The 55,395-nt window shown below is 42.4% G+C and overlaps 1 protein-coding gene across 2 annotated transcripts; it reads left to right on the top strand.

The window, feature by feature from the left end:
- The first annotated feature begins 17,556 nt into the window (after positions 1-17,556).
- Positions 17,557-27,569, top strand: LOC118779345 (vitamin D3 receptor A-like). 2 transcript variants are annotated; one of them, XM_036531405.1, is made up of 8 exons: positions 17,557-17,708; positions 19,360-19,490; positions 20,202-20,386; positions 21,247-21,346; positions 21,813-21,996; positions 22,692-22,843; positions 26,506-26,622; positions 27,316-27,569. In XM_036531405.1, the coding sequence occupies exons 1-8, from the start codon at positions 17,563-17,565 to the stop codon at positions 27,567-27,569; spliced, it is 1,269 nt and encodes a 422-aa protein (XP_036387298.1). In that variant the 5' UTR covers positions 17,557-17,562. The 2 variants fall into 2 exon arrangements, with proteins under 2 accessions (XP_036387298.1, XP_036387297.1); XM_036531404.1 differs by having other exon boundaries at positions 17,563-17,708; positions 21,822-21,996.
- The last annotated feature ends 27,826 nt before the right edge of the window (positions 27,570-55,395 follow it).

The raw sequence follows: 55,395 nt of genomic DNA, 5'->3' as shown, positions 1-55,395 counted from the left end.
ATTAAACTGAGCAAAATGCATGTTTATTGCCTGAATGAATTTTTAGATTTAAGTTAGATTTACATTTGTCATCTTTGAGGAGAAGGAATGGGGAAGTTCTGAGGACAGATGGACAGTCATCTTATTTGCCAGTTTCAGTAAATTTTCTCAGGCTCATTTTTTAGATATTAGTCACAATATGAACTTAATCATGTTATTATTTCTTTAAACTCAAATTTCACCACCAGCTAGTCCTGCTGTTTTTAATGTACAGAGAGCCTAAAGTTTACACAGTGATTGTACTCTAGAAGGTTTGGTTGCTCTTCAGGTTTTTTGATGTTGTGTACTCATTTACTTACTTTACATTTACTTACTTACTTACAAAATATTTTTTGAAATCCATGTAATGAAGCAAAACTATTTCTTTTCAACCAGAATACAGTATGTGTATGTCACATAAGCTAGCAATTGACAAATGGTACATTTAAATGTAATACATTTGAAATATTTGTTCATCTGGAAAGAATAGCTGTGAGAAGAGCAGGATCTGAGGGCGGCTTGTTTCTGGACAGGGCTCATCTGTACTACTGCTATGCTAGGCTGCTGACAAAAATTGTTCATGTTCACATGTGCTAGTTTTTGCGAAGCCTGGTAGTGCTAGATGCCTATCACTGTGCTTCAGATTAGCCGGAGTTGTACTATTATTTTGCTTCAAATAACATTCTATGAATTACTCCCTCATCATACCTCAGAACTGGTTTACAGCTACTGCAAGCTACCTAACATTCACTAACTTGCTCCCTCATCATACCTCAGCTCTAGCTTATGGCTGCTGCAAGGTACCTAACATTCGATAACTTACTCCCTTACCATACCTCATGGCTCATGCCTGCTGCAAGCTAGCTCGTATCTGATACTTATTACCTCATTATACCATAGCTCTGTCTTATGGTTATTGCAAGCTAGATAGTTAAATTGTTTATATAATGTAACTTGTCAGATGTTGTTTACTGGATTGACAGGTCTTCAGTTATTGAAGTATCTGCTGGGCGTGGCTTTGTATTAGCTGTAGCTCTGCCCATTTACTGGTTCTTGCAGAAATGACCCAGGTTAGAGTTACCTGATCCACCTGTTCAGTTTTTCGCTCATCACACTCAGTCATTCATCAAAGTGCTCTGTTGTGTACATCATTCAAAGTGGCATATACAGTCGATATAAAAAGTCTACACACCCTTATGAAGTTGCAGGTTTTTGAAATGTAAAGACAGAAATAGCAACAATGTAAATTTCAGACTTTCCATCTGTAATGTGATCTTCGAACAAACAAAAATCCAGAGAAAAAACAAATAGTTAATTATTAGGAACATTTTAAATAAAAAAAACCTACAACACCCTGATTGCATAAGTCTGCACACCTTTTCATAATTGGGGCTCTAGCTGTGTTCAAAGTTAACTAATCACATTCAAAATCATGCCTGTAGGTAAATAGCATACATCTGTTATCAATGAAAGTGATTCTGATTAAACCCAGATTAAAGTCAGCTGTTGCTATAGGATTTGCTTGAATGTTTGGGGTTGCATCCTACTGGGAGAGCCATGGTCCACAAAGAGTTGCCGAAGAAACTGCAAGAGCTAATTGTTGAAAAGTACAAATCAGGAGAGGGATATAAAAGAATAAGGTACTGGATGTACTATAGAGCACTGTCAAAATCATAATCAATAAGTGGAGAAAATGTGGCACCACAGAGACATTGCAAAAATCAGGATGACCCTCCAAAGTTGATGAGAGAACAAGGAGAAAACTTATCAGGGAGGCTACCAAGAGGCCAACAGCAACACTAAAGGAGCTACAGGAATTTCTGGCAGGTACCGGTCACTCCTTGCATGTGACCACCATCTCTCGTATTCTGCACATGTCTGGGCTATCGGGTAGGGTGGCAAGATGGAAGCCCTTTCTTACAAAAAGGAACATCCAAGCCTCTCTAAATTTTGCCAAAAGATTCATTCAGTCACCCCAAACCATGTGGGAAAATGTGCTATGGTCTGACAAGAAAAAGGTTGAACTTTTCAGCCTAAATTGTAAAAGATATGTTTGGCGCAAAGCTAGTGAAGCTCATCATCCAAGGAACACCATACCGACTTTGAAGCATTTTGGTGCATCATTCTTTGGGGCTGCTTTCCTTCAGCTGGGTCAAGGACTCTTGTTAAGATAGATGTGATAATGAATAGGTGAAGGGTGGATATGCACATGTGTGTATGTGATTGTGTGTGCGCACATGTGCTTGCAGGGGCTCTGTGGAGAGGCCCACTTCCAGGGGCTGGAGAGCTCTGGTCATGATGAGAGAGACCTTTGTGGGAGTGTTGTGATTGGTTGGAAGATGCGGGGGCCCTCCAGCGTACTCCTCCTGTTTGTGTTGCTTACATGGTAAAGGGAGTGGAGACTGGAGTGGCAGTAGGAAGAGCATCTCATTCTGCTCCCTCTGCTCCTGTGTGCTATCAGTCTTCAGCTATATCTCCCTCGCTCCCTCCATCCACAGCATTCAATTTGCTCTTTGTTCTCTTTGAGCCAGGGTAGTTTGGGATTCCGAGTCAAACACAGTGCTGTACTATGCATGGGGAGGTCAGCCCAGGACAAGCTTGAAGCAGATTTGTTTTATGTCTGTGCTTGTAGTGCCTTTGCCAAAGGTATGCAGTGAAAGCCAGCGTCTGCAGTTTCCACTCTTTTCCCTGGAAATGTGGGCGGTAGGGGGGGTGTGAGCATGATGTAATGTGTGAGATGGAGGTTACGGGAAAGTAAAATCTTTCTGCTCCCTTCCTGCCTTCTGCTGGTTTTATTGGTCCAGATGTGGTTCCATAGTTCATGCTTGTATGAACACAGTTTGAAATTCCTTCCTGACATTCCTGAAAGGTGAAACCACTTCTGCTGGCCTGTGTGTAGTTAAACTAATGGTGACCCCTGTTGAGATCATTTCAGCGTCGTCCTCTACCATCTCTCTTGATGGCCCCCTCCCTGCACTGTTCGCATAGTTTGCCTTTTCCCCCTGGACTTCTGCAAACCAGGGCTGGCCGGCTGGTCCATACCTCTTCCTCTCTCCTTTCATCCGCTGCAGTGAAGACTGGGAATGCACACAGCCTGACAAAGCCACTGTTAGCCATTGACCAGCCACCTGTAAAGCTAAGCACTGGGAGGCAATCAACAGCTTTCTGATCTTTGATATGGTGATTTTATTCAGGTCAGATGTCCTTTGCACTGCAGTTATTTAAACAAAGAAGGTCTATATATTTTCACTACTTATTGTTTTGATTCGAAAACTGTTTTTTTATTTAACCATTTGTGAACTTTATGGAGTCCCTTAAAACTGGTAGATGTCTGCCTTTTATGACACATCCACTTGTGGGAAAGGAGAGTGGTCTGTGGTCGACTCAAACTCCATGTTGAGTAGATTAATGAAATGCGCCAATAGTCACCTTTGATAACATCACATTACAGCCATATGTGACCACACGCATGATTTAGGGGCACATTCGCAAAATTGCCATTTTTGTTTTATCACAAGATAATAAAGTACAGATTCAGAGCTACAAAATGAAGCATCACTTGCCAAGATTGACTAAATATTTTGGCCGTAATGCTCAATAGAACATCATGACTTTGCAAACCACACTTCTGAGAAATCAGCCCTTTTCTCTTCTGCTGTCATTCTCACCTACCCAGCTGTGACAGACAAGCTATCCCAGTATGCAATTGACTATGAAAGGCTGGAGGACTAATCGCTGCTGATGGTTGGAAAATCCTTGCCATTGTTCATTGTGGGTGTTCATTTGCATTTGAATAGTTGGAGGACTACCTGGGAGGACTACATGGAGTTTAGCAATTGTTTCAGCCACAGTGTTTCTCTAGGCACATGAAAGAAGAGCTATGATACTCTGAATTTGTGAATAAGAAACTTATTGAAATGCTAAAACAATTTCACAACATACATGGCATAAAATACAAAGTACAGTACATCCAGAAACACTAAAGTACAGATTTATATTCGCAATGCTGTTTTTGCTTTGCCTGGTGATGGTTGTGGTGGAGGACATGTTGTATCCTTGGCTGAGTCATCACAGAAGTCTATGATCTTCTCAAACAGGTACCTCTGTCTGGCAGTACCTAGTCCAGGTGTTGGTTATACAGGTAGTCCTTCCCTTGGAGGAAAGAAATGGGTATTACGGAGCAGCTGGAATCTAATCTCCTCACCTCTAAAATACTCCTTGGTCACAACCACACCTGAGTGTTCTGCATCAAAGCTGTGAGAGGAGAATAAGTAAAATGTTAATACCAAGAAGGTGATCAGAATTACAACAAAACAACAGGAAATAATGGGAAAGCGGTAGCACACTGGCAAAACATACCTGAAGTGCTGGTACTTCTTGATGTGTGGCAGTGGTCTGAAATAATGGTGTCAGATGCTCCTGCCACTTGTAACTCGGAACAAGCACTGTTCCATCCTCCTTCCCAACCAGCTGAGGGATGTTTACTCCAGAGATTGTGCTGTTCTTCACAACCTCTGCAATATCCGCCAGTGTGCTCACACGGGTCTTCCTGAAGCGCTGCTTTATGAGTCCAAAACACCAGTCACAACTGAACTTTGTATGTCCGACTGTTAGAAAATGAAGGTCCAAATTGCGATGGAGTTTGTGCAGTGTGCGCCAAGCACAGTACAGATCACTTTCAGTTTCAAAAAGAAGGGGGATGATAGATAAGCACTTTGGGAATTTGAATCCACCACTATCTCATTTTTCAAGAAAAATGGTTTTTTGACAGTTTTTGTGGTCTCCTGTAAAGTTGACGCGGCCGCGATGTGGAGGGTTTACTTGCGTCGGGTCACATATATCCAGCTTATCTTTCCCCCTAAAATTGGCTTCTTTTAGGGATGACAGGAAGCGATTTGGAACATGCACAGCATTTTTTAATTGCTGTTGGTAATGGCTCTGGGTCATTCAGACAGAGATTTTCATGTTTCTGCCCTCTGTTGGTGTGAATGAATGACAGTTGCAGCTACCATTGGCTGTCATAGACACATTGCCTGAAATGCATGGTAAATACAACAGTTTTCTAAATCGCTGAATGGCATTAAAATTATAACAGAGGTTCCTGTGTAGGTATAAGTACAGGTTCAGTTTTGTTCAGTTTAGGTCTAAGTACAGATGCAGTGCAATTCAGTTTAGGTCTAAGTGAAGACTTAGTGAAGAGTAGGTCTAAGTACATGTTCAATTTAGTTCAGTTTAGGTCTAACCGCAGGATCAGTTTAGGTCTAAGTATAGGTTCATCTTAGTTGAAGTAAGCTCTGCATACAGGTTCAGTTTAGGTCTAAGTGCAGATTCAGTTTTTGGAAGTTTATTGAGGGTGCTGATTAGGTGCACATTAATACTGATCAGTAGACCATTCATAATTTTTTTTTTTTAGTTTTTTGAATGGTGAATATAATGATACGTGGATGCATCGTGCAGTCTAGTCTTCAGATGATTTGTATGTAAGTGTTTTTGCCCAGGGGTCATTCCAGTTGCACTCTGGATGGGCTTCTAGATAATAAGATGTGGCAAAAGGGAAAAGATTAGCACTACAAAATGGATGTGTTTTCTAAGTTAAATGTATATGTATAGAGAGGTAGAAATTCATAGATTACTGCATTTGTTTTGTTTCAGTCAAAAATGAGCTCTTAAATTCTCACAAATTATGCAGCTATTTTGGTCACTAAGTTCAAGGACTGTAATCCTGCTAAAGGAAAATCTTCCCCAATAAAGAAATCTTTTGCATGCTGTTTTATCTATTAGTTGACATTCCCAAAGTGCGTTCAGTTTAATGTGCTATCAGACGCAGCTCCTCCTAGTGGCAGACAGTATTTTCAAGCTCAGACTCAAAGCCAAAAGTTCAGTCAAGAAGCTGAGCAGGTTGAAATCATATACATAGGGGTGTAACGAATAATGGACGTAGTCGACTAAAATCGATGACCAAATTAGTTGCCAACGAATTCAATTGTCGATTAGTTGGTAACGTCATTGCGTGTGTTTTTCGTGCTGACTTGGAATGCTCAGACATGTAGCCTAAGCTACGTTGCTTTACTGGAGTGAACAATAGAGATAGCAACAGCGTGACAGGGTTTCCGCTAGGATTTTTTTCATGCTGGTCCAGTGTCTGGAAAGAATTTATTTTACCAGACAAATTTGATACTTACTGGTTACGTTTCAATAACAGTCTATGTTACAAACACAAATATAATGTACACCTAGGATGACAAAAGAATGACAATGACCTCTAATCAGTTTGACTATTTAATGAACAGTAATGATTGAGCAAAACCTCGACATTAGCTGCTAAAATGTGGGCTACGTTTTGTATGAGCATTATTACCAAACATTTTGACCGGCAAGTTTTTAATTTATCGGTTTTTTATAAATTTTACCAGGCAAAAACTGGTAATTACCGGGTAACGGAAACCCTGCTTCACGACCAAAGACCTCAAAAGTGTGGCAGCATTACACTCTTAACTCTGCCAAGAAGGTTGTGAACTGCAACATTTGCAAACCTGACCTTGCCTGGCATGGGAGCACATCAGTTATGCTCGAGCATCTGAAGAGGTGGCACGTTGGCTGTCTGGATGATGAAGACCCATCTCGTTAAGTTAGTTATCTAGCTATCATAGCTAATGTTGCGAAAATGCGAAAATATTTCTACAACTCGTGTCTATGCGTGTGTGCCCAATGTGGGTTGCATTCAAATTAATTTGAATGAGTTATGGGTTTGTTGGATCTCGTAATGCTACCATGGATGGCTTTCTTCAAAGGAAGAAGACTTGTACTCCCCAGCAAACTACCCTTACCCTTACTCCTAGTAACCATTCATAAAAAGATATATTTTTGCATGAAGTTCTCATCTTTAATGTCTTTATTGTTAGTTAGCATTAGGGTTTGGTATCTACCGGACTGAATCGCAAAACACAGATTTTGATCCCTCATTTCGGTGCCACTAACCCTTTCACACTTACGGTCACACCAGTGTCATTTGCCCTTTAGCGCGTATGCTAACACTGGTGCGATTACAACCCGAGATTCGAAAAAATTCTAGCTAATTTTAGCTTTGAGGAAACAGCAGTTTAACATTAAAAGATACAGCAAATGCAGCAGTGAAAACTATGAGAAGCTTAATAACGCTAATGAAAACATAACTAACCATAAAACGTAACCGTATAGCGATCCCAGGCATGTGGCGTTAGGTTTCTTCCAGTATTTTTCCCCTTTAGTCATATCTGATGCGGGAGTACACCTCCAGTTTTCCGAGGCCATGTGAAATGCTTCTGAGGGGCAAAAACGCCACTCGTATCTATGTTGATATCACAGCAACAGCACTATGCTGCTTCCATGTGGTAGATAGAAACACATGGCTACAAAGATGAAGAGTGAAATCATATGCTATGTGTTTTCAAAGCTAATAGGTAAGTTATATAAAATATAGATACAAGTGATGTTAGCAATATAAAAAAGCCATTCTTTAATGTCGTCGACCTTCATTTTGTGCTTTTTTTAAGTATTGGTTCAGACACCGTTTAGGCACCGGCACTTAAATAAAAGTAAAAGTATCGCTTTAGCACCAGTATTGTAAAAAACCCAAACGATACCCAACCATAGTTAGCATATACCTAAAACAACCTCAAGCTAAATTTGAAAGCCGTTAGATAAATAAGAGCCATTGAGTAATTGTGCGATTCATTATCTGAATAGTCGATTATTCGACTATCAAGATAGTCGTTAGTTGCAGCCCTACATGCACTGTATGAACAGCTAATGTTTGAGCATTGTTGGAAGAGTTCTCTGGGATACAGAATGGCCCTGGTAGGCTTCATTATAAAGCAGGGAGTTGCACAGCACAGAAGCTGTTTGTGCGTCTTTGTAGCAGCTGTGGTTCCTCATGATGGTTGAATGTGTTCAGTCCAGTAATTTGCCATCAGACGACTCCCCATGTGGCAGACAGCATTTTCAGGTTCACCCTCAAAGCCAAAGGTTCCACAATGAACAGCCATTCAGCTGACAATCCTGCAATATTAATCAGGACTTTTGTGAGATGTGCTTGTGCATGACATTTTGCATAACATCAGGGCTATCAGTCAGTCTCATGACTCAGATACGCAGGGTCCTGGCATCTCCACTGATAGATTACAGATTCCTAATATTGTGTGTGTTGGGATGCCAGCGGTTGGTGTAATAAAAGCATCAGAGGGACGAGGAAGTTCCAAACCAAGTGGTTTATTTACAGGTGCCCCAATTACTAATGTGAGATATTTACAGTGCAACATCTACATGAACTAACAAACAACAAAAACTTGGCAAAGCAAAAACAAGAAAAGAAAGAAAAAAGTTACACTAGAATTTACTTGTGCTAGTAGGCTATGCCACAACTGGGCCCTATAGCACACCCCAGGAGAGTTAGCGTACTCTCCCAGTGCTTCACTTTCTGGAAAAAGACACCCGAGGGTGCTCTATCCAGGCCTTATAAACCTGAAGACTGAACACTCAGACACATACTTTGCATTCCATGATTTACCATTTCCTGTTACTTCACAAAAAGAAAGACACCTGCTAATTGAGAGTAACATTATTTCCCAGCATACAGAAAGGGGTACTGTAATACACTTAAAACAACCATAGAAGCCGTATATTCACATATATTCCCCCCGCTGTTTACTGTTTGGTTCCCCCCGTGCAAAACTAAATGAAATGCTTTTGCTGTGGGTGTACAAAATCTGACTCTGCTGTTTGCATAATGCATGGGGAGATATTGAGCCACTTCTAGTTACCATAAAATTTCTTTTACTGGCCTGGGTATATTTGCCCATATGTCCTTGTGCCTGCCTGCAACTGGCTGTTATTGGAAGCATGCTTTCTGATCAGCCTCTGAGTGTGTCCTGTGTCCTGACTCTTTGTGGCTATCAAAGATCAAAGTAGGGCAGGCGTCTCCAACACGTCGCTCCCAAGCTACCGGTAGTTCGCTGCCTGTTTTTGAGTAGCTCACCAAAAGGTTCAAAGATTATGTACAAAAAAATCCGACAACAGATAAATGCACCCTGGAAACCTCTTCCCATTTCAATCCAATCAAATACACAGATGTCCCATCCCTTCCAACACAAAATGATATCAGCTGCCAATCAAATAAGTTAGGCTACTGTCAAGTTTGCCAACACGTCGTCACGTCAGTTACCCTGTAGGCTAGTAGCTACTGAGCTAAAGCAAGGAGTTCGGTGGTGTTAGCAAGCCAGTTTAGCTTAAAAAATTGCCAGATTTATGATGAACAAAGAAAGTGGCCAGGCCAAAAACATGCTATTTCCATGAGGAATGGGAACACAAGTTTTTTTTTTCCACAAAGTGTGTGTGCCTCATCTGCGGTACCAGTGTTTCAGTCAGTAAAAGATGCAACGTTCAGCGCCACTTCAGGGACATTCTAAAGCTCTTAACGTGAAACGGCTTAACTTGACTTAATGTTCCAAAACAGCGATCAATGATCAACAAATTTCTCTCAGACATGTCTTGTCATAACCACTTTCACCTGTCAAAAAATCAAAACCAAACTCCTATGAGTATGGACATTATCGTACATTAAGCGTTTTCCTCTCCATTGATGCCCATTATAAGGAAACGGCTTAACGTCCAATGATCACCATATTTGTCTGACATCTCGTGTCATAAACACATAGTAATGTTTTCTATGACTTTGATGTGAATTTAAGATGCTTTGATATATTATGTGAGTGTGACAGAGTGCAGTCACTACAGTTGAGTATGTGCTCTGACTGCCACACCAATGAGCCTGGTTCTTTGGCGTCGCAGTCAAGGCTGCAGTTTGGTAGCTCGCTACCTGCTCGCTGCTCGCTACTTGCTCGTCACCTGTTTCCTGCTTCGCACTACCTGAATGCCTGACGTCGATCGGCTAGGACCCAGCCAGGACTCAAACCCGGAGTATTTGCGGATTCCAACATCTTCACACGTAAGTAGCCAGCTAAATTATCTACGATGGCTTCTCGCAGCTCCGTTTCTCCTATTCTTAGTTCTCCTCCCTCTCGCTGACTCTTCTGCTCAGTGTACAGCATGTTTAATTACTCTTTCTCCGCCAGTACTGCTAACTTTATTTGTGATAAATGCAAGCTGAACACTAGGTTGACAGAGAAAGTAGCAGAGCTAGAACCACACATCTGCACCTTATACGAGATTAAAGCTAGTGAAAGGTTTATTGAATCCTTCTCGGTACCGGATGCGTCAGTTAGCCGTTCCCTTAGCCCAATCCCAGCAGAGCCTTCACAGCAAGGCGAGTGGGTTACGGTTTGGGAAAATAAGATGCAAGTGTAAGCCCCCGGTGCACCACCAACCCTCGGTTCACATTTCAAACAGGTTCTCCCCCCTCAGTAACACACCTGCTAAGAAGCCTCTTAAAAGAGCCCTGATTATTGGTGATTCCATTCTTAGAAACGTGAAAGCAGAGACGGCAACGACCATAGTCAGTTGCATCCCTGGAGCCAGAGCAACCGACATAGAAGCCAATTTGAAAGTGCTGGCTAAAGCTAAAAGTAAATACTCTAAAATTGTTATTCACGTCGGCACTAACGATGTCTGCTTGAGACAATCGGAAATAACAAAGCTAACTATTAAATCGGTGTGCAGGATTGCAAAAAAATGTTGGATTCAGTCATTTTCTCTGGCCCCATCCCCATGCGTCGTGGTGACAAGATCTATAGCAGATTAACGTCACTTAATCGTTGGTTGTCTGAGTGGTGCCCCTCTAACAATGTGGGCTTTATAGATAATTGGCACAAGTTTTGGGGGAGGCCTGGAGGGAGGGTGCAGCAATCATCTCTAGAAACCTGGATCATAATCTGAACTCCTCTAAACCTTGACTGATCAGGGCCAAGGCCAGGCAGCAGACTTTCTGTCCTACACAGATGTCTGCTTTTTCCCTTGAACCACCACTTAAACTCAATCCCATAGAGACAGTGTCTGCTCCCCAACTCCCGGTCTCAAACTTCTTAAAAACATCTAGTAAAAGCATTTGTGCTGATAATTTGATAAAAATTAAACTTGACAAACCTGAAAGTAGTACTTGTAGACTTGTCCTTAAGATTGAGTTAATAAATATTAGATTGTTACAACCTAAAGCTACGTTAATAAGCGAATTGATTACTGATCACCAATTTGATATCTTATGCCTGACTGAAACGTGGCTTAAACCTGATAACTTTATCGCGCTTAACGAATCAACTCCTCCCAACTCGACCTACTGGCACAAGTTGTCACACAGCAGCTTTACATTGTTACCAGGCCTGAAACGTCACGTCATGTCAGCACCAGGCAATGTCCCTCAGCTAAAGGATTTAATGTATATATATGTTTTTAGCCTAAACTTAAAGGTGGAGAGAGGTCTGCTCCCCGAACCTCGGTAGGTAAGCTGTACCACAGGAGAGGGGCTCGATAGGAAAAGGCTCTATCGCCTATAGTAGTTTTGCCCACTCTTGGAATGATGAGAAGCCCAGCATTTTGGGAACCAAGGGCTCTTTGTGGAAGATATGGATGAAGAAGGTCCGTAGGATAGGGAGGGGCAAGCCCATTTAAAGCCTTACATGTGAGTAAGAGTATTTTAGTTCTAGTTAAGATTCTGTCTGCGAGTAGATTTATTTCAGTTAAGATAGGGTTTGAACATAGACTAGAGGAGATTTCATTGTGTAGGCTGTATGATCTAGGGAGCTCATCGATAAAGGCTTTAGCTGTAAAAGAAGAAAACGTGCACCTAGAAGAAGATTTGGGCTCTGAGTATGTGAAGCACGTTAGCGGTAAATTGAAAGAGATGAGATAGTGGTCTGATAACACGGGATTGTGTTGCAGAATTTCTACCTGGTTAATATCAGCTCCATATGTGAGGACCAGATCTAGAGTATGGTTATAGTAATGTGTGGGTTTATTCACAGCTTGCTAGAGTCCAATAGGTTCAATGATAGACAAAAATGCTGTTCTGAACAGGTCATCTTCATTATCCATATGCAAATTAAAGTCGCCTACTATCACAGCCTTTTCTGTATTGACAAGCAGGTTGGATAAAAAGTTGGCAAATTCCGATAAGAAGACACTATAAGGGCCCGGTGGCCTGTAAGCTATTACAAGGGTAAATAGCTGAAATGCAGTCTTGTCAGGATGTGCAGAGCTAAGTACTAACAGTTCAAACGAATGAAAGTTATAGCCAGGTTTAAGTGGTGCGGAGTTACAAGACCTGTTTGTCGTTCGGCGTCGTTCTCAATGTTCACATTCGGGCCTGACGCTGGAAATTTGTCAGCTACGACAAAATTGTGTCAAAATCGGGTTGAATTTGTGTAGTCTGAACCCGGTATTAAATGCTTGAAGAAGAATAATGCAGGAGCTGCTGCCCATGCCTGTCTATATATCTGTAGGGCAGAAGTTTGGTACTGTTGCTTTTTTTCTTTTTGAGGTCATTTGTTTGTTCTGAAAGGAAGTAGAACTGATGCATTTAGAAGAATATGGCATGTTCTGTCATGTCTCGTGTTCATCACCCCCCAGTGCAGAGCAGTTACATAACATTACATGCATTTAGCAGATGCTCTTATCCAGATAAAGCGTCGCAATAGAACATAAGGGTATCCATTCAATTTAAACAAGCAACCAGATGCCAGATGAGACTTACACTCACTGGTCTGGGAGTGTTGTGAGCATAACACTATTCAAGCCGTACCACAAGTTAACTTGTGCACTCTAACAAAAACCAAGTATACAATGATACAATAGGTCTTAGAACACAAATTCATAATACATCATAATACTTGTGACGGAGTGCCGTCACTACGGTTGAGTATGTGCTCTGACTGCCATACCAACGAGCCTGGCTCTTTGGTGTTGCGGACAAAGTCGCATGTTTGGTACCCCGTAGACCCGGGTTCAAGGCTGGGCGGGGCGACTGCTCTCGCCCTTCGCTACAAATGGTATCAGAAGTGGGATGGCTGGCTGCGAGGCCATCGGAAGCGTGCCTGGTGTGTGAGCCGTATGAGGGACCCTCAGGTTAGGTTGACCCCGGTGTGAAGGACCCCAGAGATGGGTGAAGCATGGTGTGAGGGACCCCAGAGATGGGTGAAGCACTGGTGAGTGGGGCACCCTGGGATGGCTGGGCGGGGCGACTGCTCTCGCCCTTCGCTACAATACTACACAGTAAATTAACATTAAATGCAAGAAGTGGCAGGTATTAGGGGGTTGGGTATAGTAGGGGAACCAAGATGCAGTCTGAAGAGGTGGGTCTTCAGTCTGCGTCGGAAGATGATTCGGAATGATTCTGCTGTCCTGACCCCCATGGGGAATTCATTCCACCACTGAGGGACCAGTACAGATAGTTGCTCTGTGGATGCAGAGCGCAGTGATCTTGAGGGAACATAGGGTTTGAAGAGAGGCTGTAGGTATGAGAGGGCAGTCCCATTCACTGTCCTGTATGTGGGGCTGTGCGATATAACCGTTGCGTTATATTGCACAGCTATTTTTAGCGCAATAACAGCTATCCCTGGTATGTGGCGTTAGGTTTCTACCTGTATTTTTTTCCCTTTAGTCATACCTGATGTGGGAGCACACCTCCAAAGTTCAGTGAAATGCTTCCGGGGCAGAAAAATATCACATGTATCTATATGTTGGTTAACTTACTTATTAGCTTTGAAAAACACACAGCATATGTTTTCACTCTTTATCTTTGTAGCCATGTGTTTCTATCTACCACATGGAAGCAGCATAGTGCTGTTGCCATGATATCAACATTGAATAGATACGAGTGGCGTTTTTTTTCCCCCAGAAGCATTTCACATGGCCTCGGAAAACTGGAGGTGTGCGCCTGCATCAGGTATGATTAAAGGGAAAACAATAGGGGAATAAACCTAACACCACATGCCGGGGATAGCTGTAATTTGCAGGCCTCCCAGGCTGCACTATTCAGCTGCTGCAGCTCAACAACATCAAATCAACAACCTTCCAAAGTTCTCCCATGTCACCCCTTTACTGAGATCCCTCCGCTGGCTCCTGGTCGCAGCCAGGATCCGCTTCAAACCCTTGACCCTCACCGTTTCTGGCATTCTCCTTGAAATTGAATGCTGAGTGGTGTTCAAACCTGGGAATTGAGTTTTTGGGCTCTGACAGTGTTGCAAATGGTGTTTCTGGCAGTCTACTGGAAAGTGAATGCTGAGTGGTGTTCAAACATGGGAATGGCGTTTTTTGGGCTCTGAGAGTCTCCAAATAGAGTTTCTGGCATTCTCCTTGAAAGTGAATGCTGAGTGGTGTTCAAACCTGGGAATCGCGTTTTTGGGCTCTGAGAGTGTCCAAATAGGGTAGGATGAGGTCCTGGAGGTAGGTCGGGGCAGTCTTTTTTGCAGCAGAAAAGGTGAGAGTCAAGGTTTTGAAGCGGATCCTGGCTACGACCGGGAGCCAGCGGAGGGATCTCTGTAAGGGGGTGACGCGGGAGAACTTTGGGAGATTGTAGATCAGCCTAGAAGCTGCGTTTTGGATGAGCTGCAGCGGCTGAATGGTGCAGGCTGTAAGGACTGCAAGGAGGGCGTTGCAGTAGTCCATGCGGGAGAGTACGGTGGCCTGGACAAGCAGCTGGGTGGAGTAGGTGGTCAAGAATGGGCGAATCCTCCTGATGTTGAAGAGGAGGAATCGACAGGAGCGTGTTGTCTGCGAGATGTAGTCTCCAGTCTGTTGTTGAGGGTGACACCCAGGCTCTTCACAGATGTGGAGGAAGTTACTGTGAGGCCATCGACAGTAACTGGGAGCAGATAGATAGTGACTAGATAGTTGCAACTGACATTAACCTGCTAGCTAGATAATACTGCTACCTATCTAGCTATCACTAGCTAACTTAATGAAAGAACTAGCATCCAGGTTCATCTGTTCAAATTAACTGAAACTAAAGCCCCTTTCACACATGCATGATTAATAACGTTGGTTAGTAGTTGTTATAATATGTAATGTTGTTATAAGAAATGTATAATTAATAATAGATTATGTGTACCGGTAGCACCATTTGGATGTCTAACACCTCCATAAAGCCAGGACAGCAGGACTGGTGTGGCAAGTTTAAAAATGGGTCAGTTTTGCTTGGTGATCTTAACAGCGAGTTTAAACCAGGGGCAGTTTAGCCTGGTGTGAATTAGCAGTGAGTTACTGCTGTTTTACCATTGGCTGAGACTGCTCTGCAATGATCTGAATGTGTACCACCGTGGACAATGTGGTGACATCTACAGATTTTCACTTATTGAAAAGTGAGTCAGGCATTCAGTTAAGTAGAGTGATCAGAACAATGGCAGGAGTACAGGGCAAAGGTCAAACAGCTGATGCGTCTCTATCCCGCTTCACAGGAACATTGGTGTAGCTTTGCTCTGCTGTGGTGGTGAACACCGTGGCCACCGGTAGCTCTCGAATGAAATCTTTCCCAGAGATGTGGTGAGTTCTGTTAAGGGAATATATTTGCTTTGCTCCATTTTGTGCCCCCATGCCAGCAGCTGAATTGAACTGCTTTGCTCACCTCACCTGTCTGGCAGTGCTGAACTGATGAGTGAATGTATGATGATGGTTTGCTATAGATTTTTTCTTCTGTGGCAGAGCTGCAGTAGATTGCTTGGCTCCAGGATGCTCTCCTGCTCCTGGAGAGCCATGGTTCTGCCTTCAGCCTGGCAGCTTATTGCAGGCGGATCCATCCCATTTGAGCAGAGAGGATTTCTCCACTGACAGTTTCCATAGCTTTAACATGCACAAGGTCTGTAATGTAGAACAAAGAACAATAAAATCGACCAGCAAGGACAAACGAATACATAAGGACCACCACACGCATGAGGTCCATCGCCACTCAGGTCTCCCTCAGCTATTAAGCTGCTAGATGCCTTCCGCCACGATGTAACTCAACATATTATTACACTGTCCACCCACTAGAAATTTCCCGCACCCCACCGATCCTCAACATATTCCTGGTGGAGTTCTTTGTTCTGTTCACATGTCTTCTCCAGCGGTTTTCTACTTGTGTAGCCTTTCACACTGAATATAGCTGCCATCCATTTCATTAGTCCTGTTTTTGGTGTCTACCATTCCTGTGGGGAGGTCAGTAATGGCTTCAGCCTTTGGGGAGAGTGGCCAGGTTGATCATAATTGGGCCTATTTTATTTGTTTTCACATTTGACTGCAGTAGAGGAGAGCCCTCAGTGCTGGATGGGTAGAGGGAGTGGGCCACCAAGTCTTTATAGTCTTTTCTATATTTGGCCTCTAGAGCTTTTTTTTTTGGCTCATCTGTTTCTACCCAGTAGTAATCGTAATTTCGTAAATGCGGTGTTAGTTTTGGTGATTTGGTTGGGGGGAAAAAACTGGATTTTTTGCAGAAATGGGTGGACTCCCACTCATCAAGAATGTGGTGATATACAGGGAATGTTTTTGCTATTGTTTCTCAAGTTACACCACTCTTTGTCTTGCTCCACTGGCTCCTTCTAGCTGCACGCATCAGGTACAAGAGGTACGAGGTGCTTGCATTCAGAACAACCAACGAAGCTGCACCTACCTACCTGAACGCTCTACTACAAGCATATGTTCCCTCCCAACCACTACTCTCTGCTACTGAATGGTGTGTGGTGGTCCCATCACATCGCAGCACAAAATCACCATCAGCACTTTCTCTGCTGTTGTCCCCTGATGGTGGAATGCCCTTCCACACTTCATTCTGCCAGATCCCTCATTGTTTTTAAGAAACATCTGAAGACAGCTATTCCGCCCTTACCTGATCCCCTGAATTGCTACCACCTAAAGCGATTTCTTATGTCCTAAACTCTCCATAAAAATTAATGGTTTAATGCACTTGTGTCTCTACCAGCTAGCTTGTATCTTGTCTAGCCAACTGTTGAAACTTGGTTATGCAGCACTTCTAATATTGTGACTCCATGTATGGCTTTCGCTTGTGTTGGGCTCTGCCTCACTTTTAAGTCGCTTTGGATAAAAGCATTTGCCAAATGAATAAATGTAAATATAAAATAAATGTTTCTGGATGCGAGATTTGAATGACGGTAAAAAAATTCCAAAAAACAGTCAGATAGCCTCATCTGGTGGAGAGGTGTAAAATATCACTCTTTTGTGTTGTCCTCAGTTGGTACACACATTCTCAACAACAGCACGATCAAGCAGGCGGTGAATGATTCTTCACCAAATTCACTATAAAGCAGTGATCATGGAACTGAACTGTCGGGATCAAGAGACTGCATGAGAGCGGCCCATCTCCCAGCCGCTCTGCCCGTCACTCTGGCCGTCTCCCAGCCACTCTGCCCGTAATTCTGCCCGTAACTGCCTGTCACTCTGCCTGTCTCCCAGCCACTCTCCGAGCCACTCTGCCTGTCACTCTGTCCATCTTTCCCAAGTGAACTGAGAGAGCATTAAGTGCCAGAAGTGTACATTTTTATACATCACCAAGATGTAGTGGGCATGGAATGTAATGCTACGAAATGTAGTGTGGGCATAATGTAGTGTAAGCGCGCTCTCTCTGCAGTGATGGAAGCCACAGCAGTGAGCACGTCTGCTCCGGGGCCAGAGGAATTTGACCGCAATGTCCCACGCATCTGCAGCGTCTGCGGGGACAAGGCTACAGGTTTTCACTTCAACGCCATGACCTGCGAGGGCTGCAAGGGTTTCTTCAGGTGCGCACACAGGGACAGGCCGCCGGGTGCGGGGCAGAGCTGGGTAGAGCTGGCCATGAGTGACAGGGTGGAGCCTGTTGTGCAACACTATGTTGGGCTGTCCAGGGAGTGCTATGAAACATGAACTGAAGCCCTCTCCTTTTCATGGGACAGGTGACATGTGGATTGAGAGGGCATGCAAGGTGTGCCTGTCAGTGTGAGAGTGCATGTGTGTGTGTGCCTGTGTGTGTTGTGCGTGTATGTGTATTTATGTGTGTCTATACACTCTTTGTCTGTCGAGCTGCTGGCTTCTTGTAAAAATGTGCTCACTCTGCTGGTGTGCAGCCCACTGTGAGCTTTGGAGCTATAACGCCATGCCAAGTTCACAGTCCGGTATGTGCCTCAGATTTTAGGTCATGGTTCAGGACGTACCTTGGCACACCAATTATTTGAAAAAGAAGGGAAAAGGACACAAGAATGGAATTTCTTTAGTCTGAAGACCATTTAAAGCAAAAGTCATAGCTTTCCTGGCTCCAAGTGTCAGTGCTCCGCCTCCTTAGCTGTTGTGTTTTTGTTTTCCTTGCCCATGTGCTTTTGTTTTCCCTTGTATCTTAGTCCTGCCCTGCTCCCCGCCCGGTCTCCGCCCGCCTGATTGCCTGCACACCCTGCTTCCCATCCCCTCGTCAGCCCTGCCCTATATCTTCCCTGCTTTTCCCTGTCCTGTTGCTAGTTCGTCGCAGTGTGTTTCTCCTGTTTCGTCCCCGCAGTTTGCTTTTTGCTTCTGTCTGTGTGTTCTTTGTTTTTTGACCCTGCTCGTACCCTGACCTCGTTTTTGCCTGCCGCCTTGTCACGTTCGCCTGATTGCCTGCCTGTCCGGTTCCCGACCCTGCCTGCTCCGGTTTCCGATCCTCGTTCTGCCCACGGACTGCCTTCCGGTTTTCGACCCTGCCCGTGTCTGTTTAGCGATCTGCCTGACGATTTCATTTAAGACGCTTGGAACCCGAAACTCCCGTGGTCCGCGCCTGAGTCCTTGCCTGAGCCTTGACACCAAGATGTAGCTGTTAATCTTCTTGAAAAAAACTAAACTTCTAAACTTACCTAAAATGAAAGAAACTAAAGCAAACTTGAGCAATGCGTTCAGGCATAACAGTGACATGGTACGCTATAGCCTTTCACTGCCATCTACAGGTCTGTGTTGAAATAAAACAAAACAGCACAAAGGTGTCAAATCAAAAGGAATACACAGTTGCAAAAAGGCCTTGTGCAGGAGACAGAAGTACTGTAGGGCAGTGTTTCTCAATCCTACTCCTGGAGCCCCCTTGTCCTGCATATCTTCTATCTATCCTTGCTCCACACCTGAGTGAAATTAGTGGTCTTGCTCTTGATTAAATCAAGTGTGCTCAGCTAATCAAAAGTGCCACTGATGAGTTCAGTCAGGTAAGAAGAGCAGGGAAAGATGGAAAACATGCGGAGCAGGGGGCCCTCAGGAGCAGGACTGAGAATCAGTGCTGTACGGTATCTAGTTAACTAGTTAAATTAACATAACACTCTTAGCAACTTTTAAATGATGCCTGTTTCTCTCTGTCTCTCACTTTGTGCTCTCTTGGTCTGTCTGTCTGTCTGCCCCCCCCCCACACACACACACTGTGTGCTCTCTCTGTCTGTCTCCTAGGCGCAGTATGAAGCGCAAGGCTAGCTTCACCTGCCCGTTCAGCAGTAGCTGCACCATTACCAAGGACAACCGGCGGCACTGCCAGGCCTGTCGGCTGAAGCGCTGTTTGGACATTGGCATGATGAAAGAGTGTAAGTCCTCTGAGCCTACTGCTCATCCAGGATCACCTCATACATCTCTACTCCTGACGCTGACTGTTACACATAAGCAGTCAGATTTAAGCTGCTGCACACAGAAACTCCAGCCCTGTGCCAGCCTCGCTGGGGGAAATCTGCTCGAACTTCGTGGTCCACTGAGGACCTCCAGACACTGCCAGCCACTGGTCAAGTGTTACTGTTTATAATGGCAAGCAAATATTTAGCAGCCTGTAAACTTGCAATTCAGACTTCTGCTTTTAGAAGCTAAACGTTTATTATGATATCAATGTATTTAGCACATAAATACAATAAATAACAATACACATAAATACAATATTAATTGCTAATTCAGTTGAGGCTATTGAAGAACTTATTTACTTGCTGTGTTGTACTTGGAAAAGAAATTGAATTTAGTTGCGGTAGGCCTTACATGATACTGGCCCTCTTCCCCTCAGTCATGCTGATGAGGTTGAGAGAGGTAGGAATTGGTTGGAGCTGAGTTAAGGTGGTAGGAGCTCGAGCTGAGGGAGGTATGAGCCGAGTTGAGGAAGGTAGGAGCCAAGCTGGGGAGGTAGAAGCTGAGTTGAATGGGTTGGAGCTGAAGTAAGGAGGTAGGAGCCGAGCTGAGGGAGGAATGAGCCGAGTTCAGGAGGCAGGAGCTGAGTCATGATAAGCATTATATGTGAGAGGACCTGCTCCTCACAGTCATCCTGACAGATGAGGAGGTGCAGCGGAAGAAGGACCTGATCCAGAAGCGCAAAGAGGAGGAGGCGGCACGGGAGGCACTTAGGCCGCATCTGAGCGAGGAGCAGAGCCATGTCATTGCCATATTGGTGGAGGCGCACCACAAGACCTACGACGAGTCCTACTCCGACTTCACTCGCTTTCGGGTCAGCGACTCTCAACACATTCCTCAGTCGCTGTACATAAAGATGACAGCAGCACTACGCCTCTGCCAGTCATACACAAGAACATAGGCAGTATGTTGACAAGAACATACATCCATGTATTGATCTCATTTTTTTCATTGATGATGATCACTATTTTCAACATTACATTGTTAATGATGATGATCAAGTCTGCTCACACATTGTAACTGAGTGGAGAACCTCAAATTGCTTTGCGTTTATTCATGTCAATACCAATACCCGCACATTGGTATTCTCTCAGATGTAAGGTATATTCTCTCACATAGGCAGGTCAACAGTGTGAATACACCTTTACAATATGTTTACACTTATATAAAACTACATACAGTATTATAGTCATGGTTTTACTTTGACAAAACGTGCTGGAGCACACATCACACTTTAGTTTGGTTTAAGCATCGAGATTTGGTTTGGTTTAAGATGGTGACTATGTGGGAGTGCAGATGCGCTTAACCACCGGTGTGTTTTCCCTTTCCTCTGACTACTCACAGTTACTGTGTTTTAGCACATCTTCGGATTATGTTTGGTTCAGGCATTCCTACAGAAATGACTTCTCAAAACTGCCAACGTTTATTCCCATTCAGCACATTCTGGGACCTCCAGAGATGCCTTCAGTCCCCAGCATAAACTGTTATTAATGAGCGTTTTACAGACCATGTGCTCTCCCAGTGTAAACCTCCTGGCTTCAAGTAATGACAAGACGTTGATTTGGTACAGTGTTTCTGCAGCCCATTGTAGTAGAGCTCAGTCATGCCGGTGTTGTGTGCACTGCTGGCACTGAGTGTTTCTGCTCTTGTGTGATTTGTGTGTGCACGCTACAGCCACCAGTGCGTGAGGGTCCTGTCACGCGCAGCGCGAGTCGGGCTGCGTCCCTGCACTCGCTCTCTGATGCCTCCTCCAGCTCCCTCGGACACTCCCCCGGTAAGAACACAGCCCCAGTTAATGGCATCACCATGAGCGCTTAGCTCTTTCTTTGATTACATTATTATTGCATTACATTATTGGCATTTAGCAAGACACTCTCATCCAGAGCAACTTACATCAATTACAGGTTTTTACATTGCTATCTATTTATACAGCTGGATATTTACGGAGGCAATTATGGGTTAAGTACCTTGCCCAAGGGTACAGCAGCACTGGCCCCATGGGGAATCGAACCGGCAACGTTTTGGTTACAAGTCCTGCTCCTTAACCACTAGGCTACACTGCTGCCCCGTGTGTGAAAAGAATTCCTGCCGCAGCGAGTCAAAATGCTTTGAAGAGAGGATTCTTGTGTAATTTTTTTTCTTTCAGTAAATGTGATGATAAAAAAGCACCATTTTAGAATTACTCACACACAGACGCACACTTCTTTGAAGTGTGCCCTGATTGGATCGTCTTCCTGCAGAGTCTACAGACATGAAGGTGATGAACTTCAACAACCTGCTGATGATGTACCAGGATGACAGTGGCAGCCCTGAGGCCAGCGAGGAGGAGAGCCCTCACCTGTCCATGCTACCACACCTGGCCGACCTGGTCAGCTACAGCATCCAGAAGGTCATCGGCTTTGCTAAGATGATCCCAGGGTTCAGGTGTGTGTGTGGTGTGTGTTTGTGTGTACACGGGTGCATTTAACTGTCAGAATGCTGGCTTCCTACACTGTACTCACAGGGAGGTCAGAGAGTTGACGTGTTGAATGCGTGTGCGTTTGTGTGCTGTTATGTTCAGTCTACATAGGTCATTGGTAAGTGTCCAGGTGAAGACTGGTTCTTCTGTATATGATGCTAAAAAGTTTAATTTCAGAATGAAACCTGGGGGCTGTTTTTGCAAACATTGACAGAGCTGTGATATCAAACCAGATGGATATTATCTAGGCTAATTTTGATGTCATAGTCATCTGGGTACAAGCCAATTACAAGCCATTTTGGAAAAAAAATGAATAAAGCTTTTAGTATGATAGAAGGTGGAACTTCTAGTTTCCAGGTAGAGGAAGAATGCCCTCAACATTCTGTGCATAGTGTTCCTTCCCTGTACCTCCCTTGGCTAAACAGGAAAAGAAACCCCTGCTGTGACAAACAGCCTGACCATCATTACCAGTTCACCAGCCAGTCGAGAGTTTTCGTGCCCGTCCTGGGCTGGATATCTGAATGCAAGAAGGATTATGTGTGCTTCAGCTGAACACTGTCAGAGGAGCTGTGTGAGATACTTCATATTCTCTGTGCTGGCTCACATGCTAAAGCCACACCTCAACCTTTGACCTTTGAGACTGTGGCCCTGCCTTGTGTAGAGAACTGACGGCCGAGGACCAAATTGCCCTGCTCAAGTCCAGCGCCATTGAGGTCATCATGCTGCGCTCAAACCAGTCTTTCAACTTGGAGGACATGTCCTGGAGCTGTGGCGGGCCTGACTTCAAGTACTGCATCAACGATGTCACTAAAGGTGAGAATGTCTTTAGCACGGCATCAACACATCATGAAAGTGGACATGAAACAGCTTAATTTTGATGAGTTTTGTACAGAATTAAGTGTGTGGGAATTTATTTTGAGAAAATTTTAGATATAAAACAATTACACTTTAAATTATAATAGATTTATGTTTGGTACTAACTCATGCTTTTGCTCTGGCTCGCCACCATATTACCGTTGCATCACTGACTGTCAATGTCATGAGGTTGGTTATTTGGAAAGTCGACCAAGGAAGACAGCAGTTGCAGCGGTGGTACATAGAATTTCAAGAGAAACTTGCTTGTTGTTCGAGAGAAAAGTAATAAAAAGAATCAATAAAATCATTTTAAATCAATATTTTGTGTCAAATTATTGATTTCTTTAGTAAGTAGCCGTGTAATAAGCGGATAATGTACAGCTTCGCGTCGAGGTCTTGCATCACCCCGTCAGGGTTTATTTCGCAATAATGACCGGCTCGCTGTATATTATCCCTTACATATTATCTACATTATCCGTTACATATTATCTAATCATTATCTTGTAAACTAGATGGCTCTGCTTTGATGAGAAAAGACGTAACATAACCCTGGTTGTACCTTTCTCTGCTCTGCCAGATGGTCATGCCGTTGGGCCCTTTCCTTATGGCGCCCAGCTACTTCTTTGCTATTAGACTGGGTCGGATGGTCTGTACACCCAATCTTATAAAAGGAAAAGTCAAACACAGAGGGAGTGGCCTCGGACTTCAGCTTGTTGGTCTGGCGAACCACCAGTACGTCTGACTCTCATCCAGATCATCCTTGTTCACAAAGTGCTCGCCACAAACCCTAGCATCACGGCTAACAGGGGGATTCTTTCATCTCAGTGCAGCTAGCCAACGATAAAGAACCACTTGCCGCTTAAGAGGCAAAGTATGAAAATGGACAATCTTTCTTTGGTTTTTGACTCTATAAAATTCATTGCTGCATCCAGGAGCAATACAAAAGGGACCCCCCTTGCATCGCGTTTTAGTTTGGCTTTTCTTATTTTCCATTGAGTCAGTGATTGTCAGTGCTGTCACTAGTTAGCTAATGTAAACTAATGTAGAATGTCCAAGACAACCAACCTCATGACGTCGCATTCTACGCTAAAACAAGATGGTGGTACACTTGTTTCAAAAATGTAACTTAGATTACTTATTATTTTAAATCCAGTTTCACTGACAGTGTTAAACCTAGAAGGATTTTTAGAGTGGGAATCCATCTTGTAAATTATGCTAACTACATCTAGTGTTTCATGTCCACTTTAAAGGTGAGTGTGTTTTTACTCCTGCATCAACGACATCACTAAAGGTGAGTTTGTTGTTAGCACTGCATTAACGATGTCAGTTAAAGTCAGAGCATGTTTGGTGCTGTATCAATGATGTTACTAAAGGTGAGCTTGTGCTTAGTACTGTATCAGTGACATCACTAAAGGTGAGTGTGTGTAGTACTGCATCAATGACATCACTAAAGGTGTGTTTTATACTGCATCAATAACGTCAGTTAAGGTGAGAACGTGTTTGGTACTGTATCAATGACATCACTAAAGGTGACCATATGCTTATGTAACGGGTGGTCTCTTGCGTTGTGTTTTTAATGTGATGTTACGTGGGTCGGCGAGCGAGCGAGTTTCGAACCGAGGTTCTTACTGCTCGCTGCCAACCCCTTAAAGCCAGCGTCGTTGCCAGTTGAGCTAAAGGCAAATTGCCGTTAGCCTGTCGGCGACAACGCTACTTAACCAGGTCTCAGGGGGAGTGACGTAGCCGCTGCAACCACTCGGCTACCTGCTACCCGCTACCTAAGGCTTTACGCAGGACTCACACGAGCTAATCACTTCAGCTCCGCTACACTCACCCCCCTTTGACCTCCTCTGACTCCTCAGCGACCACTGGCGGCCAAGCTGTGCTTTAGCCAGTGATCCGGGTCACGGCACCAATGTAACGGGTGGTCTCTTGCGTTGTGTTTTAATATGATGTTACGTGGGTCGGCGAGCGAGTTTCGAACCGAGGTTGTTACTGCTCGCTGCCAACCCCTTACAGCCAGCGTCGTTGCCAGTTGAGCTAAAGGCAAATTGCCGTTAGCCTGTCGGCGACAACGCTACTTAACCAGGTCTCAGGGGGAGTGACGTAGCCGCTGCAACCACTCGGCTACCTGCTACCCGCTACCTAAGGCTTTACGCAGGACTCACACGAGCTAATCACTTCAGCTCCGCTACACTTAGTACTGCATCAATGACAACACTTAAGGTGAGTGTGAGTGTAGTACTGCATCATTGTCACTAAAGCTGAGTGTGTATGTTCCGTACCGCATCAGTGATGTCGCTAAAGGTGAAAGTATGCTTAGTATTGCGTCAGTGTTGTTGACGGTGAGTGCACACTAGAGGTGCGAATCTTTACTGGTCTCACGATTCGATTCGATTACGATTCAAAGGGTAGCGATTTGATTACAAAAAGATTCTCGATGCATCACGATGCATCCTGTCCTTCATCTTTTTGTTTAACAGCTGTTTTCAAAAACAGCGGTTGTAAATTAGTGATTATGGTTATTTGTTTTTCAGTTGAATTATATTTAAAGTTCAAGAAAATCTACTAAAAGACAAGTTTTCACACCGGTGTGGTTTGCCGTTTAACGCGTATGCTAAAACCGGTGAAATTAGAACACTAGATTGGAAAAATTCTAGCTAATTTTAGCTTTGAGGAAACAGGGATTTAACATTAAAAAATATAGCAAATGCTAACTGAAAACTATGAGACGCTTAATAATGCTAAAAATCAGCAAGAGTTTCCTCTCGTCATTACAATATTAATAATTCATTGATTATATTTTTCCTAAACATGAAATATAGTTAAATGTGCAGGGCGAGACATGGTGAAAAAGGTTTATAAAAATATAACGATTAGGAATTATTAGTTTAAGACAGATATAGTAGAGAACGGGAGAGTTCGCTCTGTAGGTAAGTTTTGATCCTCGGTTTTGCGATAGAAAAAAAGACTTGCCCCCTGATTTACTGAGGTATTTGCAAACCAGGTAGATTTAAAAATATTTTTTATGTGTGCGCCTAAATTAAAACATGCTTTCACTGGGCGGTATAGTGTGTTTAAATAAGCTGTTTTTCCTTTAAATCAGGCGCAAAGAGCTAATATAATAATTAGAATAAACCCATCCTTCATTTTTGCGCTCTCTGGCTGACACTCCTTGAAATAGGTCTACACATTCATCAGTTCTACGGCTCAAATTGATCCCCGGGGAGGTAATAAATATATATTTTTTACGTTATAGTAGAGACACTGGAATTATAGTGTGTGTGTGGCAGGATGCGCCCAGCTGTCTGTGTCGGGGGGCGGTTGGCGGTTTAAATCACGATGCCGGCTCAACACCGTGATGTCTGTCAGCCATCGTCCAACCCTAGTTCGGTTTTTAGCATACGTGCAAAACGGCTAATCACACCGGTGTGACTGTACGCGCGAAAGGGTTAATTACAGTTTTTAAGAATCAATTATTTTCTGTTTCTGCACGGATGCAGAATCTTTCACTTTTGCATCGCGATGCATCGTAAAAACAATTATTTTTCCCAGCTCTAGTGCACACTTAGTGCCACTTAAATGTCATTGCTGGAGGTGAATGCTATCTCTCTGCCCAGCGGGACACACCTTGGACCTGCTAGAGCCTCTGGTGAAGTTCCAGGTGGGGTTGAAGAAGCTCAATCTCCATGAAGAGGAGCATGTGCTACTCATGGCCATCTGCCTGCTGTCTCCAGGTATGTCCCTGTGTGGATCAGAGCTCCAGGTATGTACCTATGTGGAATTAGAGCTCTGGGCCTCCAGGTACGTACCTGTGTGGAATCGGAGCTCCAGGGCCCCATTTTCTCTCACTGACCTCTGTGAACTAATATGATAGATAGGGTTCCCATGGCTTGAGGAAATCCTTGAAAATATTTTTCATCATGGAAAAGTCCTGGAAAGTGTTAAATATGTCACTGTAATGAAAAGTCATGAAAAATTACCCAGACCAAAAATTTAAAGTTCATTGAAATTGAATTGAATTTTCTGCTTCTATAGCAAGCTCAAAAAAAGCTCAGACTTTCTTGCTACCACTCTGGCTTGATACTATTTTCTATAAGGTTCAGTTTCAATATCACATCGATCACTGTCTAGCTTGTTGGCAACCTAACATTATTAGCAAGGGCCAATAGTATCTGTTACCGTGTGTCTATGCAGACAAAATATTTCAGAGATGAAATCCTTCCTTTAGAGCAGCCCAGTTTCACAGGAATTTGGCATTGCAGCAGTAAGAATGTTCCCTGGATACATGAAGTAGAAAGGTATCGAAAGTGAGTTGGACCCTGGGTGCAAAAGAGTGCTCAGTGTGTGTGTGTGAAGCTTGTGTCTGTACCCCTGTCTACCAATGCTACCAATACCAATACACTACCAATGCCTGTGTGATCCCCCAGACCGACCCGGGGTACAGGACCACACCCGCATTGAGCTGCTGCAGGACCGGCTGTCGGAGGCGCTGCAGGCTTACATCCGTGTGCACCACCCAGGCGGCCGCCTCCTCTACGCCAAGATGATTCAGAAGCTGGCAGACCTGCGGAGCCTGAATGAGGAGCACTCCAAGCAGTACCGCTCGCTGTCCTTTCAACCTGAGCACAGCATGCAGCTCACGCCGCTTGTCCTCGAGGTCTTCGGCAGCCAGGTGTCCTAGTGCCCTGGGGCTGTGAGTGAGTGGGGGGACAGAGTGGTATAATCCCAACCCCTAGTGAGTGGGTGTGCGGACAGAGTGGTATAATTTCAGCCCTGAGTGATTGAGTGAGTGTGGGGAGAGAGTGGTATAATCCCAGCCTTGAGTGAGTGAGTGAGTGAGTGAGGGAGGGGACAGAGTGGTATCATCTGAGCCTTGAGTGAGTATGGGGAAAGAGTGTTATAATCCCAGCCTTGAGTGAGTGAGTGAGTGTGGGGACAGAGTGGTATCATCTCAGCCCTGAGTGAGTGAGTGTTGGGGTGGAGTGGTATCATCTGAGCCCTGAGTGAGTGGGTGTGGGGACAGAGTGGCATCATCTGAGCCCTGAGTGAGTGGGTGTGGGGACAGAGTGGCATCATCTGAGCCCTGAGTGAGTGGGTGTGGGGACAGAGTGGTTTGATCTCAGCCCTGAGTGAGTGTGGGGGCAGATTGGTATCATCTTAGCCCTGAATGTGTGAGTGTGTAGTCAGAATGGTATAATACCAGCCCTGAGTGAGTGAGTGTGGGGACAGGATTTTATCTATTCCCTTCCACAATATGTACTCTTCTGTGTTTGGCATAAAGATTTGAAAGACATGGCACAGGCTCATTCTGCTCCAGGAGAACGGCACCATGATAGGCGGCAGTGTAGCATAGTGGTTAAGGAGCAGGACTCGTAACCGAAAGGTTGCCGGTTCGATCCCCGCTGGGACACTGCTGCTGTACCCTTGGGCAAGGTACTTAACCCACAGTTGCCTCAGTAAATAATATCCAGCTGTATAAATGGATAACATTGTAAAGAACTGTAACCTATGTAAGTCGCTTTGGATAAAAGCGTCTGCCAAATGAATAAATGTAAATGTAAAATGTAAATGATGATGGACCTTTGGGGGAGTAGTTTTCATCTGCAGGTCAGAGGTTGTGGTAACGTGGAAAAAGGTTGTGGTAACGTGGAAAAAAGAAGGAATTGATTTGAGGTAATTTATATAAATATACTGAATTTTAATACAAATATATATATATGTCTGTATTTAAGATGAATTGATCCTATTGAAACAAAGGACATAGTCTTGTATATTACAGCATACTGTGTGTTGTATGTATGCCTGCCACTAAGGGGTGTGAGTGTAGCATGCGTGTGTGACATACACACACATACAGTGAGAGCGCCTTCTTTCTCTGTGTGTTTGTATAGCAGGGCATTATATTACCATGCAACAGCTAGTGCTTCAGAGTCTGATCTACGGTTGGGTTGTGGATCTTATGGCTGTGTGTCTTTGTGCCCATCAGTCTCTTCTCCACTGCTTCTTAATGCTAATCTGTTCACACTGTTGTGTTTGACCCAGTTTTAAATTCTCTTAACAGTTAACCAGTCAGCCAAGCCCTGCTATGGTTTGATGGGAAGTCCTCGGCAGACATTGTGTGTTAATTCACAGCAAGCCCTCCGTTGGTGCCTTTGATACAGCGTGTATGATAGGCATAATGAGTTTACCATCCAGAGACATGAGGCACATTTCGGTTTCACTAGTACTTCAGCCACAGAGCTACAGCCATTCCTAGTGCAGTGTGGAGTTCCCACTCATGTGGTCCTCGGCGACTCAGTTGAGCTGAGCTGCTCGATGTTGGCTTACCGTCCACTGTGAGCAAACAAATGGTTGTAGGCTAACATGCCTCCTGGGCCCCAAGATAGCGGGGTTGTTTTTATACTGCAATAAAGTGGTGTCATAACAAAATGAGTGCATTTCAGAGTACACATGCCTGATATAGGAAGAGCACTGCTCTCTTTCGGTAAATGGCTGAATTATTTTCAGTACAGCAGGAGGCTGAAGGTCTGATACTCTTTCACAACTTCACTCTCCCAAGACTCTGAAGTGGAGCTGTATGAAGGCTAAGGGATATGATGAATCCTATGTGTTGGCATAAGCTTTGCTACCCTGTACTGGTTACACTGTGTAAATATTACCCGACACATACTTTGCTGTACATATTGGTGCTCAATAGGGAATGCTCAGATAAAGGACATTGTCACATTTATGCAGGTATTTTACTGATCTTATTTTGTTTTCCTCTTATAAAAACTACTTTGACATAATAAATCCTGTGTTCTATGGTGGGAATGAATTATTTCAAATGATTTGCTCTGAGTTCAGACTCTGCCATTGACATGAGAATTGGGTGTGGGGAAAAAACTCTTTGTTAGTTTAAAAGGTGAAATATGTTGCCGCTGCATGAAGTGTCTGTCATGCCATGAATCTGTGATGGATGGAATGCTGCGCTCTAAGGGTGAAATCCCAAAGGACTGTCTAGGCTGTCTAGTCTAGGACCGAGGCTACTGGGGTAATGTGCTCAAAGTTCTTTGTTTTAGTTAGAATACGAGCAGCTGCATTTTGATCCAACTGAAGGGGCTTTAGGGAGGTATATGCACATCCTGACAACAGGGCATTACAGTAGTCCAATCTGGATGTAACAAAAGCGTGGATTAGCTTTTCAGTGTCATGTATTGATAGAAATTTCCTGATTTTCGCAATATTCCTCAAATGAAAGAAAGCAGTCCTAGAGGTGTTTTTTATGTGTTTCAAAAGAGAGCTCAGGATCAATTGTGACACTAAGGTCTTTGATGGTTGCATTTGAGGCCAGTGAGACACCATCAAGATTTAATGTAATATTGGTGAGTTTGCTCCTGATAGACTTTGGGCCAATAATCCAATATTTCTGTTTTGTCCGAATTTAGAAGGAGGAAATTATGTGCCATCCATGACTTTATATCTTTGAGACAGGCTTCAATGTTTGATATTTCCAAGGAGAGATCAGGCTTGGCCTATATGTATACCTGGGTATCATCTTCATAACAGTGGAAATTAATGCCATGTTTACGAATGATATTTCCAAGAGGCACCATGTATAAAGAAAAGAGCAAAGGTCCAAGCACGGATCCTTGTGGTATTCCATGTCTTACTCTGGAGCGTTTGGAAGACTTATTGTTAATGAAGAAAGTGATGTCGCTCTGACAGATAAGACCTGAACCAGGATAGAGACTTTCCGCTTATGCCACTACAGCAGAAGACCCCTCCAGGTACCACTCCTCTCAGCTAAGGACAGGAAACTGAGGCTACAGTGGGCACAGGCTCACCAAAACTGGACGGTAGATGATTGGAAAAACATCGCCTGGTCTGACGAATCTCGATTTCTGCTGCGACATGCAGATGGTAGGTTCAGAATTTGGCATAAACAACATGAATCCATGGATCCATCCTGCCTGTGTCAACGGTTCAGGCTGGAAGTGGTGGTGTAGTGACGTGGGGAACATTTTCTTGACACACATTAGGCACCTTAATACCAATTGAGCATTGTTTAACTGCCACAGCCTACCTGCGGACCATGTGCATCCCCTTATGACCATGGTCTACCCATCTTCTAATGGCTACTTCCAGCAGGATAACGTGCCATGCCACAAAGCACATGTCATCTCAAACTGGTTCTAGGAAAATTACAATGAGTTCAGTGTACTCCAATGGCCTCCACAGTCACCAGATCTTCATCCAATAGAGCACCTTTGGGATTGCCCTGACCTCCAAATTCTCCAGATCTCAATCCGATTGAGCGTCTGTGGGATGTGCTGGACTGACAAGTCCAATCCATGGCGGCTCCACCTCACAATTTACAGGACTTGAAGGATCTGCTGCTAATGTTTTGGTGCCAGATACCACAGGACACCTTCAGGGGTCTTGTAGAGTGCATGCCTCGGCGGTCAGTGCTGTTTTGGCAGCACACATAGGACCAACAGCATATTAGGCAGGTGGTCATAACGTTTTGGCTCATCAGTGTGTATATGTAAAATTGTGTGTGTGTGTGTTTGTGTGTGTGTGCTCTACCTGTGCTGTACACTATCTAATCATTATAAGACCATACAATTTTACCTTGTATTTTGTATTGTATTGTATTAGGTAATCCGTGGTGAAGGGGGGGAATGAAAGGAAGGGAGGTCAGCAGAGCGTGAGCTGTCCCTGCATGAATTGCTCATATTTAATAAAGTCATTGTACCTGTACTTCTGCGTCCTGGTCATCTGTGGCGGGCGGATCTATTGGGGGGAACCTGTGCTGGGTAATGGGGGCCAACGTTGGCGTTCGTGGCTCCTGACAAGTTCACAGCATATCATGTAAGCATGACAAAGCACCTGCTCCCTGATCACTCCACTTTGATGTTGGATATGGTACCGTTATCTTAGCATGCTTTTGCATCAGCCAGCAAAGCCTTTTTTGGCGCACCTTCTCTGCACTGCCGGCCGCGGGTTTTCTTTCTATCCATGTTTCGGCAACGAGGACTAGATACTTTCAGTTGTGATGGCAACTGCTACCTGCTATTACGGATTGCACCATCCGCGTCGCTGCTGCTAAACTGACCTATTGAATATCTGTATATAAGCTATAATGACGGTGTCACATACAATTCTGGGAAGAATTGTACGTGACACCGGCCCTCAAAAAACCAGCCCACCAGGAAATTCTTGATGACCAGTCTGCCCCAGGCAGGTATTCAAGAGGTCATCTTAGCTGCAGCGACGCGGATGGTGCAATCCGTAATAGCAGGTAGCAGTTGCCATCACAACTGAAACTAGGCCTATCTAGCACTTGTTGCCTAAACGAGGATAGTAGGGATGTGCATCTCCATCACTGAAGCCGACGCGATACACATCGATGCATTGCCAACGATCCGATACATTAGAGAAGCAAGCTACATATGAAGCAACTACTAATGCAATAAGATATGATTCACCCCTATTGCGATGCAGTGCGATTCGACACGATTTGATTCAACGCAATACGATGCGATGCAAAAGAATATGTTATGCAATTCAATATGGTACAGACAGTTTGATTTTCTTTGGTTCTTATGCAGACAGCAAAAAAATTAACTGAAAAAGTGCCATTTAATTGAGCTAGTTGTGCTGCCTGTGTACTTTATAGTGGCACGGCATGTTTTGCAAATTGCATGAGTCTTATCAGATTGTCTGTCTCTCTTGGAAAAATCCTCAAGAAGAATGCCAGAAACTCTATTTGGAGACTCTCAGAGCACAAAAATGCAGTTCCCAGGTTTGAACACCACTCAGCATTCATTTTCCAGTAGACTGCCAGAAACACTATTTACAACATGGTCAGAGCCCAAAACGCGATTCCCAGGTTTGAACACGACTCAGCATTCAGTTTTAAGGAGAATGCCAGAAATGCTATTTGGACCACTCTCAGAGCCCAAAAATGTGATTCCCAGCTTTAAACACCACTCAGCATTCAATTTCAAAGAGATAGCCAGAAACGCCATTGGGAGACTCTCAGAGCCCAAGAACGCGGTTCCCAGGTTTGAAAACCACTCAGCAATGACTGTCCAGTAGACTGCCAGAAATGCTATTTGGAACACTCAGAGCCCAAAAACGTGATTCCCAGCTTTAAACACCACTCAGCATTCAATTTCAAGGAGAATGCCAGAAATTCTATTTGGAGACTCCTAGAGCCCAAAAACGCAATTCCCAGGTTTTCCACACCACTCAGCATTCAATTTCAAAGAGATAGCCAGAAACGCTATTGGGAGACTCTCAGAGCCCAAGAACGCGGTTCCCAGGTTTGAAAACCACTCAGCAATGACTGTCCAGTAGACTGCCAGAAATTCTATTTGGAACACTCTCAGAGCCCAAAAACGCGGTTCCCAGGTTTGAACACCACTCAGCATTTAATTGCAAGGAGAAGGCCAGAAACTGTATCTGGAGACTCTCAGAGCCCAAAAACGTGGTTCCCAGCTTTGAACACCACTCAGCATTCATTTTCCAGTAGACTGCCAGAAACATTACTTGCAACACTGTCACTGACCAAAAACGTGATTGCCAGGTTTGAACACTAATCAGCATTCAGTTTCCAGTAGACTGCCAGAAACACCATTTGCAACACTCTCAGTGCCAAAAAAGGTAATTCCCAGGTTTTCCACACCACTCAGCATTCACTTTCAAGGAAAATGCCAGAAACGCTGTTTGGAGACTCTCAGAGCCCAAAAACGCTGTCCCCAGGTATGAAAACCACTCAACATTCGCTGTCCAGTAGTCTGCCAGAAACACTGTTTGCAACACTTTCAGGGCCCAAAAACGCGATTCCCAGGTTTGAACACCACTCAGCATTCACTTTCAAGTAGAATGCCAGAAACGTTGTTTGCAACACTCTCAGTGCCCAAAAACGCAATTCCTAGGTTTGAACACCACTCAGCATTCAGTTTCAAGGAGAATGCCAAAAATGTATCTGGAGACTCCCAGAGCCCAACAACGCGATTCCCAGCTTTGAACACCACTCAGCATTCATTTTCCAGTAGACTCACTGAAAAAAATGTTTTGTTGAATGTACTTACTTTTATTTAGGTAGGTGGTTGCACGAAATGAATTTATCTAAATCTAGATATAATTATTAAGTTGACTGTACTTATTATTTTTCAGTAAATTCAAATAATATTATATTTGTAATTTTAGCTCATCTACTTTGAGTAAATTTTAGTCTAATTTCCTTAGTAATTCCAACTAAACTCATGTTAAATGTTACATTGTTTGCTATTGCTTGATTTAACCATTTTTTATTGTAAATTGAATTGTGAAAATTCAGATCAATTCAAATCAATTAAATAGTTTAATTACTACATATTAAAATTAAGTTGATTCTAATTAAACATTTTTAGTTATCATTAGTAGTTTAACTTTCAATAAATTCAATATTCAGAAAAACACAAAATGTATTTAAACTCTGACTTTAATGTCACGTTTAACAATGTCAGAGTACAGTCTCATGAATCACAAACCAACATTTATACAGCCACTTCTATAAGACAAGTATCTGTAAAATACAATTTGCATCTGTAATTCCCATTACATTAACTTTAGGCCTTAGCTGTTAAAAGCCTCTATAATCAGATAAAACATGAATAAGCTTTTAAATGGAAAAAAAAACAAACCTGTTGCTCAGAATCTGTTAACACAGCCATTAACATAAACACAATAAAATATACAATAAAAAATACTGACACATTTATAACTGCAGTCTCCTGATTAGAGACTAGACAGAACACAATTTTTTGTTCTGCCACACAAGTCCCTGAAGCTGCATTTGACATCACATTAAATGCCCCCCATCAACAGAAACAACAATGCAGCTTATCTGTGTTTACAAGTGTGGCTGAAGAATTCCTACAGTCCAATCCTGATTTTGTTCTGTAGCCCAAGGACTTTGGGGGAAAGCCTTTCCCCATCCATTCGCATGAGCACTTTTTGAATGAATTCATAATAGTGTCTCAGCTCCTTGGGATAGGCCAGGTTCAGTGCGTAGATTACTCCAAACATCACCGCACAAGCTCGGGCTGCAGATCCAATGTTGTCCAGGATGATCACTGCTTCAACAAAAATTCCAATGTCCTCATAATGTCCATTTTCTCCACCCTCCTTGTTGATGACATAAATGCCCATGGTGGTCTTCTGCATGTCATCTCCTTCGATGTCCTGTGTATATATAAAGAAAATAAGAGAAAAAGGAAAACATTTGAATGCCATAATTTTACTTGATGATAAATAATCATCTTGGTCACATACCCAACAATCTCTAAAGCTAATTCTGGTGATATTCTGTATTTCTTTTCTTGATAAAATGTATACATGAAGGATTAATAAAATCTTTGTTGACAGTATTTGCTTTGCCATAATCACCTAGCTCACACCAGATACATGTCAGCCTAACATCTGCCATCTGCCTAACACAACAGAACTCCTTAGATTTTAGTCCACACCAGCTACATAATAGTTGTGTAAGTGTTTTATGGCCATTGTGTGACCCAAGGTGTGTTTTAGAGCTTCAACTCTATGCTGGCGAGGCATCCATCATATAAGTGGCAGTAACAAAACTGGATGCCATATGTGTCATATGTCTGGTGACATGAAGCTTTGGGACTGAATGTGGTAAAATAGATTGTCTGGAGTGTTGACCTTTACTGACACTCCAAAGAAGCAGTAATTTTACCATATTTACTTCATGGATTAGCACAATCTATCTACTAGCCGTTGACTTACACTGTACTTTGAATACAGAAAATTAACCCCCAGCTCTGTAAAGTCATGAAAAATAAGTACATCCCATGGAAACTGTTGGGCTTTTTCCACATATTTGGACAATCAAACATTTGATCCTCTTTGAAACAGTTCCTACAGATGAAGGTGGCATACTTGAAGACCACCACAAGGAAAATAAATTGCCTTGCCAGATCCACAGGCATCCATAACTGATGGCTGAACAGGAAGAGAGCTCTTTAGATCCTGGCATGATGATACCACACATTCAAATAGTAAAGAGAACACCAGACCCTAGATGTCAGAGGTTTAAATACGACAGATTCCACCTGCACTCCCTAAGGAGGTTCTAATCATGGGCACCTGATCTGGAACCTCTGATTCTAATTTTATGGATCTGAGGGTGTGTTAAATTTAGGGGTGTACTTATTTTTTTGTGAGTAATCTGGTGTTTTATTTATTTAAATTATGAAAATGACTACACAATGTCAAATGTGTCATTTATTTGGAGTATATCACCTTTATTAATAGGCACTGGTTCAAAGAGGATCAAGTGTTTGCTTGTTCAAATAGGTTGAAAAAGCCAACAATTTTTGTACCTATTCTTTCACATGACTGGATATTAAAAACTAAGTAGTCCTGTTTCACTTGCACAGGTAGAGCAGCATTAGAAACATTAGAACTTGTTAAATGTTTTATTATATTGTGCAGTCACAGCACAGTGTATTAAGTATGTTTTACACATATAATTTTACCCACGATATACACCTATGTCAGACAAAGAAGAGACCCAATGGTTTTTGATAACTAAGGGGCAAGTGACTTTTGAATCTTACTGTAAACATTATCTGTAATATAAGTTACAGTACATCTGACTGAAAAAAGTAATTACACTGACTTACCACATACTCCCGAATTAGATGTCCATCATCCTCACCAAGGTAGAGGCAAAGTGCCTTGAGGACTGCTGCCCTTTTGAGATGAAAATCACTTGTAGCCTGTCTAAAGGGATTCCACTGATTAAAACATTCTTAAACACATACAGTGCTTGTAAAAGTTTTTGCCCCCTTACTGATTTTTTTACCTTTTTGCACCTTTGTCCCACTTAACCTTCTCAGATCAAACAAATTCAAACATTACACAAAGATAACCCAAGTATTAAAAAGATGCAGTTGTCCTGTTGTGATTTTATTTGTTAAGTGAAAAATCCTATCCAAACCTACATGATCCTCTGTGAAAAAGTAATTGCCCCCTTGTTAAAAGGTGAGGTAATTGTGATAAATCCTATTATTGGGGAGTGCTGAGTTCAATTTCATGGCCACACCCAGGCCTGATTGCTGCCAGACATTTCCAATCAGGAGACCACTAACATAAAACCTGTCTGACAAGGTGAGGTAGGCCATACTGAACACACATCATCATGCCGCGTTCCAGTGAGCTTCAAGAGCAAACAAGAAAGAAGATTAGAGATGTCTCGGTCTGGGAAAGGATACAAAGCCATTGGTAAATGTTTGGGACTCCAGCGGAGCACTGTCAGAGCCATTATCCATAAATGGAGAAGGCATGGCACAGTGGTGACCCTTCCCAGGAGTGGCCGACCTAGCAAAATTACTCCAGCACGGCGCAGACTAGCTGCAGAAGTCCAAAAGGATCCAAGAACCACGTCTAAACAACTGCAAGACTCACTTGCCACAGTTAATGTCAGTGTTCATGACTCCACCATCAGAAAGACACTAGGCAAAAATGGCATCCATGGAAGAGTTCCGAGGCGAAAAGAATTCTTGACCAAAAAGAATATCAAGGCCCGACTCACTTTTGCCAAGAAGCATCTTGATCATCTTGATCAGCGATGTGAAAGACTCATCACCTCTTATCGCAAACGCTTGACTGCAGTTATTGCTGCAAAAGGCGGTTCAACCAGCTATTAGGTTTAGGGGGGCAATTACTTATTCACATGGGCCTATGTAGGTTCAGATTTTTTTTTTCCCTTAATAAATGACATTGGCACTGAAAACTGCATTTTGTGTTTACTTGTGTTTTATCTTTGTATAATATTCAGGTTTGCTTGATCTGAAATGGATGAGCGTGACAAACGTGCAAGAAATGTCAGAAATTGGTCAGGGGGCAAATACTTTTGCACAGCACTGTAAATAACTACAAAAAATATTTTAAATGTTTGAAACCTGTGGTAACCTAAAAACTTGCAATCAATTTTGTCAAGTAAAATTTTATTGATATAGCTCAATATCAACTCAAAAATGCTGTAAATGGCCTTCCTTCTCTAGCCCATGTGCCAGTATTGCCATTATATTTCCTTCGAAATGTTTCTTGCACCTTGCAGATAATGCAGGATGTTACTGAGGCAAAATGGGGCTTCATATGGTACTAGACAGGTACAGTTAGGCAGTGTATATGAAAGTGTGTGAAAAATTTATACAACATTGTATACAGATTTACCTCTTGTAAGACCTGCAGATGTTTGGCTAGTTTCTGGCCAGAAACACCTCCCTTCTTCTGGAAAACGGAGGTCAGCTGGGGTAAAAGATTGTCCAACTGGGCCATGAAGGTTGTCTCAAGTGGAAGTGTTGTAATACGCTGGAATTCCGCATTAATCTGTTATACAGAGAAGACAAAGAGCACTTGTTCAGTTATTGGTGTATGGATATTTTGTAGCTATTGTATCCCATTAAAAGGATATATTCTAATTTCAGGGTTCCCACCCATTTTCACTGACAAGATTTCAAAACTTTTCCATGACTTTTCAATAACCTTTAATGAAATTTCCATGACCTTTCACTACCTACAAGTACACAAGATTGCGTACTTTACTCCAAGGTTGGGCCAAATTATTAAATGACAATTAAACAACCTTTTCCATTCACATAATGTCTGTAAGGGCTCAGGCAGGGACTCAGTCGCAGACCAAGAGAGCTTCAGGTTGCAGGTGGGATTATAAATGACGGCAGGAAAGTTGCAAAACAAAAGCAGGCAGGGTCGAAAAACCAGAAGGCAGTCCGTGGACAAAAACAGGGTCGAATAACAGAAGCAGGCAGGATCAGGAACCAGGCAGGCAAACGATCAGGCAAAGGGACAAAACGGCAGGCAGAAAACGAAGACGAAGGGCAGGCAGAGTCAGGCACGGAGAATACGGAAATCCAAAAAATTGCGGGAACGAAACAGGTACGAAAACGCTGAGACGAACTGGCAAACAAGACAGGAACAAGCAGGGTAGAAATAGGGCTGGGCTGATGAAGAGATGAGATGCAGGTGGGCAGGTAGGCAGGTGAAGGTAATGGGGCAATCAGGTGGGCGGGGACCAGGCGGGGAGCGGGGCAGGGCTGGAACACAAGGAAAAACAAAAAGCACATGGACAGGGAAAAACAAAAACACCACAGCTAGGGGGGCGGAGCCCTGACAATGTCAGCTATTTTCATAATCACTCATATTGCTAACATCAAAGCTCTTCTGATAAAGCTTGCATCTCGTACGTGAAACAACTTTTTCAGCTTCGAGCCAAAGTCTACACCACTCTGAGCCATAAAATATTAAAGGAACACTTGCCCGGCATTTCTCAAAAGGAGCGCAGAAGGCAAGCACACTTTGCAAAAGCAAGCATGTCTTTACCTCATCAATATGGAAAAGTGCAGGCCACCTGGCTTTAAACTCTCCGGCAGCTAGATTTCCCTACACCACTTCTCTTCTTCGGTATGAGAATGTTTTGGACATCTCTCTTACATTTGATGCACTGTTTCTTTGTCTGACATCATTCAAAAGTTCGACTCTCACATTTTCCAGACTTTCATCTGTTTCACCAACACGGTGTGAAGGACAATAGTTGACCTCAGCCTTTTTAGGTTTCTTTACATTTTTGGCTGGGAGGCATTCATCACTGGATTCGTTTTTCAAAGCATTTACAGTCACTTCAGGACAGCCAATGTTTCGCATCATGTTTCGTTACACTAGCTTGATTGTACTTCTGTCTTTAATGTCTTGTACCAATGTAATGTTCATGAACTCATTATTGAAGTCAGGATCCATGAACTGAATACGAAAGTCTCTTTCAATTCCAAATGCTTGGCAAACTGTATTGTGTAAGTCTGTCAATTTTTTTGGCATTCCTGAATGAAGATCAAGTCTTCTAAAGTCATCGTCTTCCGCAATGACTCTCAGCTTCAGATGCTCTGCCATTCTTCACTCTAATTGTTAAGAGAAAAAATAAAAATGTTGTCAAATTGATACTTGGTACTGCTGTCACTGAAGAATAACTTTTTATTAGGGAGTGAGGTAGAGTAGGGACATACTGCAACACAGCTTTATTGTGTAGTTAAACCACAATGTATTTTACCATTACTTTCTTTGTGTATTTCAACCAAACACCCTGAAATTGTGTTTTGTTTATTTTTTTGTGCTTTGTGTTGAAGTTCATCCTTTTATTACAATATATTTTAACTGACAGATTTAAATGTTAGTTTGCATTATGTTAGTCACAAATGTAATCCTTAACACGAACATTTCTGGGATAAATGACAACAAGAGGGGTAATTTAGGAGAAATATGTCAGAGAACTCGATACGTTCCATCAGAAAATTCTCACAAGGATTATTTTTTTCTATCTTTACTAAAAACAAAATTAGTCCTCATGTATAAAATTTTAGGTAGCCCTCTTGTTACCATGTGTATTAGTGTATGAACTCATGCAACACATGAACACAACATGAATTACCATGATCTAACCTTGTATATTTATGAATCTTTTATGTGTCACCATTCACCGGATTCCAATCCTGGAATCTGCCAAGGGGTATTGGTCTACCAAGGCAACAAGTTAAATGAGGAAGACTTGTAATGTAGGACATAACTCAAATGCCCTAAAATCGTTAATAAAAATCTGCTGCAAAACCTTTAATACTGGAACAAATTGCAGCGTTATTTTACCTTTTTCATCCAATATATATTCTATGGGCTCCACAACTTTAAAGTTGTCTTTGTAGTATTTCTTGTGCTTAAAGGATGTTGCCAGGATTAGATGTACACAGAGCAGATGCAAGCTCTTTAATGACTGACTAGTCAACTTGCAGGCTATAACTATTCAGTGTGTCTTGTATCACATTTGTAGTGCTACACAAAGACGCTGTGCTCAACAAATACTGAAGTTCTTCCAGCAATTCATCAATTGCAACACTTGACACATGAAAAATATTTTCTAATTTTAATAACACTGCTGCGAGTTTTTGTTCTATTAAATCTGGCTGATCCTTTGATGCATCTAAATCAACAACATCAGACTGACTTTCATCACAGAATTCCTCACTGTTTGAAACACCACACTCTGCAGTTTCAGTTACAACAGTTCCTCAGACTACATCATCCTTAAAATCTACCAATGAATGTAAGCCGTGCTTCCGAGTTTTGTGTGATTTGAAGGTGCTGTATACATTGGATTTGTATTCACAGGCTTTAAACATACAAGTAACTGTCTCATTGTTTTTCAGATGATGGCTTATGTGCACAAAATAATCATGCTCGGTTCCAAGTTCACTACAATCACATAAATGACAGGAAAATGAAGTAAATGTGTCAGAGTGCTTTAAGGTATTGCTATGATTCCTTGACAAGTGTGTCAAAAATGGATTCCAAGTCTTAAAAATGCATGGACAATCAGGATATATGCACTTAATATGATGGCCATACCCCAAATGACTATGTTTTAGTCTGTAATGTTTAAGAAGTTCTGATCGTCTAGACACTTCAGCACCACAGTCTTTACACTGCCACATAAACTAGACAAACAACAGAGAGAGAAAAGTGAAGAAAAAAAAATCAAACATTACTGATGGTGTTCTACAGTCACCTCAGGGGCATCAGCTTTGATGTAAAAGCCATCCACTGTAATGCAAAGAAAAAATACCTATGTGTTTAATATAACTTATACTTTGGGCCAGGGAATCTCGTACTAAAATCCCAATAGTTTGCTCAAAGGATGAAGAGTAAGGCTGTCAACACATGCCAATTTAATTCTTGCCATTAGCCATTGCCGTTCTATAGAGAAAGCAAAGACACAGAATCACACCTAGCAAAAAGCCAAAATATTAAGAAGGTGTCTATGCATGCTGGCTTTTTTGGCACCAATATAACAGCTATTCTCTATGAATTATATAACAACATAATGGTGCTAAGCTAAGTTATTGGTACTATTGTGTCCTATCAAGCAAAGCAATCAAATGCAGCTCAGACCACTCATCGTGTGCAGGCATCCTTATTCTAATTAATACCCGAATGTAAACCTTCCTATGGCTACTGATGATGATGATGATGATGATATATTGTATATTTTTATAAGCACACCATGAAAGCTTAGCTTTTTTGGTCTCATCATTTGTTAATAACCGTGGGAAGCCCTCAATTAAGAAAAATAAAAATAATATCACACAATTACAGAATATTTATCCTTGGCAGATTTATGAAGCTATCTTTTTAAAGTTTTAGTATAGCTATGAGGAATATGTTTGTTAAATGCACTTACCCAAACAATATAAGGTCCCCAAGCAGTTCAAGATCAGATATGAGAAAACCCTGCCAAGTAAGAACACAAATGCAAATAAATAAAAATGAGCAGGGATTTAGAAAGACAATTGTCCAATAATTACTAATTTTATGTCTGCACAGAAAATGTTAAGCCAAGTTAGTGACAAAGTTCACATCTTAACTGTGTCTCAATATTACTACTGAAAAATATGCAATAAACAACAGATTAAAGAGAGGAACAGGAATAGCTATTTTATTTATTAATATTTATTTATTCACTGCTAGTATGTTTTCTAGATACTATTCTATTTTACTGATGAATGATTTTATCTCACTTTACAGCATTCAGAAATTACCTGAAAATAAATGCTTTCAAGGTTTTACTAAATGCTACAAGCAGATAAACACAAAACGTTCAGTTTTACATTATTAACATTTTTCATAATAATAAATGTAAGAGAAATATATTGATAGTAATAATCATATTTTCATTTAATTGTCATGTATATACAGTCTATGCCATGAACCAGAAGGCCCCCTTAACTTTTTCCAATGGAGTTTCACATATTTAGTTTTGTGCTAAATTCACAATATTAGAAATGAATCCTTACAGCCAGTCAAGAATGGCCAGTGTGCAAGTCGAGACAGCAGGAAATGTGAAGCTACGAGGCATTAAATATTGAATTAAAACTGGTATACCTTTGTCTGGTGTACACAAACTAAGCAATTAAAGTCTAACAAGACAAACTGAAATGCTTCTAACGCTAGCAACATAAAGTTATTTCGCTTGTAATGTTAACGGAGCTATAGCTAACGTTACATCTACACTTGGCTAACTAAAATTAAACTGTCAGAATACACAGCGCATAGCTGTAACTACTCCTTTCTCTATTAAAACATGTTTTGAAGCGTAAACAGACCCCAGTTAAGGTAAAAATACAACACATCCATGATTTTGAACCGTTTACTTACCGAAATCAGACAGCCTTGGTACAGCATTTAAGATGCACATAGCAAGTTCCAGACTGGAAAAAAAAATCTGCGCCTCTAGAACATAAAATGGCGCCAAGTGTATGAACATGCGCAAATAATGCAAAAGGGACAGTACGTGCACATTTAGATGCACATATGTTTTTCGAGCTACACTTACCTGAGTAAAATTTATTTGTTTTAAACTCGGGTACATTTCGGAATTAATTAAATCATATAAGTTGAATTAAATACCACGTCAAAATCAATGAAATAAGCTTTATTAAAATATGTAACATTTAAAAGGGATCGGAATCAGTTTTTTCAGTGTACCAAAAACGCTGTTTTAAACACTGTCAGAGCTCAAAAACGCAATTCCCAGGTTTTAACATCATTCACTATAGGCAGTTTCAACGATATTGCCAGGAACGCTTATTTGAAACACTCTCAGAGCCCAGAAACGCGATTCCCACGTTTTCAACATCACTCAGCATTCAGTTTAAAGGAGAATGCCTGAAAAGGTTTTTGGAGTCACTCAGAGCCCAAAAACTCTGTTCCCAGCTTTGAACAACACTCAGCATTCAGTTTTCAGTTGACTGCCAGAAACACAATTTTCAACACTCTCAGAACCCAAAAACTCTGTTCCCAGCTTTGAACAACACTCAGCATTCACATTCCAGAAGCATACCTGAAACGCTGTTTTCAACACGTTCAGACTGCAAAAATGCGATTCCCAGGTTTTAACATCATTCAGCATGCAGTTTCAACGATATTGCCAGGAACGCTATTTAAAACAATCTCAGAGCGCAAAAACGCGATTCCTGGGTTTTAACATCATTCAACGCGCAGTTTCAACTACATTGCCAGAAACACGGTTTTCAACACTTTCAGACCCCAAAAACACGATTCCCACGTTTTCAACATCGCTCAGCATTCAATTTAAAGGAGAATGCCTGGAAAGGTTTTTGGAGTCACCCAGAGCCCAAAAACTCTGTTCTCAGCTTTGAACAATACTCAGCATTCAGATTTCAGTAGACTATCAGAAACACAATTTTCACACTCTCCAAGCCCAAAAACTCTGTTCCCAGCTTTGAACAACACACAGCATTCATTTTCCCAGAAGTGCATCAGAAATGCTGTTTTCAACACTTTCACAACGCAAAAACGCGATTCCCAGGTTTTAACATCATTCAGCGTGCAGTTTCAACGATATTGCCAGAAACGCTGTTTTCGACACTTTCAGAGCGCAAAAACGCGATTCCCGGGTTTTAACATCATTCAACGTGCAGTTTCAACTATATTGCCAGAAACACGGTTTTCAACACTTTCAGAGCGCAAAAACACGATTCCCACGTTTTCAACATCGCTCAGCATTCAATTTAAAAGAGAATGCCTGAAAAGGTTTTTGGAGTCACTCAGAGCCCAAAAACTCTGTTCCTAGCTTTGAACAACACACAGCATTCATTTTCCAGAAGTGCATCAGAAACGCTGTTTTTGACACTTTCACAACGCAAAAACGCGATTCCCGGGATTTAACATCATTCAGCGTGCCGTTTCAACGATATTGCCAGAAACGCTGTTTTCGACACTTTCAGAGCGCAAAAACGCGATTCCTGGGTTTTAACATCATTCAACGTGCAGTTTCAACTATATTGCCAGAAACATGGTTTTCAACACTTTCAGAGCGCAAAAACACGATTCCCACATTTTCAACATCGCTCAGCATTCAATTTAAAGGAGAATGCCTGGAATGGTTTTTGGAGTCACTCAGAGCCCAAAAACTCTGTTCTCAGCTTTGATCAATACTCAACATTCAGATTTCAGTAGACTATCAGAAACACAATTTTCACACTCTCCAAGCCCAAAAACTCTGTTCCCAGCTTTGAACAACACACAGCACTCATTTTCCAGAAGTGCATCAGAAAAGCTGTTTTCAACACTTTCTCAATGCAAAAACGCGATTCCCGGGTTTTAACATCATTCAGCGTGTAGTTTCAACGATATTGCCAGAAACGCTGTTTTCGACACTTTCAGAGCGCAAAAACGCTATTCCTGGGTTTTAACATCATTCAACGTGCAGTTTCAACTATATTGCCAGAAACACGGTTTTCAACACTTTCAGAGCGCAAAAACACGATTCCCACGTTTTCAACATCGCTCAGCATTCAATTTAAAGGAGAATGCCTGGAAAGGTTTTTGGAGTCACTCAGAGCCCAAAAACTCTGTTCTCAGCTTTGAACAACACTCAGCATTCAGATTTCAGCAGACTATCAGAAACACAATTTTCACACTCTCCAAGCCCAAAAACTCTGTTCCCAGCTTTGAACAACACACAGCATTCATTTTCCAGAAGTGCATCAGAAAAGCTGTTTTCAACACTTTCTCAATGCAAAAACGCGATTCCCGGGTTTTAACATCATTCAGCGTGTAGTTTCAACGATATTGCCAGAAACGCTGTTTTCGACACTTTCAGAGCGCAAAAACGCTATTCCTGGGTTTTAACATCATTCAACGTGCAGTTTCAACTATATTGCCAGAAACACGGTTTTCAACACTTTCAGAGCGCAAAAACACGATTCCCACGTTTTCAACATCGCTCAGCATTCAATTTAAAGGAGAATGCCTGGAAAGGTTTTTGGAGTCACTCAGAGCCCAAAAACTCTGTTCTCAGCTTTGAACAACACTCAGCATTCAGATTTCAGCAGACTATCAGAAACACAATTTTCACCCTCTCCAAGCCCAAAAACTCTGTTCCCAGCTTTGAACAACATACAGCACTCATTTTCCAGAAGTGCATCAGAAAAGCTGTTTTCGACACTTTCAGAGCGCAAAAACGCGATTCCCAGGTTTTAACATCATTCAGCGTGCAGTTTCAACGATATTGCCAGAAACGCTGTTTTCGACACTTTCAGAGCGCAAAAACGCGATTCCCGGGTTTTAACATCATTCAACGTGCAGTTTCAACTATATTGCCAGAAACACGGTTTTCAACACTTTCAGAGCGCAAAAACACGATTCCCACGTTTTCAACATCGCTCAGCATTCAATTTAAAGGAGAATGCCTGAAAAGGTTTTTGGAGTCACTCAGAGCCCAAAAACTCTGTTCCTAGCTTTGAACAACACACAGCATTCATTTTCCAGAAGTGCATCAGAAACGCTGTTTTTGACACTTTCACAACGCAAAAACGCGATTCCCGGGATTTAACATCATTCAGCGTGCCGTTTCAACGATATTGCCAGAAACGCTGTTTTCGACACTTTCAGAGCGCAAAAACGCGATTCCTGGGTTTTAACATCATTCAACGTGCAGTTTCAACTATATTGCCAGAAACATGGTTTTCAACACTTTCAGAGCGCAAAAACACGATTCCCACATTTTCAACATCGCTCAGCATTCAATTTAAAGGAGAATGCCTGGAATGGTTTTTGGAGTCACTCAGAGCCCAAAAACTCTGTTCTCAGCTTTGATCAATACTCAACATTCAGATTTCAGTAGACTATCAGAAACACAATTTTCACACTCTCCAAGCCCAAAAACTCTGTTCCCAGCTTTGAACAACACACAGCACTCATTTTCCAGAAGTGCATCAGAAAAGCTGTTTTCAACACTTTCTCAATGCAAAAACGCGATTCCCGGGTTTTAACATCATTCAGCGTGTAGTTTCAACGATATTGCCAGAAACGCTGTTTTCGACACTTTCAGAGCGCAAAAACGCTATTCCTGGGTTTTAACATCATTCAACGTGCAGTTTCAACTATATTGCCAGAAACACGGTTTTCAACACTTTCAGAGCGCAAAAACACGATTCCCACGTTTTCAACATCGCTCAGCATTCAATTTAAAGGAGAATGCCTGGAAAGGTTTTTGGAGTCACTCAGAGCCCAAAAACTCTGTTCTCAGCTTTGAACAACACTCAGCATTCAGATTTCAGCAGACTATCAGAAACACAATTTTCACACTCTCCAAGCCCAAAAACTCTGTTCCCAGCTTTGAACAACACACAGCATTCATTTTCCAGAAGTGCATCAGAAAAGCTGTTTTCGACACTTTCAGAGCGCAAAAACGCGATTCCCGGGTTTTAACATCAGTCAGCGTGCAGTTTCAATGATATTGCAAGAAACCCTGTTTTCGACACTTTCAGAGCGCAAAAACGCGATTCCTGGGTTTTAACATCATTCAACGTGCAGTTTCAACTATATTGCCAGAAACACGGTTTTCAACACTTTCAGAGCGCAAAAACACGATTCCCACGTTTTCAACATCGCTCAGCATTCAATTTAAAGGAGAATGCCTGGAAAGGTTTATGGAGTCACTCAGAGCCCAAAAACTCTGTTCCCAGCTTTGAACAATACTCAGCATTCAGATTTCAGTAGACTGTCAGAAACACAATTTTCACCCTCTCCAAGCCCAAAAACTCTGTTCCCAGCTTTGAACAACACACAGCACTCATTTTCCAGAAGTGCATCAGAAACGCTGTTTTCGACACTTTCAGAGCGCAAAAACGCGATTCCTGGGTTTTAACATCATTCAACGTGCAGTTTCAACTATATTGCCAGAAACACGGTTTTCAACACTTTCAGAGCGCAAAAACACGATTCCCACGTTTTCAACATCGCTCAGCATTCAATTTAAAGGAGAATGCCTGGAAAGGTTTTTGGAGTCACTCAGAGCCCAAAAACTCTGTTCTCAGCTTTGAACGATACTCATCATTCAGATTTCAGTAGACTGTCAGAAACACAATTTTCACCCTCTCCAAGCCCAAAAACTCTGTTCCCAGCTTTGAACAACATACAGCACTCATTTTCCAGAAGTGCATCAGAAAAGCTGTTTTCGACACTTTCAGACCGCAAAAACGCGATTCCCAGGTTTTAACATCATTCAGCGTGCAGTTTCAACGATATTGCCAGAAACGCTGTTTTCGACACTTTCAGAGCGCAAAAACGCGATTCCCGGGTTTTAACATCATTCAACGTGCAGTTTCAACTATATTGCCAGAAACACGGTTGTCAACACTTTCAGAGCGCAAAAACACGATTCCCACGTTTTCAACATCGCTCAGCATTCAATTTAAAGGAGAATGCCTGGAAAGGTTTTTGGAGTCACTCAGAGCCCAAAAACTCTGTTCTCAGCTTTGAACAATACTCAGCATTCAGATTTCAGTAGACTATCAGAAACACAATTTTCACACTCTCCAAGCCCAAAATCTCTGTTCCCAGCTTTGAACAACACACAGCACTCATTTTCCAGAAGTGCATCAGAAAAGCTGTTTTCAACACTTTCTCAATGCAAAAATGCGATTCCCGGGTTTTAACATCATTCAGCGTGTAGTTTCAACGATATTGCCAGAAACGCTGTTTTCGACACTTTCAGAGCGCAAAAACGCTATTCCTGGGTTTTAACATCATTCAACGTGCAGTTTCAACTATATTGCCAGAAACACGGTTTTCAACACTTTCAGAGCGCAGAAACACGATTCCCACGTTTTCAACATCGCTCAGTATTCAATTTAAAGGAGAATGCCTGGAAAGGTTTTTGGAGTCACTCAGAGCCCAAAAACTCTGTTCTCAGCTTTGAACAACACTCAGCATTCAGATTTCAGTAGACTGTCAGAAACACAATTTTCACACTCTCCAAGCCCAAAAACTCTGTTCCCAGCTTTGAACAACACACAGCATTCATTTTCCAGAAGTGCATCAGAAACGCCGTTTTCTACACTTTCACAACGCAAAAACGCGATTCCCGGGTTTTAACATCATTCAGCGTGCAGTTTCAATGATATTGCGAGAAACCCTGTTTTCGACACTTTCAGAGCGCAAAAACGCGAGTCCTGGGTTTTAACATCATTCAACGTGCAGTTTCATCTATATTGCCAGAAACACGGTTTTCAACACTTTCAGAGCGCACAAACACGATTCCCACGTTTTCAACATCGCTCAGCATTCAATTTAAAGGAGAATGCCTGGAAAGGTTTTTGGAGTCACTCAGAGCCCAAAAACTCTGTTCTCAGCTTTGAACAATACTCAGCATTCAGATTTCAGTAGACTGTCAGAAACACAATTTTCACCCTCTCCAAGCCCAAAAACTCTGTTCCCAGCTTTGAACAACACACAGCACTCATTTTCCAGAAGTACATCAGAAAAGCTGTTTTCGACTCTTTCAGAGCGCAAAAACGCGATTCCTGGGTTTTAACATCATTCAACGTGCAGTTTCATCTATATTGCCAGAAACACGGTTTTCAACACTTTCTGAGCGCACAAACACGATTCCCACGTTTTCAACATCGCTCAGCATTCAATTTAAAGGAGAATGCCTGGAAAGGTTTTTGGAGTCACTCAGAGCCCAAAAACTCTGTTCTCAGCTTTGAACAATACTCAGCATTCAGATTTCAGTAGACTGTCAGAAACACAATTTTCACCCTCTCCAAGCCCAAAAACTCTGTTCCCAGCTGTGAACAACACACAGCACTCATTTTCCAGAACTGCATCAGAAAAACTGTTTTCGACACTTTCAGAGCGCAAAAACGCGATTCCTGGGTTTTAACATCATTCAACGTGCAGTTTCAACTATATTGCCAGAAACACGGTTTTCAACACTTTCAGAGCGCAGAAACACGATTCCCACGTTTTCAACATCTCTCAGCATTCAATTTAAAGGAGAATGCCTGGAAAGGTTTTTGGAGTCACTCAGAGCCCAAAAACTCTGTTCTCAGCTTTGAACAATACTCAGCATTCAGATTTCAGTAGACTGTCAGAAACACAGTTTTCACCCTCTCCAAGCCCAAAAACTCTGTTCCCAGCGTTGAACAACACACAGCACTCATTTTCCAGAAGTGCATCAGAAAAGCTGTTTTCGACACTTTCAGAGTGCAAAAACGCGATTCCTGGGTTTTAACATCATTCAACGTGCAGTTTCAACTATATTGCCAGAAACACGGTTTTCAACACTTTCAGAGCGCAAAAACACGATTCCCACGTTTTCAACATCGCTCAGTATTCAATTTAAAGGAGAATGCCTGGAAAGGTTTTTGGAGTCACTCAGAGCCCAAAAACTCTGTTCTCAGCTTTGAACAACACTCAGCATTCAGATTTCAGTAGACTGTCACAAACACAATTTTCACACTCTCCAAGCCCAAAAACTCTGTTCCCAGCTTTGAACAACACACAGCACTCATTTTCCAGAAGTGCATCAGAAAAGCTGTTTTCGACACTTTCAGAGCGCAAAAACGCGATTCCTGGGTTTTAACATCATTCAACGTGCAGTTTCATCTATATTGCCAGAAACACGGTTTTCAACACTTTCAGAGCGCACAAACACGATTCCCACGTTTTCAACATCGCTCAGTATTCAATTTAAAGGAGAATGCCTGGAAAGGTTTTTGGAGTCACTCAGAGCCCAAAAACTCTGTTCTCAGCTTTGAACAATACTCAGCATTCAGATTTCAGTAGACTGTCAGAAACACAATTTTCACCCTCTCCAAGCCCAAAAACTCTGTTCCCAGCTTTGAACAACACACAGCACTCATTTTCCAGAAGTGCATCAGAAAAGCTGTTTTCGACACTTTCAGAGCGCAAAAACGCGATTCCTGGGTTTTAACATCATTCAACGTGCAGTTTCAACTATATTGCCAGAAACACGGTTTTCAACACTTTCAGAGCGCAGAAACACGATTCCCACGTTTTCAACATCGCTCAGTATTCAATTTAAAGGAGAATGCCTGGAAAGGTTTTTGGAGTCACTCAGAGCCCAAAAACTCTGTTCTCAGCTTTGAACAACACTCAGCATTCAGATTTCAGTAGACTGTCAGAAACACAATTTTCACACTCTCCAAGCCCAAAAACTCTGTTCCCAGCTTTGAACAACACACAGCATTCATTTTTCAGAAGTGCATCAGAAACGCCGTTTTCTACACTTTCACAACGCAAAAACGCGATTCCCGGGTTTTAACATCATTCAGCGTGCAGTTTCAATGATATTGCGAGAAACCCTGTTTTCGACACTTTCAGAGCGCCAAAACGCGATTCCTGGGTTTTAACATCATTCAACGTGCAGTTTCAACTATATTGCCAGAAACACAGTTTTCAACACTTTCAGAGCGCAAAAACACGATTCCCACGTTTTCAACATCGCTCAGCATTCAATTTAAAGGAGAATGCCTGGAAAGGTTTTTGGAGTCACTCAGAGCCCAAAAACTCTGTTCTCAGCTTTGAACAATACTCAGCATTCAGATTTCAGTAAACTGTCAGAAACACAATTTTCACCCTCTCCAAGCCCAAAAACTCTGTTCCCAGATTTGAACAACACACTGCACTCATTTTCCAGAAGTGCATCAGAAAAGCTGTTTTCGGCACTTTCAGAGCGCAAAAACGAGATTCCTGGGTTTTAACATCATTCAACGTGCAGTTTCAACTATATTGCCAGAAACACGGTTTTCAACACTTTCAGAGCGCAAAAACACGATTCCCACGTTTTCAACATCGCTCAGCATTCAATTTAAAGGAGAATGTCTGAAAAGGTTTTTGGAGTCACTCAGAGCCCAAAAACTCTGTTCTCAGCTTTGAACAACACTCAGCATTCAGATTTCAGGAGACTGTCAGAAACACAATTTTCACACTCTCCACGCCCAAAAACTCTGTTCCCAGCTTTGAACAACACAAAGCATTCATTTTCCAGAAGTGCATCAGAAACGCCGTTTTCTACACTTTCACAACGCAAAAACGCGATTCCCGGGTTTTAACATCATTCAGCGTGCAGTTTCAATGACATTGCGAGAAACCCTGTTTTCGACACTTTCAGAGCGCAAAAACGCGATTCCTGGGTTTTAACATCATTCAATGTGCAGTTTCAACTATATTGCCAGAAACACGGTTTTCAACACTTTCAGAGCGCAAAAACACGATTCCCACGTTTTCAACATCGCTCAGCATTCAATTTAAAGGAGAATGCCTGGAAAGGTTTTTGGAGTCACTCAGAGCCCAAAAACTCTGTTCTCAGCTTTGAACAACACTCAGCATTCAGATTTCAGTAGACTGCCAGAAACACAATTTTCACACTCTCCAAGCCCAAAAACTCTGTTCCCAGCTTTGAACAACACACAGCATTCATTTTAAAGAAGTGCATCAGAAACGCCGTTTTCGACACTTTCACAACGCAAAAAAGCGATTCCCGGGTTTTAACATCATTCAACGTGCAGTTTCAATGATATTGCGAGAAACCCTGTTTTCGACACTTTCAGAGCGCAAAAACGCGATTCCTGGGTTTTAACATCATTCAACGTGCAGTTTCAACTATATTGCCAGAAACACGGTTTTCAACACTTTCAGAGCGCAAAAACACGATTCCCACGTTTTCAACATCGCTCAGCATTCAATTTAAAGGAGAATGCCTGAAAAGGTTTTTGGAGTCACTCAGAGCCCAAAAACTCTGTTCTCAGCTTTGAACAACACTCAGCATTCAGATTTCAGTAGACTGCCAGAAACACAATTTTCACACTCTCCAAGCCCAAAAACTCTGTTCCCAGCTTTGAACAACACACAGCATTCATTTTCCAGAAGTGCATCAGAAACGCCGTTTTCTACACTTTCACAACGCAAAAACGCGATTCCCGGGTTTTAACATCATTCAGCGTGCAGTTTCAATGATATTGCGAGAAACCCTGTTTTCGACACTTTCAGAGCGCAAAAACGCGATTCCTGGGTTTTAACATCATTCAACGTGCAGTTTCATCTATATTGTCAGAAACACGGTTTTCAACACTTTCAGAGCGCACAAACACGATTCCCACGTTTTCAACATCGCTCAGTATTCAATTTAAAGGAGAATGCCTGGAAAGGTTTTTGGAGTCACTCAGAGCCCAAAAACTCTGTTCTCAGCTTTGAACAATACTCAGCATTCAGATTTCAGTAGACTGTCAGAAACACAATTTTCACCCTCTCCAAGCCCAAAAACTCTGTTCCCAGCTTTGAACAACACACAGCACTCATTTTCCAGAAGTGCATCAGAAAAGCTGTTTTCGACACTTTCAGAGCGCAAAAACGCGATTCCTGGGTTTTAACATCATTCAACGTGCAGTTTCAACTATATTGCCAGAAACACGGTTTTCAACACTTTCAGAGCGCAGAAACACGATTCCCACGTTTTCAACATCGCTCAGTATTCAATTTAAAGGAGAATGCCTGGAAAGGTTTTTGGAGTCACTCAGAGCCCAAAAACTCTGTTCTCAGCTTTGAACAACACTCAGCATTCAGATTTCAGTAGACTGTCAGAAACACAATTTTCACACTCTCCAAGCCCAAAAACTCTGTTCCCAGCTTTGAACAACACACAGCATTCATTTTTCAGAAGTGCATCAGAAACGCCGTTTTCTACACTTTCACAACGCAAAAACGCGATTCCCGGGTTTTAACATCATTCAGCGTGCAGTTTCAATGATATTGCGAGAAACCCTGTTTTCGACACTTTCAGAGCGCCAAAACGCGATTCCTGGGTTTTAACATCATTCAACGTGCAGTTTCAACTATATTGCCAGAAACACAGTTTTCAACACTTTCAGAGCGCAAAAACACGATTCCCACGTTTTCAACATCGCTCAGCATTCAATTAAAGGAGAATGCCTGGAAAGGTTTTTGGAGTCACTCAGAGCCCAAAAACTCTGTTCTCAGCTTTGAACAATACTCAGCATTCAGATTTCAGTAAACTGTCAGAAACACAATTTTCACCCTCTCCAAGCCCAAAAACTCTGTTCCCAGCTTTGAACAACACACTGCACTCATTTTCCAGAAGTGCATCAGAAAAGCTGTTTTCGGCACTTTCAGAGCGCAAAAAACGAGATTCCTGGGTTTTAACATCATTCAACGTGCAGTTTCAACTATATTGCCAGAAACACGGTTTTCAACACTTTCAGAGCGCAAAAACACGATTCCCACGTTTTCAACATCGCTCAGCATTCAATTTAAAGGAGAATGTCTGAAAAGGTTTTTGGAGTCACTCAGAGCCCAAAAACTCTGTTCTCAGCTTTGAACAACACTCAGCATTCAGATTTCAGGAGACTGTCAGAAACACAATTTTCACACTCTCCACGCCCAAAAACTCTGTTCCCAGCTTTGAACAACACAAAGCATTCATTTTCCAGAAGTGCATCAGAAACGCCGTTTTCTACACTTTCACAACGCAAAAACGCGATTCCCGGGTTTTAACATCATTCAGCGTGCAGTTTCAATGATATTGCGAGAAACCCTGTTTTCGACACTTTCAGAGCGCAAAAACGCGATTCCTGGGTTTTAACATCATTCAACGTGCAGTTTCAACTATATTGCCAGAAACACGGTTTTCAACACTTTCAGAGCGCAAAAACACGATTCCCACGTTTTCAACATCGCTCAGCATTCAATTTAAAGGAGAATGCCTGGAAAGGTTTTTGGAGTCACTCAGAGCCCAAAAACTCTGTTCTCAGCTTTGAACAACACTCAGCATTCAGATTTCAGTAGACTGCCAGAAACACAATTTTCACACTCTCCAAGCCCAAAAACTCTGTTCCCAGCTTTGAACAACACACAGCATTCATTTTAAAGAAGTGCATCAGAAACGCCGTTTTCGACACTTTCACAACGCAAAAAACGCGATTCCCGGGTTTTAACATCATTCAACGTGCAGTTTCAATGATATTGCGAGAAACCCTGTTTTCGACACTTTCAGAGCGCAAAAACGCGATTCCTGGGTTTTAACATCATTCAACGTGCAGTTTCAACTATATTGCCAGAAACACGGTTTTCAACACTTTCAGAGCGCAAAAACACGATTCCCACGTTTTCAACATCGCTCAGCATTCAATTTAAAGGAGAATGCCTGAAAAGGTTTTTGGAGTCACTCAGAGCCCAAAAACTCTGTTCTCAGCTTTGAACAACACTCAGCATTCAGATTTCAGTAGACTGCCAGAAACACAATTTTCACACTCTCCAAGCCCAAAAACTCTGTTCCCAGCTTTGAACAACACACAGCATTCATTTTCCAGAAGTGCATCAGAAACGCCGTTTTCTACACTTTCACAACGCAAAAACGCGATTCCCGGGTTTTAACATCATTCAGCGTGCAGTTTCAATGATATTGCGAGAAACCCTGTTTTCGACACTTTCAGAGCGCAAAAACGCGATTCCTGGGTTTTAACATCATTCAACGTGCAGTTTCATCTATATTGCCAGAAACACGGTTTTCAACACTTTCAGAGCGCACAAACACGATT

Source organism: Megalops cyprinoides, chromosome 6 (genome assembly GCF_013368585.1).
Source record: "Megalops cyprinoides isolate fMegCyp1 chromosome 6, fMegCyp1.pri, whole genome shotgun sequence".
NCBI classification, from domain to species: domain Eukaryota; kingdom Metazoa; phylum Chordata; class Actinopteri; order Elopiformes; family Megalopidae; genus Megalops; species Megalops cyprinoides.
This window is presented reverse-complemented; position numbering and strand designations above follow the sequence as displayed.

Coding starts and splice junctions, on each gene's coding strand:
- LOC118779345 (XM_036531405.1), top strand. CDS start 17,563: ATGGAAGCCACAGCAGTGAGCACGTCTGCTCCGGGGCCAGAGGAATTT. Junction 21,347..21,812: donor CTCCCTCGGACACTCCCCCG/GTAAGAACACAG, acceptor GTCTTCCTGCAG/AGTCTACAGACATGAAGGTG. Junction 21,997..22,691: donor AAGATGATCCCAGGGTTCAG/GTGTGTGTGTGG, acceptor TGCCTTGTGTAG/AGAACTGACGGCCGAGGACC.